The following is a 72,089-nucleotide window of genomic DNA, read 5'->3' as shown; positions in this document are numbered from 1 at the left end:
ATATGCCCATATCATACAAGTAAATGTCCCTTCTGTCATATTACATTTCTAGTCTTTCTAATAATGTTGACAAATAACTTTTTTTAAATGTCATTGTAAATGTCTAATTAAGTTGAGGGGAAAAGCTAAATTGGCTCATCTTAAGATCATAAGAACATTATTTAATATTCTTTATGTTCCTTAAACATTAGTTTTTTAATATTCCAACTCTGTATTCCAAAGTTCTTGCAAATTATTAATATTTCCTTTTAAAATATTCTGTTGTCCATAATACTTATTAATTGCTCATTAGCAATTAGCTGATTTAAAATGGGCTTATAACTGTTTTCCCATGAGCTTTAAAACAGGTTTACACTGAAATTATTTTTTTATTTATTTATTTTGTCAACCATATATAAGATAACAAGTAAAAGTATAAACATAATTTGGATACATGAAAAGAGTAAGTAAAAAGGAATATTAGGATAGGGACAGTAGGCACTGTCTTAGGAATGGGGTGAGGTCAATCGTAAACAGTTTAAGGTTAAAGTTTGGGGGTTTGGGGATAAAACTACAGAGTCAGGTAGTGCATTCCAGGCATTGACCACTCTGTTGCTGAAGTCATATTTTCTGCAATCGAGTTTGGAGTGGTTTACCTTGAGTTTGTATCTATTATTTGCTCGTGTATTGTTGTGGTTGAAGCTGAAGTAGTCATTGACAGGTAGGACATTGTGGCAGATAATTTTATGAACTATGCTTAGGTCAAACTGAAGTCAGCATAGTTCTAAGTTGTCTAAGCCCAAAATTTGGAGTCTGGTGGCATAAAGTATTTTATTACGGGCAGAGGAACAGAGGACTCTTCTCGTAAAATATCTCTGGACTCTCTCAATTGTATTTATGTCCGATATGGAGTGCGGGTTCCAGACAGATGAGCTGTATTCAAGAATTGGTCTAGCAAATGTTTTGTATGCTCTAGTTAGTAGTACAATATTACCAGAGAAGAAGCTACGCAAGATTAGGTTAACAACTCTTAATGCCTTTTTGGCAAGGTTGTTACAGTGGGCTCTGAAACTGTAAATAAAACTCAGAATTAAACGTAGATCCCAGATATTCATGCTGGATCTACAATAGAATTTTCCTAAATGGAGACCAAGTCCCTCCCTTGTTGTCAGAAGAACCTCATACAAACTTTCTAATTGGATCCATATCATTCTTTGAACATAATAATTGAATTCCATGAAGAAGAAAAAAATTGCATGTGTATATGTATGTATCCTAAGAACATGGTGGCTCAGTGGCTAAGATGCTGAGCTTGTTGATCGAAAGGTTGGCATTTCAGTGGTTTGAATCCCTAGTGCCATGTAATGGAGTGAGCTCCATTACTTGTCCCAGCGTCTGCCAACTTAGCAGTTCGAAAGCATGTAAAAAATGCATGTAGAAAAATAGGGACCACCTTTGGTGGGAAAGTAATAGCTTTCCAGGCGCCTTTGGCATTTAGTCATGCTGGCCACATGACCACGGAGATGTCTTCGGACAGCGCTGGCTCTTCGGCTTTGAAACGGAGATGAGCACTGCCCCCTAGAGTCGGGAACAACTAGCACATATGTGCGAGGGGAACATTTACCTTTACTTTATGTGTGTATCCTACGATACAGTGGAAAGCAGGAAAGTTAGAATTCCTCATATGACAGCTGCAATTTAGATTAAAATCTAGGAGACTGTCCTTCCCATTAAAACTTTCTTAACTTTCAGTCTGCTTAAAATTAATCTGGTAGCCATAAAATACCATTTTTGCAGAGTTGGGCTGAACTCCTTAGCATTAAGTAGGGGTATTTGCATTGTCCTGCCTTTTTTTCATTCTCTCTGCGGACATTCCTCTCTTGGAGCTGCATTTATGGATCTTCCAAAAGCTCCTGATTGGCTTTTATGAGAAACAAGTTATTCCACACTAGTTGGATCTTTGATATGATTCAAGCAGCGTTCTTCTCATCTTCTTATAAATTGTACATAGCATAAGGAAGGGGAGAGAGAGAGGGAGGAAAATAAAAAATATGCTAGAAGACTGACCTTTTTATATATATCTCTTTTATCGCTCTGTGGGGAATTGTTCTTTTAATTTATAGTGTGGCAGAAGGAAGAAAAGCTATTTTCCACAGACTGAAAACCTCATTGTCAGACTTAAAATATGAAATCTACGTCCTATGAAGATTGCTGGTTATCTGGAAGCGCAAACGCTTGAAGAGATTTCATTTGCTGTGCTGAAGCAGCAAGAGAAAGGGAGGGTTGGATATGCTGAAAGAGAAATAAGGGGAGATAATTTTACAAGCTCTCTTTTGGTTGCTGCTGTCAATAAGCACTTCCCTTTCCTTCAGTTCTTCTTTTCTTAAACAAAGGCATTTGCTCGTGCATTCATGATTACCTGGGTTGACATTTGCAGTCAAATAATGCACACCATTAACCTCTGAAATAAAAGGAATTTGTTTGGAAAAACATTGGATAAAAATTATTAACATAAGCTGCTTCAATTAAAGAAGGCTTATAAATCATTGCTAAAAACTTAGTGTGACACAGTCCTACGGACTTAGATGAAAACTACACTATGTTCGGTGTACAATCCATAAGCCTTACAATCCCTTCCTTCATTTTTATTATGGTTTGCAGTCCAATAGAGTTCAAAAGTTTTGGTAGCTTCAAAATCTGGAGAATTTATTTGGTACAAATATACGATATAGGGGAGTGGTGAAACTTTTCATCACCAGAGTTATTTTACTTATTTATTTATTTATTTATCCAATTTATATGGCTTTCTGTTTCAAATAGATGACTCTGAGTGGCTAACCAAGAATAAGAACAAGATCAAAACATCATAAGAACAATAAAGAACCAGTATAAGATATATCACATCACAAATCAAGTCCAACAAGATTGCAGTGTTCGTTTGTCTGTGTGAGTGACTAATAGGTAAAATGAAAGGGGTCCACAGAGAACTGAAACTGCCACATGCCAAACCATCAGGGCATAAGTCTTCTACAGAGACCCAAAGGTGCTTTTTAAAAGAGGCAACCAGGCTTTCTTGTTTTTTCTTTGAAGACATTTCGCTTTTCACCCAAGAAGCTTCTTCAGTCCTGACTGGATGATGGGGAATGGAAGGATTTATACTCCTTGCAGACAGCTGGACATTTGCATTCAGAGCTGGGTTTCACATAATTTTACCGCTGGTTCTCTGCGCATCGAAAATGTGAGTGCATATACATGCGAGCTTCACTTGTGCGTGTGCCTTCTGTGCATGCGTGCGGCCTTCCACACATTCCTTTTGCTCACGCACGCGGCTTGCATGGATGCACACAGCTTAGAAAACGTGGCTAAATAGGACGGCATAGTGCAAGGGCGGGTGGGCAGGCCCAAAGGACCCACCTGCTGGTCGCCACTACTGGTTCACCCAAACTGGCTGAATACTACTCTGTTTGCATTCTTTCAGAGAGTCGTTGAGGCCATTTGGAGGTTTATATATGTCCTCAGAGTCACCTGAGTAGTGCACTCCATTCTACACTTTTCTACACAGACTTATTCTTATTCATGCAATATACATATATCCTTTGCTACCAAATGTACCCCAGGTTCACTGAGATGCTCTTTTAGTTGCTCCTAAGCACAATTTCTAGCAGCTCCTGCCAAGCGAGAGGGAAACTGGAGGAGTATTCAGCAAAAAGAATCAGAACACAAAATACAAGCTAAGTGGGCATGACCTTATAAATGACCCTCACTCTGTCAAGGACCTTGGAGTCCCCATATCAAATGTTCTAAGTGCCAAAGCCCACTGTAACAACATCGCCAAAAAGGTATTAAGAGTTGTAAACTTAATCTTGCGTAGCTTCTTCTCAGGTAATATTACACTACTAACCAGAGCATACAAAACATTTGCTAGGCCAATTCTCGAATACAGCTAGTCTGTCTGGAACCCACACTGCACATCAAACATTAATACAATTGAGCGCGTCCAGAAATATTTCACAAGAAGAGTCCTCCACTCCTCTACTCGCAACAAAATACCTTGAAATTCTGGGTTTAGAAAATTTAGAACTACACCGCCTTCGGTATGACCTGAGCATAGCTCAAAAAATCATTTATTTATTTATTATTTAAATAATAAATTTGCTACAATGTCTCACCTGTCAATGACTACTTCAGCTTCAACCAAGCAATACATGAGCACACAATAGATACAAACTTAAAGTGAACCGCTGCAAACTCGATTGCAGAAAATATGACTTCAGTAACAGAGTTGTTAATGCCTGGAATGCACTACCAGACTCTGTGGTCTCATCCTGAAATCCCCAAAACTTTAACTTAAGACTGTCTACTGTTGACCTCGCCCCATTCCTAAGAGGTCTGTAGGGGGCGTGCATAAGAGCACCAGCATGCCTACCATCCCTGTCCTAATGTTCCCTTTAATTGTATTCATTTTATGTATTCAATTCATGCTTATACTTATATATATTATTTAATATGTACTCGACAAAATAAATAAATAAATAAAACATCTGGAGAGACACCTTTCCACTCTTGTTGTAAGAGTTTGGTACATAGTCATCATAAGACTCTTCTACCTTAAGAAATTATCCTTGAAACAAGTTTTTTTTGAAATATTAACAGACAAAAATATTAGTATCCCGGAAAGACAATATGTGAGGAAGATCTGGAAGAAATGGGTTGATTATATGTTTTATATCTATTATAAAAGACTAGATATTTGGATCTATACTGGATTTTGACGAGGAAGGACTAAAGTTGAATAGATATTGTAATTTTCTGTATTGAAATTTTATAATGTGTTGCACTGAATTTTAAATAGAATATTCTCGAAAGATCTTACGTAAGAAAGACCTGGGGGGGGAAATTATATGGTTATAGAAGCTATAAGGGAGATATTCTCTGAATTGGATTGGATTTTTATGCTTTAGCTGGTTTTAAATACTTTAGGATTAATTTGTTCTATTGATTTATATATTTTATTACTGTTATTTTTTTATTTTTTTTTGAAGGATCTTGGTTATGTTAGGAGGAAGTCAGAGCTAGAGAGGGAAAATTGGTATAATAGTTTTGGGGAAAAATTTTCTTAGCATATGTTTGTTTTATTTTTAACTATACCTTGTGCTTGTTCCGGGAAGTCAGGGGGGAGGGGGGAGGGGATTAGTGAAGGGAGGGGGGTTGGGGGGAAAGGGGGGGATTTTTTTTTTTTATAAAACTTTTTGAATAAAAAAAGAAAAGAAAAGAAACAGATAGCCCACCCTCCTCAAAGTCGGCATGCCAAGTTTATAGAGTAGATGTAAAATATCCATAAGGAACATGGTCCATATTGTCAAGGTGGCAAATGAGATGGTATGCTTCAACCGCTGTCTGTGATACACTTGAAAAAAACAGGCAGAGTTTCAAGCACAATTTTGTGGGTGCCATTTTGTCTTTTTTTTCCCCTGAGGACACCCTTAGATAGAAGCACCACATTTCCAGGATGACCAAGTGGAATGACCAAATATTACAGGATTGCTTTGTCACACTTTGAAGGAACATTTGGTCATCTAAAATATTTATTGACCAGGATCTTTTTAGATGTGGAGGATCTAGTAACTTCCTTACATGCCGTAGGCTGTTGCACTTCCATTCAAAATACAGCTCCATTATTTGCAGTAAACAGATGGATTAAGGCCTTTTACTCAGTGCTGTTTAATTAATCAACTAAAGCATAATTACCATCATAATTTTGATGCTTTGAGTTTTCCTTAACTCTAAAAATTACAATGAGAGGAAGGTTCAGATAAATATTCTGCTTCCAAGGTATGCAGCTTCTTAAGAAGATGCTTCTCAATAATCCAGGAATCTTGAGATAATTTAAGATATTTTAAAAAGAAATCATAGATTAAGTCCCCAAAAGTCAAGCTTTACTTTTTTTAAAAATTCCCCTAAATCAGTAAATTCAAAATCTAAAAATGCACCACTACTACGTCACACTTTCTGTGGGCATCCAGTGGTCAACAAACGGACACATCAAGGTCATTCTTCTCTGCAAACTGTAGCTGAAGAGCTTATCTGCAGTGCTTGTCCTCAAAATATCTGAGAACCAATTTTCCTATTAAAGCCTAGTTGTTTCTCCATTTCCTCTGATTAACTCTATTAGTCAGAAATTGATAGGGTATATGACATTAACTTAATATGTATTCATCACCCAAATGATATGTTTAGAATAAAGCTGCAGTGAAATTATCTTTATATATGATAATATCTCAAAGATATACGATGGGCAGACTAAACTACACAGAGAACAATTATAAAAGTGTCAGCTTTTCAGAGTTGTATTCAGCCAGTTCCGGACCGGTTCAAGTGAACCAGTAACGGAAATTGCGGGTGGAAACTGCCCACCTTCCCTGTCTCTATGCTGTCCTATTTAGGCACATTTTTGAGGCTGGGCGCAGGCATGGAAGGCTGGGCTCATGCGCACACTCACATTTTTGGTGCTGGGAAAACTGGTAGCTAAATTGTGTGAATCCCACCTCTGCAGCTTTTCATCTTTTTTCATACTTAACAAAAATGGATATTCAGCTGCTATTTTGAACCTGGAAACTGACAATAGTTTTGTCTTTCCCCTAATAATTTATTGAGACAGACTTTTTTCCCCAAGTATTCCACTGAATAAAGCATCATTACAAACATCCTGGGCCCAGAGTTGGAAGGGACATTGGACATCCTCTATTCCAACCCCTGCTCAACCCCTGGAATACATTTCTCAAGTATTCCATTTTTGAGAAATGACTGTTAATTCTCCTCTTAAAAACCACCAGTGATGGAGCATCCACAATTTCTGAAGGCAAGCCATTCCATTGATTAATTGTTCTGTCAGGAAATTTCTCCTTAGTTCTAGGTTGGTTCTCTCCTTAATTTGTTTCCATCCATTGCTTCTTGACAATTGACAGTACCACTCTTAGTAGAGCCATCTTCAGTCTCTCATTGCTTTCCGGAAGTCCTCGCTGCCCTGCTGGATCCTTTCCCATCTATCTCCATCTTCTTTGTCTACAGTCTTGCAGGCCATGACTGTTCAGTCAACTATAATCCATGTATTCAGTAGGAAAATGCATTAAGGCACTTTTGGATGCATCCTGCAGAATACGGTATCATTGTTAAATACCATTGTAGTTGTTATTGTTGTTGTCGTTAATTTTACAATCCATTTTGTTGGGATTTGGTTGTGGAAAAACCAAAAGCACTAGGCTAAATTATAGAAAAGGACAGTTTGATTGTTATTCATTCAAACATTATCAAGTTGTCATCATTGTCCATAATGATGAATAAAGCTTTCTTCACCTCAAACAAGGTTTTAAGACTGTTCTGTTGAATGTGATTAACTGTCACAACTGTCCTGTGTCACCGATTGCATAAACCAATAGTGAAATCCAAATTTTTTTAGTACCGGTTCTGTGGGTGTGGCTTAGTGGGCGTGACAGGGGAACGATACTGCAAAACCTCCATTTCCACCCCACTCCAGAGGAAGGATATTGCAAAATCTCCATTCCCACCCCACTCAGGGACCAGTCAGGGGTGCTATTTGCCGGTTCTCCGAACTACTCAAAATTTCCGCTATTGGTTCTCCAGAACCTGTCAGAACCTGCTGGATTTCACTCCTGGCATAAACCCTGGGGTAGTACATGTTTCAAAAATAAACAAGAACTCATAAGAATCCATAACTCTTTGATCCAGGATTCATTAAATTAGCCTGACTTTTTTTTTAACTTGCACAAAAGCTGGAAAAAAAAAGATGAGTTATTTTAATGAACCATAAAGAATTGCTGATTTTTTCCTGCTAGTGTGAGATCTGAAGCGCATCAACATTTTCAGAAATTGAGTTATATTCTTGCTTGTTGTCATCCTCCTTGGCTACCAGCTAGCTAGATCATTCAACTTCAGCAGATGCAATTTAAGTGATTTATCTCGGAATACTTTAGAATGCAATAAAAGAGGTAAGTGGGGAGGGGTGTTACCATCCTTTTTTTAAATAGTGGATTTTCTTAAATTTAGGATATATTCTATGTGTAAATATAGTAATGGACTCAATTAATGATTAAGCCATATTTTTATTCTTAAAAAACAAAGGGGGCATTACACAATAAAAGTCCTTTACATTGAAGGCAGTTTGCGAAGTCTCTAAAACAAAAAAGGATACACGTAATCTGAAAGAAGAGATGGAGATTTCGGCAGATATTTATTTTTAGATAAAGATTTAGAAAGTTCAGGAAATGAGATTTATGGTACAATTACCATGAAACACCATTATCAGATTCTTGTGTCTGCTTAATAAAGAACTTATTTTAGAATAATGTTTCCAAGATTTAATTTGTAAGGGCAAGAGTCATTACCCAGATAGCTAAACAGCATTTTGTGATAATTTTGCCCTGTGCAAGCCGTATCTGCACAATTCTATTACGTAGGATTGATATCTTTGTCTCTTTGTATGTTTTAATGCTGAATTAGAAGAAACACAAACACTGTTTGAATTTCTCATTATCTTCCCAACCCCATTATTATAACCATCTGTTCTTTACTCTCAGCTGGATAAATCAGTACAACTGCCTTATATTCTTAAATTTAAGTATAGAAGGCAGGGAAGACAGCTGTCTTGAGACCCACCAACACAAGGGGCCAGCTGGTTCTCTCTTGGCCACCCACTCCTTACCCACACTTCCATTTAATTTGGCCTAACACTGTAGGGCTATCATAGCTGAGCTGCAGACCATTGGATGACTGCTAGATGGCAACAGTGAGTTAAGATTACAATAGAGTTCTCATTTATTTGCAAGATATACATGCAGGGATAAGCAAAGCCTAGCACAGTGAGGGCAAACCTATGGCACATGTGCCAGAAGTGGCACACAGAGCCATCTCGCTGGGCACACCAGTTATCGCCCATTGCTCTTCCGGGTTCCAGCCAGCTGGTCTTCACGCATGTGGGACCGCCAGAAACTGGGAACTGCACTTCCCAGTACATGCGCGCACTGGGAAGCTGAGCTTCTGGTTCCCAGCGTGCGCATGTGCACCAGCCAGCTGGTCTTCATGCGCACATGCATGCCAGAAACCGGAAGACCAGGTGATCGGCGTGCATGTGCATGCCAGAAACTGGAAGCTCAGCTTCCTGGCGCGTGCATGCACGCTGGGGAACTGCTCTTCTGGTTTCCAGTGCTCCCACGCATACACGCCAGAAAGCTGCTCTTCCGGTTTCCGGTGCTCCACCGTGCACACGCACTCCTGTTTCAGCACTCGGTGCCAAAAAGGTTCATCCACACTGGCCTAGCACCTTGCTAATTAAATCCTAACAGAGGTAGCCTTCGACTTATAACCATTCATTTAGTGACCATTTGATGTTATGACACTGAAAAAAGTGGCTTACAAACCAGTCATCACACTTATAATCACCACAGCATCCCTGTGGTTACATGATCAATATTTGGACACTTGGCAATCATGTTTGCAACCCACTGCAGCATCCCACGGTCACCATTTGCCACCTTCCCAGCCAGCTTCTGACAAGCAAAGTCAATGGGGAAAGCTACATTTGCTTAACATGGTGGCACAGTGGTTAGAATGCAGTATTACAGGCTGACTCTGACTCACCTCTTCAAGGTGTTGGTCATTACCTTTAAAGCGCTTCATGGCTTAGGGCCCGGGTACTTACGGGACCGCCTTCTGCTACCAAATACCTCCCACCGTCCCGTACGCTCACACAGAGAGGGGCTTCTCAGGGTGCCGTCCGCCAAGCAATGTCGGCTGGCGGCCCCCAGGGGAAGGTCCTTCTCTGTGGGGGCTCCTACCCTCTGAAACGAGCTTCCCCCTGGATTACGCCAACTGCCTGACCTTCGGACCTTCCGCCGTGAGCTTAAGACCCATTTATTTATCCGTGCGGGACTGGCTTCATGATTTTTAAATTTTATAATTTTATATTTTTAGAGAGTTTAATTTTAATAGGATATTGTTTTATATCTCAGCCCATATATAATAAGTTTTTTAATTGTTGTTTTAATTGTATACTGTTCTATTTTTATTATGGCTGTGAACCGCCTTGAGTCCTTCGGGAGAAGGGCGGTATAAAAATCTAATAATAAATTTTAAAAAAATTGCTAGGAGTTCAGTCTTGACTGGCTCAAGGTTGACTCAGCCTTTCATCCTTCCAAGGTCAGTAAAATGAGGACCCAGATTGTTGGGGGCAAAATGCTGCCTCTGTAAACCGCTTAGACAGGGCTGTAAAGCACTGTGAAGCAGTATATAAGTCTAAGTTCTAGTGCTGTTAACAATTATGTAATTCACTTAACAATTACAGTGATTTGCTTAATGACCATGGCAAAAAAAGTCGTAAAATCAGGCATGACTCACTTAACAACAGTGTTGCTTAGCAATGGAAATTCTAATCCCAATTGTGGTCATACGTTGAGGACTACCTTTGTTGCACTTAGAAGCTTAACAGAAGTAGCGGAAGGGAGGGAGGGAGGGAGGGAGGAGTCATTGGAGCTGGAGAAGCGATTACACACTCTTCAAAACATCTTATACAAATGCTTTCGTGCTGTTTGTCACTTTTGTTCCAGTCCACTGTCTGAATCTCCCTTCCTTCCTTCCAAATTTAATTTCAAGAAAAAATCAGGAAACCCCAAAATCCTTTCTAGGGTAGGACCTTTTTTTTCTCCTAAGTGCCACCATCTCCCCCTTCACCCAGCTTACCATTTCTGCTCCTAAAAACTTCCCCACCTGGAGAAATCCCATAAAAGGAGAAGCTAAGCTAAACTGCGAAAGGGACATGCCAGCTCAGTGGTTAAAGATGCTGAGCTTGTCAGTGGAAAGCTGACAGTCCAGATTCAAGACCCAAGCACTGAGGGATGGGATGGGCTCCCGTTACTTGCCCCGGTACCTTCCCACCGAGCAGTTTGAAAGCAGGCAAATGCGAGTAGATAAATAAGTACCACTTTGGTGGGAAGGTAACAGTGTTCCATGTGCATTGGTATATACCTCTATTGGACACATGACCACTGAAGTGTCTTTGCACAATGCTGGCTCCCTCGGTTAAGAGACAGGGATGAGAAATGCCCCCTAGAGTTGGAATTGACTGGACAGGGGATACTTTTACCTTTACCCTAAACTGCAGGTCCATGTTGTGGTCCACCGGCAGCCTGCGGAGCTGGCAGCGGAGTCAGACAGTGATGAGGCTGAGGAAGAACATGGGCCAGTCCTGAAGGCTGGAGAAGGAGGCAGAGATGGGGCCAGGGCCATCTGGGAGTGATGTGTGGACTCTAGAGCCTCCAGAGGCTGACAGTGGTGAAGCAAAGGAACAGGAGGAACCTGTTCCTAATGCACACATGAGAAGAGCTGCTAGAAGGCAAGAGCAGCTAAAGCAAAGAGGACGACTCAGGAGTTGGGCCAAGAGATGATTGGCCCCTCCCATAATGCTTAAAAGACCAGCAATTGCATTTGGGCTCTTTGTTGGAAAACAATGTTGATAGACTTGCTGCTTGTCTTGCTGCATTTATTTCTTGTCGGCGTCTTCTGCTTTTGAACTTTTGCCAAGAAAAGTCTTTGGCAGTTTGCCTAATTAGACCAAGGTTGCTGATAAGATTGAAGAATTGTGTTATGAAGAATTTGTTTTGATTTAGTTTGGACTATGCTGAGAATGAGTTAATTTTCAGCTGTTTTAATAAAGTCTGTTTGTTTTTGAACTGATTGCGTCTACTACTACCTACTTGGGCCTGGGTCACAACAGTCCATGTATCTGGCCAGGCAAGGAAACAATGCAACCAGAATTCCAGAAGAGAGCATTTTCCTGCTTAATCCAACCCTATCCAAGGGCAGCCTCACGGTATATAAGATCTAATTAAGCTTTGTCATCTTTTCCCCCCGAGTGAAGTCAGGTGAATGACAATGACTTGGAACAGAAGCTATCAAGGTTAGATAGGGATAGGCAATGAAAGTCAGAATATTTCATGCAAGTATAACTTATCGTCCAACTCAGTCATGGATGGGTAGCATTAAGTAACGGATAAAGGGCTCTCTCTGCTGCTTGTCATGAATTTCTTTATGAGAATTCATGTCAACGCATATGGAAATCTCTCCTTGTTTTATTTTGACAGAACCTCCGTGTTGTGAGAAGGGTAGAAAGACAGGTTCAAGTTCACCGGAAATCCTCCAGTGAGGGTTTAAATTGCCTGACCAGCCTCAGTCCCATTACAGCATCACCATTAATCTAACCAATCTTCAGATTTCTTAGTGCTTCCCGTGCTTCAGAATCCCCTGGCAAATCCATATGCATTTCTATGACCACCAAAGCAAAGACAGTTAAAAGGTACGGTTGGTTCACTATAAATAGCTGATGGGATTAGAATCCAAGCAGAGCAGAAATACTGATTTGTACTGATATGAGGCATCTACACTTTCCATGATACCTAGGGAATTATCTTGTCAATTTTACGTTTCAAACTTGTATTCCTATTGTAAAATACACTATTATTTTTATAATGCCAAAATAACGTAAGAATAGTTACTGCAATAGATATTCCTTTAGCATCCTAAGCTCTGCACTTATACCAGAATCTTATTTTATGGGAGCAACAAACATTGACAAGGAAATCTAAAAGAATAGGTAGGGATAGTTTTTCTCAATCTTATCAACTTTAAGATATGTGGTCTTCAACTCCCCGAATTCCTCAGCAAGGAATGAGTGGGGAGTACAGGTAGTCCTCGACTTACAAACACAATTAAGCCCAAAATTTCTGTTGTTCAGTGAGATAGCTGTTAAGTGAATTTTGCCTCATTTTAAAACCTTTCTTGCCACAGTTGGTAAGTGAATCACTGCGGTTGTTAGGTTAGTAACACAGTTGTTAAGTGAATCTGGCTTCCCCTTTGACTTTGCTTGTCAGAAGGTCACAAAAGGTGACCCTGGGTCATGCCACCGTCATGAATATGAATCAGTTGCGGACTTCCGGTTTTGGCTCCGCTTCGTGAAGAAGCAGCTATGATTTAGCTGCTAACTCCCTAGTCTGTAAACTGTCAGGACATCGTAAATCTGAGTCCGACAGCTTGGATTCTTTCCTTCGGGCAAAGGAGGAAAGTTGAGCAATTAGGTTTGAGGTAGAGATGCCCTAAAAAGCTTTTAAAGCTTGTGGGAAGTTCTCCTTCTATAACCTGATAAGCTCCTGGCTAGGAGAGGCATTTGCCTTTATGGCAAACAAACGAAGCGTCCAATTTCCACGACAGGAATTGCTTTAATGATGGATTGGAACGTGGACGGAGCAGAAACTGGCGTTCTAGCACCTGTTTGTAAGAAGACTGTGTGCCCCTGAGGATTTATTTGCTGCGAAGATAGGAGAGAAGAAAGCAAATGGCGGTTTTGTGGAATGTGTGTTCTGAAAACGAAAGTAGAAATGCTTACTAACGGCTAGTGTTGAAATAGAAGAAAGAAGATACACAGAAATATACTGACTAAACGGAAGATATGAGAATTTTATGATTTATATTTTTTCTTTTTCTTTGGGATTATACTGATTTAGAAGAAAGGTTTTTTGAAATTTTTCTTTTCTAAATATTTTTTCTTTTCTCTTGACCTGTTATTAAGTTATTTTTTTTTTAAAAAAATGGCTTTTAAGCAAATAGTGCTAAAAGTGTGTTGAAAAAGAAGATATATAGGAAGATACTGACTAATTGGAAGAAATGAGAATCTTATGATTTATATTTTTTCTTCTTCCTTGGGATTATAGTGATTTAGAAGATAAGTTTTTTGAAACTTTCTTTTATAATTTTTTTTTCTTTCTTTTTCTTGGTCTATGATTAAGTTATCCTTTTTTTTAAAATGGCTTTTAAGCAAATAGTGCCAAAAGTTATTAAAAACTTTGAAATTTCTTCAGATTCAAAAATTAAAAGAAGAAATCAAAAAGGAAGTAAGAAATTTTTTACAGGAGTTTTTGGAGAGTCACTTTTTAGAAATAGATCAAAAATTTGACGAAATAGAGAAAGAGATGTTGGATTTCAAGGAAGTGGTGGAAGAGCAGAAGAGGGAAATGAAAATGGTAAAGGATGCAATTGCGCAAATATTAAGTTCTTGTATTCAGATGCAGGATGATCTTGCAGAATTTAATAAAGCTAATTTAGAGCTGCAAAGGAAAATAGAAGAAATTCAAAAAGATCAAAATAATTGGAACTTAGATAATAAGATGGAAGATATAAAGGCAAAGGTAGATAGGGCAGATGAAGAAAGAGTAATATTACAATATAGATTAATGGAATATGCTATAAGGGTGAGGGGGTTGAAACAAAATAGGAAGGAAAATTTAAAGGAGATTTTCCGCAAGCCTTTGCACAGATAAAGGGTGTGGAGCCAGAAGATTTTGAGACTAATATTGAAAGAATTTATCGTGTTAATTCTTGGTGGGCAAGACAAAATAGAGTACCTAGGGATGTGGTTATTTATTTTACAACTAAAAAGGTTAGGTATGAAATTTTGCAAGCCTTTTATAAAAATAAATTTCAGATATTGGGACAAGATATAAAAATGATGAAGGAAATTCCTCCTAAAATGTTAAGAAACAGAAGAGAATTTGCTTTTTTGGTGGATGAGCTTAAGAAATATCAGATACATTTTAGATGGGAAGTCCCAATGGGTTTGTCAGTGAATTTTAGAGGTAGAAAGTATTTTCTTAATTCAGTTATGAAAGCGAGACATTTTTATATTAATGTTTTAAAGAGTGGGAATCCTTTGTTGTTAGATGCTAAGTTAACTGGTTTGGAAATGATGGAAAATAGAATGGGAGAGGGGAGGAATGTTTAAGATGTGAATAGGATGATTATGGTTAATTTTTGGAATTGATCTGTTTAGGATATAAATTATAGGATTTGTGTTATTTGCTATTTGTATGGTATAAATCTATAGGATGATATTACTCAATTGTGAAGGTTGGAAAGTGAAATTTATGAATTCAGATAATGTGGATGTAATGATTTTAATTGTTTACTGTTATATTGTGGATGTAGTCTAAATGATTATTTGCTTGATATTTGATTGATGGAGTAGTATTGGAAGATTGAATATTAAATCTTATGACAATTGAAGAAATATATAAGTGATGAAAACCTGAATTTGAGAAGCTGGATTGTAATTTAAGAAATGGATTTATGAAATCTGAAGGAATATACAAGTGGGCGGAAAAAAAAAATTTGAACTTTAGAAGATGGACTAATTTTTAAAATGGACTATAAGACTATAAGAAGAATGGACATTAAATGTTATGGCAATTGAAGAAATATATAAGTGATAAAAATTTGAGTTCGAGAAGATGGACTGTAATTTGAGAAATGGACTTATGAAATTTGAAGGAATATACAAGTGGGAAAAGAAAAAAATTGAATTTGAGAAGATGGATTAATTTTAAAAAATGGACTGTAAGAAGAAGCAATATGTGAAGTTGGTATTGTTTCTTTTCTTTTTTTTATTATTCTTTCCTATCTTTTTTATTTTTATTGTGAGGGGATCTATAGTTTTAAATTTTTTTTTAAGGTGGGAGGTTATGTATATTTTGTATACTTTAGCTTGTGATTGTTGGTTATAATACCCGGTATTTGCTCTGGGAAGTCTGGGGGGGGGAAGGGGGAGGAGGGGGGGAAGGGGGGGAAAATGAATCAACAAGTGATACATGGACTGATTATTAATGTACAGTAATTTTTGAAGATATGAAATTAAAAAATTTAAAATGATATTGGGGATGCTCGACTGCCATTTCGGGAAGAAAAGGAGAGAGGAGTAGAAGGAGGGAAGAAAGTAGATAGGAAAGTGTAGAGAAGGAGAAGGGGAATAAGAGGGTTAGATAGGGTGGAAGAAGGGAGGAGTGGAGAAGGAGGAGAGGAAGTAGTAAAGTGAAGGGGATGAAGGATAAGGGAAAGTAGTAGAGGGTAGAGAGGGAAGTTGTGTAGAAAGGAAGTGGCAGTCGGGCAGGCCTGAATTAGTAATAAATAAAAATTAATGATTAATGATGGATAATAGTTTGTACATAAATATGATGTTGAAAAATGGAAATAAAAAATTATTTTAAAAAAAAAATGAATCAGTTGCCAAGTGCCTGAATTTTGATTCTGTGATCTGGATGCAGGATGCTGCAACGGTCATAAGTGTGAGTCATATGTCTCACACTTATGTCATTCTTTTGAGTGCTATTGTAACTTCGAACAGCCTCTAAATCAGGGGTGTCAAACTGGCAACCCGCAGACTGGATGCGTCACGCACAAGCCACACCCACCCCAGCTCTATGAATGGGGAAAAGCATAGCGAAATGCCACGTGACGGCAACATGACGCCCTGAGTTTGACACCCATGCACTAAATCAGGGGTCTCCAACCTTGATCCCTTTAAGACTTGTGGACTTCAACTCCCAGAGTCCCTCAGCCAGCAAAGCTGGTTGAGTCCCTCAGCAAAGTCCCTCAGAGTCCTTCAGCAAAGCAAAGCTGGCTAACTTACTCTGGGAGTTGAAGTCCACAAGTCTTAAAGGGACCAAGGTTGGAGACCCCTGCACTAAATGAACTGTTGTAAATCAAAGATTGCCTGTAGTTTTCTCCTTACTGGCAAGTTGCTGCAGATAATCAAACCCCACACTCACTCATACTGTTGATGTTACTTAATTGGGTAATGAAACATCTACAAGGAAAAAACCAAGCTCGGATCACACCAAGGACTCCACAAATTGATATCTCTTTCAAAGAAGAAGTAAACCACCAAGAAATTAAAACTCAGTCTTTTTGGCCCACATTTAAAATTTCTTGACTTCTAATCCATTCCGCAATGAGGGCTGGAAACCAAGTTCAGAAAACAACTGAAATTGGAATGGTTTGTGTGCATGTCAACGTTTGAGAAGTGTCGGGGTGTTCAGCACAGGCACTTCTTAAGGGGTGTGCTTCTGAATTTATCTAGAGTGCTAACAGAATATGGAACAATTAAGTAGCAGCAGATCCCATTCAGAAATAAAACGCTTATAACGTTGTTGTCATGGAGGCAGAATATGAGCTTAATCCTTCTATCAGGAAATGCTACCCGACATTCACTATATCTGAACTAGAAGTCTGGTTTATTAACAAATACATAAACTAGGAAACCTACCTAAGCTTGAAAAACAAAGGGAAGCATAACAGAGAGAGCACGTAAAGAACTCATCCCTTCTTTGTTTGCCAGCAGTCAAAACAGCTCATTGGTACAAAGAAAAGTTAGAATCCCCCACAGGGGAATGATAAAAGGGGTTTCTGCCTGCGGAAGCATTGCTTGTATTTCAAGCCTGCTAGGCTTATTCAGGGGAAACTGGCAGAGTTGTTCAATGTCTTGGATTTATTCCAAAAAGGTGTCTGGGAGCTTCTGTTGGCATGAACGTAACACCTGTTTCAATGCCTTAAAAGATTTTTTTTCCAGGATCAGGTACAGTAGCAGCTGCAGTCTATGTGTCAGTGAATAAGTTATAAAATAATTTGGATGGAGATGTAGCACTTCTCAACTCCTAAGCAGTGATTTTGTAAGTTTGTGTGTTCCTCTCTTTGACCAAAAGATCCGTGCCTTATTGATAATAAAAATAATAACTTGTACAGGTAGTCCTTGACTTACAATCACAATTAAGCCCAAAATTTCGTTTGCTAAGTGAGAGCATTTGTTAAGTGAATGTTGCCCCATTTTATGACCTTTCTTGCCATTATTGTTAACTGAATCACCGCAGTTGTGTTAATCTGGCTTCCCCATTGACTTTGCTTCAGTGGTGAAATCCAAATTTTTTTACTACCAGTTCTGTGGGCGTGGCTTGTTGGGCATGGTGTGGCTTGGTGGGTGTAACAGGTGAAGGATACTGCAAAATCCCCATTCTCTCCCCACTCCTGGGGGAAGGGCATTGCAAAATCTCCATTCCCACCCCATTCCGGGGCCAGCCAGAGGTGGTATTTGCCGCTTCTCTGAACTACTCAAAATTTCCGCAACCGGTTCTCCAAACTGCTCCAAATTTCCGCTACCGGTTGTCCAGAATCTGCTGGATTTCATCTTTGCTTTGCTTGCTAGAAGGTTGCAAAAGGTGATCACATGATCCCAGGACACTGCAACTGTCATAAGTATGAACCAATTGCTAAGCATCTAGATTTTAATCATGTGACGACGGAGAGGCCGCAATGATTCTAAGTGTGAAAAAAGGTCCTCAGTCACTTTTTTCACTGCTGTTGTAACTTTGAATGGTCACCAAACAAATTGTTGTAAGTCAAGTTATATTTTGTGACTTCCAATGATTCTGGGTAGCTCCCAACAATCAAATCAAGAAATTATAATAAAATGAATCAAAAGATGGCAAGCATGACAGACCAGATGAGATTAAGCAACAGGTCTCACGTTCCGTGTCGAAGTCCTGGGTAAAGAATTAAGTTTTCATGACTCTTCTAAATAAGCCTTCAATTACAGAAGTACCCAGCTGATCTTGGATGATCTCAAAAGAAGCCAAGCAAGGTCAATTTGATTAATACTTAATTGGGAAACCACTAGGCTAGAAATTCTGGGAAAAAATCACCAATAGGCCTTTACCTTACTATTGCCCTCCAAAATGGACATAGGTATCAAGTCACCAACAGGGATGTGGTGGCTTAGTGGCTAAGACACTGAACTTGTCGATCAAAAGGTCAGCAATTCAGCGGTTCAAATCCCTAGTGACGTGTAATGGGGTGAGCTCCTGTTCCTTGTCCCAGCTTCTGCCAACCTAGCAGTTCGAAAGCATGTAAAAAATGCAAGTAGAAAAATAGGGACACCTTTGGTGGGAAGGTAACAGTGTTCCGTGCACCTTTGGTGTTGAGTCATGCTGGCCACATGACCACGGAGACGTCTTCAGACAGCGCTGGCTCTTCGGCTTTGAAATGGAGATGAGCACCGCCCCCTAGAGTTGGGAATGACTATCACATATGTGCAAGGGGAACCTTTACCTTTACCTTTACCTTTATCAAGTCATCAGGAATTAATATGGACCCTAAGGAGAGTTCATTGATCAACCCTCATTTTTCACTATATATGGTTAATCATACTATACAGTTACCATAGAGGTGAGGCATACCTGTATTTACCAGTACTCCAACATTTGAAAAAAGAGCTTGAAATCCATTTCTAATCCTTATTAAATAATTCAATACACAGAAATGTGCATTGAAATGTGCAGAAACCATGATTATGCTTATGCAGAGATAATGCTGGGCTGTTTTTGACCTTAACCAGGGAGAAGGGAGTTTCACTGATGAGGGAGGTTAGATACAGCAGGAAAGCACGGCCTGCCATTATATTACAGTAAGATCTAAATTCCCAATCCAAGTTCTCTCCAGAGGAAGAAATAGCACTGAAAAGTTATCTTGATTTAACCACTGATTGACTTAGGCCACGAGAAAGATTATTCTCTTAACAACAGCATTTTTCTCTAAAAATACCCTTCTAAGGAGTTTTGCCATTCTCAAAATTATCGTAATTTATTTCTCTGTGCAGCCTTCAATCTAATCAAACCAGTGGATTTCAGTTAAAAAAAAAACCAGCAGAGCAGCACAATCTGAAAGGTATAATGAAATGCTCATTCATGCAGCCACAGTTAATGAATGGAACAAAACACAAAAAACAGCAAGGAATTTTTTTCAAAGAACAGAAGGAAAATGAGCAGATCCACATTCCTGCTAGTGAAAGTCACAGATTAAAAAAGAGAAAGTTACTAAAGGAAACAAACAAACAAACAAACAAACAGTTTGGGGACCCCTGGTCTATGGCAACCTTCTCCAATGTGGTGGTCATCATTTGGGCCAGAAATTAAGATATTATGTTGTTGGATACAAGATGGGTGGCAAATAAATTTTATCAATCAATAAATAATGTTGCCTGAGAATTCTAGTACTGACATTCACCTCAGGCTCTTTTTAAAAAAGGCAATTGCCTTGGGGCATACCTGCTGAGATAAAGTTCTATATTTCAGAAGATCAGTTGGAATAAAGCTTTTTGTTCAAAGCACTAAAATTAATCTGTCAAAATATAAACCAAACAGTTATTCAGTAAAGTTGGGTTGTGCAAGCAGGAGTGTCTACAGGAAGTGGTATAAAAATCTCAAGATGGTGGCCACAATCCCGAGACAATGCCCTGCTCTTTTTTACATGTAGTTGTCTGATTCTGGCTGCCATGTTGACTTTCTTTGACCACCTCCTCGCACAGATCCTGCATGCATAGGAAATCGCCCAAAGAATTCAGCTCAGATATGTGACTTTCTAGAATAGAATTTAGAATAGAATTTTTTTTTATTGGTCAAGTGTGATTGGACACACAAGGAATTTGTCTTGGTGCATATGCTCCCAGTGTACATGAAAGAAAAGATACATTCGTCAAGAATCATAAGTACAACACTTAATGATAATCATAGGGTACAAATAAGCAATCAGGAAACAATCAATATCAATAAGGATACAAGCGACAAAGTTACAGTCATACAGTCATAAGTGGACGGAGATGGGTGATGGGAACGATGAAAAAATTAATAGTAGTGCAGATTTAGTCAATAGTTTGACAGTGTTGAAGGAATTATTTGATTAGCAGAGTGATGGCGTTCGGGAAGAAATTGTTCTTGTGTCTAGTTGTTCTGGTGTGTAGCGTCGTTTTGAGAGTAGGAGTTGAAACAGTTTATGTCCAGGATGTGAGGGGTCTGTAAATATTTTCAGCCCTCTTTTTGATTCGTGCAGTATACAGGTCCTCAACGGAAGGCAGGTTGGTAGCAATTGTTTCTCTACAGTTCTAATTATCCTCTGAAGTCTGTGTCTGTCTTGTTGGATTGCAGAACCAAACCAGACAGTTTTGTGTGTTTGTGTGTGATAGATAGATAGATAGATAGATAGATAGATAGATAGATAGATAGATAGATATAGATAGATAGATATAGATATAGATATAGATATAGATATAGATATAGATATAGATATAGATATAGATAGGTCTTTGGTTATTCGGGTTTTCTCCCGCGTAAAATTGGAAGTGTCACTTCCAATTTTATGCGGGAGAAAACCCGAATAACCAAAGACCTACATACAAACACCCGCGAAAACCTCAGAAAATATGTGTGTGTGTGTGTGTGTGTGTGTGTTTGTGTGTTTTCTGATATATATATTTGTTTTCTATATATATATATATACAGGCTGTGGTCTTTGTGAACAAAGCAAATGAATGATCTTCAGTTTTTCTCTCCAGTATTCTTGTCTGTAAAAAAGCATTTATTTTCACAGATCTTGAGGAGAAAACAAAATTTTATTAATTTCAGCTTAATTTTATATACATTCATTACATGCATTAATTTGAAAAAACTCAAGTGCACAATTAAGCAATAAAACACAAACATACGGAATGCTTTATATATGATGAAATATGTTCTTAATTCAGAAAAATCCTACAGTTTTTCCTCTCTAGGTGAAAAAATATGCTTTCTGTCTGCAGTTCTCTCCCCACCTCCGTTCTCACCAATATCTATAAGACGCCTCCTAGCACATGCAGTATTTTAGGCACCTACTGAAAACATCCTCTTCACTCATAATTTCTATGTGTGAATGTAATGAGTCTCTGGGTGTGATTTCTCCTCCTTTCCCCACCATTTGAATGTCTGTCTTTATATGAACTGTTTTTCATTCATATTAGTTTTATTGTTGTACTTGAATAATTTTCAGGGAGGGAGGGAGGGAGGGAGGGAGGGAGGGAGGGAGGAAGGAAGGAAGGAAGGAAGGAAGGAAGGAAGGAAGGAAGGAAGGAAAACTTTTGAACCCTTCCAGAGAAATGTGTGCTCCATCCTAAGTAACCTTTTTCACTATAAGGAAGACGCTGGAAATCACAATACTTGAATTTTAGCTCAGTCAATAGAGCTAAGAAGTTTTTTTTTTACCCAAAGCAAACATCAAAAGTATTCACGTAAATGTGCCCATACACGAGTGGACACATTTTTTCCTTTTAAGTTTTTTGTGTCTTCAAGTCAGTGTTGACTTCTGGTGACCATCTTGACCTGTCCTGTAATTTTTTTTTAGCAAGATTTCAAAAGTGGCTTGCTATCTCTTTTTCCTAGAGGGTGAGAAAGGGGGACTGGCCCAAGGTCACGCAGCTGGCTTTATGCCTAAGGTGAGACTAGAACTCAGTTTTTAGCCTGGTGCCTTCATTGCTACACTGCTGTTTTCCCTCAAAAAAGTACAGTATTGCAAAATGATAATATTCTATTAATATTGTGTATATGTCAAGAAATAATCTCTAGCTTTGATATACATTTAAGAACAGTTTCTTTGTTCATAATTCTTTTAACCTCCCCCGAGAAACAAGTTTATTCTGAAATCCATTCCATGTACCATCTTCTAATAACTTCATCTTCACCAATAAAATTTATCTAGATGCTTTTGTCTAGAAATGGGATGGTTGGCTTGGGAACAAAAAAAGACATGTTATAGTTGCAAATGAGAGCTGTAGTCTTAAATATAAAAACATCTTCAAAATAAAACATCCTGGATTTGGCAGGCCAGGGACCCATATTACCTAGAATTAAGTCCTGTCTGGAACAATTCCATATTGTTGGAAAGATGGAGAAAGATGGGAAAATCTATAAACAGCCCAAGCTCAAATCAGGATAGAGTCAGAAGAATTATATGATATATTCTAGATTATACCCCAATTTTGGTGCTGAACATGCATGGCAGTGGTTTAAAGCCATTACTATCAGCTTCCATCTTTATTTTTTTTTATTGAGTTTTATTGAATTTTAACAATTAAACAATTTTCATTTGACTCTTGTGCATGCCTGTGACCATTTACATATCATCTCATTAGTGTTCTCCTATACTCTATATAATTTTACTAAATTATATTACTAATTCTAATTAGAATTACTAATTCTTACTAATTCTACTACCTGTTATTTCCCCTTTTTTCCTATTTTCGACCCAATTATACCATTTCTCCCATATTACATAAAAATCCGAATCCATCCGTCCTTTCAGTTCAAGTGTCATTTTGTCCATCTCGGCGCAATCCAATATTTTTTCTAATTATTAACTCTTCAGAAGGTGTATTTGAGCTTCTCCAACATTGCGCAAATGCCAATCTTGTTGCCATTGTCATATGTAAAATAATATATGTTTTTTTTCATATTTTGTTTTCATCATTCCTAGAAGAAACAACTCTGGTATATATTCTATCTGGAAGCCTGTTGCTTCCTGTCTCCAACTATGTATTTTCATCCAATATTTTTTTGTTTCAGAACATAACCACCATGTATGAAAGAAGGTACCTTGCTTTTGTCCACATTTCCAACACTTGGGGTTTAAATTTGGATATATTTTTGCCAATCTGGAAGGAGCCAAATACCAACAGTAAAACATTTTATATTGATTTTCTTTCAGCTTCCAACTTTAAAGACACCTGGTTAAGCCTGGACAAATGAGTTTTAATTTTCTTCCATATCACATTTTTACCACAGAGCTAGAAGAGGAAAGAACATAGAATATAATTATGCCCTGGATGCTGTTGGACATCATCCCTTTCTCAGAGTACCTAATAAAAATCTTTAACACCAGAGTTAGACCCCTGCCCTCTAATATGGGTGACATTTTCCTGGACATCCAGCTTGGAGACAGACATTTAAATGAGTTTAGAAGGAGATATTTGATAGGAAAATGAAGGAAAATTACATTTGGCTGGGGGCTGAGCATCTGGGTCTCATCACCAAGTCCTCCTTCAAAGACTTTTATGTTTTCAGGGGCACAGCTGCTAAAGTGCTCAATCTAGCTGTAGCTCCTATATTATTATTTTATTTGCCTCTTTCTTTAAAAGCTCAATGTCATTACAAATTGGAGATGTAGTTCTGATGCTTTCTGCAGCTTTCCTGAAATGTGCATTTCTTCCACCCAATTTGCTATATTTACGAAGTGCTCTGCTTTTTTTCCTCATTAAATGATTTGGTATAAAAAGCTTTTAAAAGCTTCCTCATTATAACTTTCTTATATATTTACATACATCGGCAACAAACCATCTTGTTAACTTGAAAAATCTTACAGTAATTTTCCCAAGATGACTCATTTGAAATTGGGAGCCAATGAAGACTTATGGATATAAAACAATATTGCAATAATTATGTTACTTTCAGATGAAAGTAGTTCTGGATACTCAGGAACAAATTTTCCAGTTCTTGATATGGTGTAGTAAATTGGAAGAAAAGGATAGTTTCTTTAGGATAGATACCCATCATGCTAAGGCTCACAGTGAACAAAGGCTTGCGACAAAAGTAAAAAATAACAAAAAAAGGTTCTTCCAACATGTTAAAAACAAAAAAAAGTCAAAGAAACAATTGGCCCATTGCTGGGAGAAAGTGGCAACAGGGAGAAAGCAAAACTGCTTAACTCATTTTTTGCATCTGTCTTTACACAAAAGGAAAAAACAATCTAACCTATCAAAAACAGCACCACAAAAAACAGATTAGGAACACAAGTTAAAATAGGGAAGAAAATGGTAAGTGAACACTTGTCTACAATGACTTCAAATCACCAGGACCGGATGAATTACACCCCAAGATTCTGAAGGAACTGGAAGACGAGATCTGAGAACCATTGAACTATATCTTTCAAATATCCTGGCGCACAGGGGAACTGCCAGAGGACTGGAAAAGAGTTGATGTAGTTCCCATCTTCAAAAAAGAAAAAAAAAACAGATCCAGGAAACTACAGACCTATCAGTCTGACCTCAATACCGGGGAAGATTCTGGAAAAGATAATCAAGAAACGAATCACCGAACACCTAGAAGCAAACAAAGTAATAACCAAAAGCCAGTATGGGTTTGTCAAAAACAGATCATGCCAGACTAATCTTATTGCATTCTTTGACAAAGTGACCAAAATTAGTGGACCAGAGGACTGCTGTCGATGTAATTTACTTGGACTTTATTAAATTATTATTATTATTAATTATTAAAGCATTTAATAAAGTAGACCATAACCTGCTACTAGATAAAGTAGAAAAATGTGGGTTAGACAGCATCAGATGGATTCGTAACTGGCTGACCAACCACACTCAACGTGTAGTCCTCAATGGAACTACATCTACATGGAGGAAAGTATGCAGTAGAGTACCCCAAGGCTCAGTTTTAGGCCCAGTATTCTTCAACATCTCCATCAATGACTTGGACAAGGGGATTGGCTCAAAACATTAGGCGCTATCTAACAAAATGAAATTCAACAGTGAAAAAAGTAAGGTTCTACATTTAGGCAAAAAAACCCAAAATGCACAGGTACCGTATGTGGTACCTTGCTCAATAGTAGTAACTGTGAGAGGGATCTTGGAGTCCTAGTGGACAACCATTTAGATATGAGCCAGCAGTGTGTAGCAGCTGCCAAAAAAGTCAACATAGTTCTGGGCTGCATAAACAGAGGGATAGAATCAAGATCACATGAAGTGTTATAATGCCTTGGCAAGGCCACACTTGGAATATTGCATTCAGTTTTGGTCATCACGATGTGAAAAAGATGTTGAGACTCTAGAAAGAGTGCAGAGAAGAGCAACAAAGATGATTAGGGGACTGGAGGCTAAAACATATGAAGAACGGTTGCAGGAACTCAGTATGCCTAGTTTAATGAAAAGAAGGACTAGGGGAGACATGATAGCAGTGTTCCAATATCTCAGGGGTTGCCACAAAGAAGAGGGAGTCAAACTATTCTCCAAAGCACCTGAGGGTAGAACAAGAAGCAATGGGTGGAAACTTATCAAAGAAAGAAGCAACTTAGAACTAAGGAGAAATTTCCTGACAGTTAGAACAATTAATAAGTGGAACAACTTGGCTGCAGAAGTTGTGGATGCTCCAACACTGGAAATTTTTAAGAAAATGTTGGATAACCATTTGTCTGAAGTGGTGTAGGGTTTCCTGCCTGGGCAGGGGATTGGACTAGAAGACCTTCAAGGTCTCTTCCAACTCTGTTGTTGTTGTTGTTGTTGTTGTTGTTGTTGTTGTTATTGTTATTATTATGCATATACAACATTCAGTGTCTCTTATTCAAAAGATTAGATAACATTGATTGGAAAATATTTTTGCCTAAGATGCTGGAGAGCAGCTGCCAATTTCAATAGATAAAATGTTGGGGGCAGGAGTGATTCTACAGTTGTCCTGTAGATGTGTGAAATCTCAAAATGTTCATAATTGGTCCCATAATTCTGGGAACTGAAGTCCACACAAGTGGGACTTCTCACAACTGACGTACCCATTAAAACAGCTTGTGGCTTGCAGGACCTGTACATTCAGATTGCCAGAGAGTAACTTTATCTATGGTTCCTCAAAATGATAGAACCAGGGCTGTGAAGGTCCCAGAGAGAATTTCCATGTGCAATGATGAAGAATAACAATGCTTTTGAATCAATTGCTTGTAACTAGATGAGTCCATTGATATGGATTCCATAACAAATGATTGCCACTGCCTTCCTTGGGATTTTTTTAATTATTATTATTATTTTTTGTTCTCAGACTAGCTTGTAGCCTTGGAATTCCCTGCAGGAATACCAACCCAACCAAGTACTAATGGATCCTATTTAGTTCCAAACCCCAACAAGGTCTTCCAGCAGCTGCCAATTCTTGAGTGGCAGCATTTCAAGGAACAAATCTAATCTCTAATTTCTTTTGAGTGGACGTGATCATTAAAATGACAACAGGTCTCTTATACAGATCACCCTAAAAGAATAGGAATCAAGGAGGACATTTACATACAAATTGCATATGTATAAGATGTAGGCATAAGTTAGATAATATAAGCAAAATAGGGAAAACTGTGATCAGGAAAACTGTCAAGTATCCACAAAGAGCAATGTCAAGAATGTGATTCTCCCTTTTTTATGCTTTCTTCTTTTCATACGTAAGTCAAATTTGAAACAAAAGCACTTTGAAAAAAGAGGAGTATCATTTGACAGTCCTTTGAATTAACTAATGAAATCTATTCTTTGCAAAGTAGGACAGTCAGCACCTCTACCCCAAATCATGCATTCAGAAATGCAGTGTTATTGTGAAAAAGATCTATGGGTTTCATTGCCCTGAAAGTTCTTCATCACGCTTTCATTTAACCTGCTACTTGATGTGAAATTGTAGATATGCTTTAACATCAGTGGAAACTGTTTTCTGAAAGGCAATCTACCTATCTGCCCATTTGGGTTATGGTCCAAAATCCACCAGTGGAGCCTATTGCTGTTTGTAACTGGTGGGATAATGGAGAGCTAATTGTAGACTTTAGTGAGATTCCATTAGACAGAGCTAGCTAATCCTAAGTATCTTCTGGTATTCCTCTTTTTAAAGTTCCTAAAGACACTTAATCACAATAGTTTACAGTTGTCTAAAGTATTGAGGCTGCTCTGTGATTTATTAAACAAGCCGATATTCGTTCAAGTTTCTGTATGGGCTTGAAATATATATATATATATATATACATGGATGCTCTGGGAATCATATGAACTTGACTCCTTGAAAGCTGTGGGAACTTTTTTCAACCTCATGCAGAACTTTGCAAAGTCCAACAGCAATAATAGGCAGCAGGGAAATGGAATGGTACAGAGGAATTCAATTGTTTTTCATGGTCACATGACCTTATTGCCTAGGATCTAACTTTTCAATTGTGTCGGATTCTCCATTTCTACAATTTTCTCAGCAAGGTTTTTCAAAAGTGGTTGGCCATTGCCGCCTTCCTAGGGTTGAGCAAAGGTCATCAGACTGGCTTTGTGCCAAAGGTGAGACTAGAACTCCCAATCTCCTGGTTTTTAACCTGATGTCTTCACCAAACTGGTTCTCTAGGGCAGTGATGGAGAACCTTTTCGGCACCAAGTGCCAAAAAGGTCATACGGAAATGTCACACGCACATGCTCGCCGGGGTCACGCTCTGGAAAAGCTGAACTTCTGGGTTCTAGCATGCATGTGCGCCTGACGATCAGCTGGCTGGTGCGCATGCGCAGGCTGGTTTTCAGCACTGCCATGCGCACAAAGGGATTGCGCTCCAGAAAAGCTGAACTTCTGGGTTCTGGCGCACATGCGCAACCGACAATCAGCTGGCCGGCATGCATGCACACACCGGTTTTCAGCACGCAAAGGACAGCTGATCATCATGCACGCATGTGTGCCACAAACCCAGAAGACAAACAGGCAAGGCTGCGCATGCTGGGCAACATGGCTTTGCATGCCACTTTAGGCATGCGTGCCATAGGTTCACCATCATGGCCCTAGGGTCTAACTTAACACAAGTATAATGTCTGAAGTGGTGTTTTAAAAAGGTTAGATCCTGTTGCTCTGGCTTCTGCCCTGGGATATGTGTGATGTAGCCTCCAATCACCTATATGCAGCTACTCCAACCTTTAGCCACACAGCCCTCCTTGAAAAAAGAAACCTGTGTATGGTTTTTTGTTTTATTAATAAATAAAATTGTTTTATTTCCTCCTCCCTCCCCATTCCTTAATTTAGAAGCTACACGCTAAGCTTTTGATTTTTAAATAAAAAGCAAGGTAAAAATGCTAAACATAAAAGAAATAAATACTGGGGCTTGAAATGGTGTTTGCAGCAATTGGTGTTTGGAACACATTAGTTCTGGAAACGAGAAATCAACACAGTAATATTTAAAGGACTCTTGACTCTTCTTTGCTCATAAACAGAGGCAAAAAAAACCTTAAGTCACGGTGTGCAGTTTACAGTGAATTTTAATAAGATGATTGCAAACAAGAATTTTTAAGTGGAGTTTGATAAAATTAGGGTGTAACTTACAGGATTGTAGAACTTATTCAGTTAAGGAGGATTCCTTGACCGACAACATGGTCTTTATAATTTCATGTGTTGTTAGTACATTTATAAATGAAGCACATAATATGAAGATCCCATAAGCCTTCTATTCTTTTACTGAAAAGACATTCTCACTAGGGAGTTCTCAACAATATACATCTTTAATTATTCAAGAAACAGCAGTGGTTTTACTCAGAAAACTACTCAGGATCAGGAAGACATCTGGCAGTTGTTCTATAAACCTGATTATCAAATTGCATTACACTGAGGATAGCTCATGCGCTGTTCAGATGTATAGTCTAAAATTAAAATGGGAAACCAAGCTGCCTCATTAGCACATCATGACAAGTTCAAGGGCTCTCCAAATTGGAAAGATGTTCATGTCTTTTCACTACAGCGTAGGACATGGGTGTCAAACACACCATGTCACATTGCCATCATGTAACATTTCATGATGTTTTTCCCCTTCGCGGAGCTGGGGTGGGACGTGGCCTGCATGTGACACATCCAGCCCACAGGCCCCCAGTTTAACACTCTGGATTTTTTGGACAATCTATCAGGGGGCTTCCATTTTGATAGACTTTACCTATTTCTAATTTCAATCCAGATGCTTCTTTGATTAGTAATGTTATCTGAAGTGCTTATGGTTTAATAAGCTTCCATCTCTGTAAGTTGAGTTGTCCAAAGAAAATAATTTTATTAATAAACATTTCTTTTAACAGACCATTATCCAAACTTTTGTTGCCACGTTTTTGACAATTCTTACGTTTACAGTCATTGTACACATTACCTGTATACAAGAATATAAACAGCTGTTATTTTATTAATGGGTTTCTTTAGCCAATCCTTCCAACCACAACAGATTAAATACAACTCTACCCAATATCTTCTTTTAATCGGAAGGGCTGAAAACAAATTTTAAAAATTTAAAAATTAATTTCATGGTGGATGAGCTTCAGCCATGGAGACAAGACCCAGGCTAGAAGATCATAACACAGCTGGCACATTTTTCTTCCTATGTAATCTTGTGCATGCTCTTTCAGGAATAACAAAATAGTGCATCCCTGTAGATTCAGAAAAGAATTCTTCCAAAGCTGCTTTTCCATTTCTTCTTGTGGAAGCCAGGAAGCAGGTTTCTTGGCCAGTAAAATTCTATTCTATTCTATTCATCCAGCTGAAACCAAAATAACCACAAAAGGCAATGCTGAATGACCAGAAGTCTTTCTGAAGCCTGCTTAACAGAGGCTTTAAATTGCCAACAAAAATTAATAGATCCCTGACCCTAACTGTATCATTTCCAGCAACATCAAAATATCCAAAGTTTATACAGCAAGACTTTCTGTCAGGAGAGAAAGGGAAATACCACTTCTAAACAAGAACAGCTAAATTTGAGCATCTGCCTCCATGATAGGAAAGGAAATAAGACAAAGACAACATCCATCCTAAGGGCTTTTTCTTTCAAAGTTAGTGATGTAGCTGTGTACAAGATCTCAAGATGATCCTCCCACTGCAGTAGCTGGATAATACCTGAGTCAATATAATACAATCTTCTGGGCAGAATCTAATCCTGCGTAACTAGAGACTACAATCGTTTAATTTTCTCCTTCAGAACATCTTCTCTTGCCTATCTTCAGGACATGCATCAGAGAACAGTGTAGGTGGTAGGAAGTGCACTCCACAGCTGATACGTTACTTCTAATCCTATACCATCAATATGTTATGCTGTATTCGGTTGATGCATTAGACTGAATAAAACTAAATATTATAGATCCGTGATGGAGAACCTATGGCCTCTCTGTGGGCACGTGAGCCATCACCCCAGTTCAGTTCTGCCACGCATGTGTGCGCGCCTCCCACCGGCCAGCTGGTCTTTGGGTCTCTGCCACGCATGCATGGGAGGCGGGGCATGTGCAGGGGTGAGTGAGGGAGGCGCACACGCATGCACAGGGGGTGGGGTGCATGAATGGGGGCTGCACGCACATTGCATTTTGGGCACTCGGTCTGGAAAAGGTTAGCCATCACTGCTACAGATGTTTTAAAAAACAGTAATATAGTATAGTAATAGTAAAATAGTATACCATATAATAAAATATAGTAATATAGCTAAGCTAGTTTTCCTTGATGTAGTAGTTGCTGCGTCAGACTTCAGCGCCCATAATCTTTAACCAGCATGCCTTCTGGTTTGAGTAGACTGAATTAAACCAAGTTAAATAATCAGACACTCTATGGGAAGAAAGTGGAAATTAAACTACCAGATGTTGGTGACTCACATCTGATGGCAATTTATTTATATTTTCCCCAATTTCAGAGAGAACCTTTGAAAACCAAGTCCAGTCTAATCTGCATAGGACTCTTTATTCTTTCTCATAGAATAAAAAACAGAGTTGAACTAGATAGTTCTATCTTTAATTCTAAATTTGTCTTGATTTCTAAATGAATACTCTAAAACTTTCCAAAACTTTCCAGTGTTTGGGATATGAAAACTACAAACAAATGACGTGTTTCAGCTTCTGAGTCTATACAGTATATCATTTGCAGCTAATTGTAGCTCATGGCTGTCATTTACATTCTAAGTCTATCTAACACCTGCAATTCTTCACCACTGATCTTTCCGTAATACACTGAGTTTACATTCACCATTCAACTTTGCAAGGAACAAATCAGTTCCCCTGTTTTGCAGAGGATATATGATACAAAATTAAAATGATTATGGTTCATCTTCAGCCCTGTCAATGAATGCAAAACTGTGCTGGATCTATCTGTAAGAATTAAGGAAAACATAAGATTTCAACTTCAGGATTCAAAGGAATATAAGGTAATGTACCCCTCAAAAACAGTAAAAGAGGGATTGAATTTTTTCTTTTGGAATCCAGTCTTGACAAATGAGAAAATACAGGTGGTCCTCAACTTACGAACACAACTGAGGCCAAAATTTACTTTGCCGAGTGAAACATTTGTTAAGTGAGTTTTGCCCCATTTTATGATCTTTCTTGCCACAATTGTTAAGTGAACCACTACAGTTGCTAATTTAGTAACATGGCTGTTAAGTGAATCTGGTTTCCCCATTGAATTTGCTTGTCAGAAGGTCACAAGGGGCCGGATAGCTCAGGCTGGTAAAGCCTGTTATTAAGAACACAAAGCCTGCAATTACTGCAGGTTCAAGCCGGGCCCAAGGTTGACTCAGCCTTCCATCCTTTATAAGGTAGGTAAAATGAGGACCCAGATTGTTGGGGGGGGCAATAAGTTGACTTTGTAAAAATATACAAATAGAATGAGACTATTGCCTTATACACTGTAAGCCGCCCTGAGTCTTCGGAGAAGGGCGGGGTATAAATGTAAACAAAACAAAAACAAAAACAAAAACAAAAGGGGATCACGTGACCCTGGGATGCTGCAACTGTCATAAACATGAAGCAGCTGCCAAGCATCTAAATTTTGATTATGTGACTATGGGGATACGGAGTGTGAAAAACAATCATAAGCCCACTTTTTCAGTACCGTTGTAACACTGAATGGTCACTAAATGAACTGCTGTAAGTTGAGGACTACCTGTAGTTCAAGGAATCAATTGATAACCTTTTGCAGTCAAGTAATATGGAGAACAAATATTCTAATAAATCCTCTATATCAAGATGGGCATATATTTTCAATCCTGAACTTAATCATGGTGGTGACTGTGATGTTGGATATTGCACAACACGACAATCAACAGAAGTGGTACTTTGTAGTGTCAAAGATCATTTCCCAGACTTCAAATACAATCTTCAGGAAAAAAATCAGTTCTGATTTTCATGATGCTTCAGAAATTATCCTGTTTCCAAAGCCTTGAAAATAAGAGCATGGGACGCAAAGCTTGTCAAAAGATATGCAGACTGTACACCCAATTCATTAAGCCATTAAGCTAATAAAATGAAGACATCTGTTATGCACTATAAATAACAATGCGGTATTGGGGAATTATATGATTAGCACCACCACAATTTTTCTTTATTAGTTCAGCTTAATATTGTAAGCTGTGAAGAGGCTGCAACCAGTCTATTTAGTATAAGTTTTAAATCTGCCCAACCTAATATTCTTAGATACTTTTGAGACTGCACTTCTCATGACACGGACTGAAGGCTAGTGTAACTTTTTTAAACAAGGGTAATATACATTTTGAAGTCAGGCAATTCTTCAACAATTGAGCTGGCATGACTAATACGCAACATAGCAGATGAATATTTCTCAACCTTGGCAGCTTTAAGATGCATGGAGTTCACATCTTAAAGCTGCCAAGGTTGGGAACTACTGTAGTAGACAATTTAAAAAAGAAATGCATTTAATACTGATTTTGATAGCCTGGAAGTTGGATACTGCAACTATTAGCTTTCATCAGAATGTAACTATATAATTTGACAGCATCTGCAGAGGACATTAAAACTGGGAGAAATATTAACACCGCTGCTCTTCGAGAACTGCGCTGTAAAATAAAGTCTTTCTCCCATTATAACAACCATAAAATGTAGATTTTATGAATTTTAAAGCTGTAATGCAACCAGTATTATGTAGCCAGTGGTTGTAAATTAGGTTATGTACCTCCAGCTTAGTTTTTTTCTTCCAGGAGTTTTTTAAAATATAAAATGTTAAACTATCAATGGCTCTTCAACAACATAATGAATGGTGACAGTCACTGCAATTGGGAGTTTGATGGTGGTAGAATCTTCTGAAAGCACTAAATAAAATTCCAGATATCTCCAATTAAAACAATCAAGAAACAGGAAATGGGCATGGGTATTTCATGATAAACATAAACACTGCATGATAAACATAACATGATAAAGCAAAACAATATTGTGCCAGTTGTATGAATGGCTTAACCTGACACAAGGCAAATCCTTGTACTATATTATCTAAAACCAAGGCAAGGGGAAGGGGAAGGGAAGGGAAGGGAAGGGAAGGGAAGGGAAGGGGAGGGGGAGGGGGAGGGGAGGGGAGGGGAGGGAAGGAAAGGAAAGGAAAGGAAAGGAAAGGAAAGGAAAGGAAAGGAAAGGAAAGGAAAGGAAAGGAAAGGAAAGGAAAGCCTTCCTTTATGTCCAGACTAGGACCTGAACTAAATTGACCATTTTTTTTTAATTCTGGTCCAAAACCACAATAGCACCTGAACATTTAACAACCAGTGATAATGATGGTCTTGTCATTCTCTGACATTTATTTTTGGAAAGTAAAAGAAAAAAACCTATATAATTCTGAAAGCTTCAATGCCGTTTTAATTAGAGAATTGTAACTCTGGTTCATTTCCCCCCCCCCCTTTTTTTTTTTTTGAACTGGTGAAGAAGCAAAGTCTCCTTCAGATCTAATAGTATGAACCAGTTCCATTGGAGAATTCTTAACTGCAATTATTTCTCACAAGTTATATTTGCTTTGAAATACAGATCTAAATTGCGTCAACATGAGTGGAAGGCAAATTACAATCCTTTTTTGAATAAAGGGTCAGATTATTAATAGTAGGAGGGCTACAGTAAGAAGCATATATGCTGAAAGCCTGCTGTGAAGTTTGTGAAGATCCAAGAGCACAACACACACACATACACACACCCCCCCAAGTCCTTCAGATCCAGCTCACAGCAACACAGCGACATCTAGCGTTTCTGTGTATGGAAAGGCTACCATCTCAGGAAAAAAAAAATCAGTGCAAATGTGTCTTCATTTGAGAAACAGCCTAAAGAAAAAAATAAAGATACAGAGTTCAAATCAATTAACCCTATTAAATAAAATTAAACCGCGTAACAACTGACATAGAAAGCAACACAATAGTCAAAATAAAGTAATCAATCATTAATAACTACAACAAACACTTGCAGGAGGTAGTCATGACAGCTCTTCCAAACAGATCCAACTATATTGGTTGAGAGAATGTTCTGTAGAACATACAGTAGTCAGCAGGAAATAGGATTTGGGATTTAGGGTAGTTGTCCATGAATGATCTCCATTACTTGGAGACAACAGAAATAAATGCCATATTACTCTGACCCCAGGAACTCATAGCTTAATCCAAGGACATTCTACTAATTTGCTTTTCCACTTTACCCACTTCTCTTTCTTCTATTTCCCCTGGTTTGAAAACCCTAATCATGCAAAAGATAATCCCCAGCCTTTCCAGAAGTAATCAGAAAGGTATTATCTGGACATGCCACTCAGATGAGGGGAAAGCTAGGCAAGATCAACTATTAGCCATGATGTCTGGGAATTCTGGGAGTTGAAGTTCAGGACCTCCGAGTGGACCAGCTTGAGTAAAGGTAGATAAAATGGCAGGATGAGCCACTACAGAAGGATGACCTACTACACAAAAAAAAAAATGATGACTTGCTATGTGTGCCTAACAAAGATAACAAGCTGATTGAATCATGAATCATCGCCTTTCATATTCTCTTTTGCATTTTCACCACTAATAAAATCCTAACTGGGATGTTGTGGGAATTCTGCACGCCTCCCTTCCATTGATGTGGGGAAAGCAGAGGTGTTTGTGGGGTAAGCCTGCATTCTCAGAAAGGGCATTGATGACTTTGAGCATCGTTCACCCACGCCACTGCCTAAATTTTTCCACATTGGCTCCTGGTGTATGTGAAAAGGCCACACATCTGCTACCACAGTCGTTCCCCACGTGCAGATCGTCCATCGTCTTTGGCAAAATCCGTGTTTACTGCATTGCTCAAGGTTGACTCACCCCTCCTTCCTTGGTCGGTAAAATGAGGACCCAGATTGTTGGGGGCAATATGCTGACTCTGTAAACCGCTTAGAGAGGGGCGGTAAAAGCACCGTGAAGCGGTATCTAAGTCTATTGCTATTGTTATCTTCTATTTCACGGAACTGACAAATTCCCTATCGGAAAATCAAATGTATACTTGAAACACACAACCAGTGGCAAAAGGCACGTCATCCCACCGCGGTATGGATGGATGCGCGCCTTCGCGTAAGCATCGCTGCAAGGTAGCGCAGAGCCCGCGGGGTGAAAAACATGGCAAAAGTGGGCGAAAAGAAATACTCAAACCGAGGAAGTTGCAAGCCCCTTTCCCGCGAGAGTTGCTTTTAAGCCTCTTGCTGCCGCGATTATGTTCACGTCCGTTGCACGGCCACTTGTTACATCCCCGCCTGGCTCCCGTTGGGAAACGGCTGGAGGGCTAACAAGCCCCGCGCTGGGTTCCTTGACTTCCAAGCCCTGCAATCCAGAAAAGTGTACGCGGCCTCGGCGTGGCGGCAGGGGAGGGACGCCTGGCTGTCGGGAGTACTTGTTAAAGAGGCGGCGCGTCGGAGAGCCTGTTGCAAGCAGGGTGAGCTCCGCTGGCGCCGCGGCACGTGTGAGCGGGGAGGGTACTGCCCGCGGCCGTTGCGTGTGCGGGGCGCGTCTTCCTTTCTTCGACGGCCGCTCCGCCTGTGGGGCGTGAGAGCCGAGGCCAGGCCCCGGAGCCAGCTCCGGGCTTCCCCGGCTGCCTGAGCCTCCGTTACCATGAGCGCGCGCTCTCCGCGCCCAGGACAGCAGGCAAGGCAGGTCCCGCGGGCGGAGCCCCGCGTCGCCGCTACCCACTTCTGCGCTCTCGGCCGCGGTGCTTCTTCTGCCGGGTTCGCGCGCGATCCCTCGCCGGCTGCCCGGCTCTTTTCTTTCACCTGCTGCTCCCAAGTCCGGAGACCCGAAGCTGCTGCTGCTACTGCTGCTGCTACGGCGGCAAGTAAGTATTTCGCGGTCTGCCTTGTGCCTCTCTTTTTCTTCTTCTTCCTCCGCTCCTCTTCCCTTCCAGACAGAGCCGATCCTTTGCTACCTGTTCCGCCGAAACTTCGCCGGGCAAGTTGCTGGCGAAACTTTCTGCAGCGCCCCGAAACGAGACGCCCCCGTTTGCAGTTTCGTCTGTTCCAGAAAAGAATGAAACGGAGCGCCTTCCGGCGATTGAATGCAGATATGCCGTAATAACAGCTTCCTTGTCTGGTTCTGGAGAAGGGGAAAGATTGAAGGATTTTGATGCGCCTGGGGCTGCCCTTCTTTCTTCTTTCTCTCCCCCCCCCTCCGCACCCACCCCCAAACCTTGCACTCTTTCGCGACTTGCTTTTTTGCCAACGCCAAGTTTTCAGTGTCGGCATTGTCGACTTTTTCATCTGTTTTTGGAACCGGGAGCCGAAAGGAAAAAGGGTCTTGATCTAATTCGGATTCACGGATAGCGCGGGCTTATTGCAGTAATGGGTTTCTTTGCTCAGTGCACCATTTCTACTTAATTTGAGCCTAGAAGCTGAAAAAATCTCTGAGTCGAATGGGTGCATATGTCAGTGCATTTATTCCTGTTATTTCCGTAACGTCCAGTTCTTCTCTTCCCAGTCCCTCTTTGCTGCAATTTCATTTTTTAAATACCTTTCTCCTTCTTCATCCTTTCCATGCTTTATTGGGGGGGGGGGGAATAAACCTGGGTCTGTTGACTCCAGACTACTGTTAATTCCCACTTCCTAGTGAGGTGTCTGGAACTGTAGCTTTCATTTTGCAGGAAACCCGCCCCCCCTTCTCGTTTTCACTGCCACCTGAGACATGGCAGTTGTCCTAATGCAGAAGAACCCCATAATTAGAACATGGTTGTTTGGGCTAACTCAGAGGGTTTGGTTGCATGGAGTAGTATTTTACATTGTCTTGTATTCTGTATATAGAAAGTTCACTTTTGTGTGATCTTGGCTCTCCCAATAAATCAGAGCAGGTAAAAAATATTTGTTTTGCTAAAATATGTTTAAATAGCAGTGGAATTTATTGCATTTTCAGGTTGTGGTTTGTTCTGGACAGTTGTCAGTGCCTCTCCCAGTTTCCCCCCCCCCCCTTATACGCCTGTTCTCTCAGTTTGAACTGTGGGATAGGGATAAGTTACTTTTTCTCCATAATAACCCCTGATTAGCAGTTCTAAGAAGAAAATGCATTTATTATTACTTTCATTTATTCTAAATGAGTTTCTTTCTGCTTACTGATTTCATTAGGAATGCATTTCAATTGCTTGTCCTTTGCAGCATTTTTCTCTTTTCCCCATGGCTGTAATGCATCTGAAAACCTGTTTACTTAGAATATTATGGATTGCTTCTTTATCTCTATTTCTCTCAGCAGGGGAAACTCTGTAGGTAGAATTAATTGTGAATAGATTTGTTTTATTTGCACAATTCTGCTCTAGAAGAACAAGTTAATTTTTCAGTACTTAGGGCCTGAGGTTAATTAATGTTTTCTGTTTTAAATAGAAGACTAAGCTAAAACTAAGTATTGAATTTCTGGATTGCTTTCCCCAGAGTCCTTGGGATAAAAATTGGACAACTTAATAGCTGCAACTTAGATCATTATCCAAAATTCATGTCTTATGTTGGTGAAAATTCAATGTGCCACTGCTGTCATTTTTGCTACGGCTTCCATAACAGACTTTTATCAGTACAGAGCTAAAGTTTAACCTTATATGGGTTTTAAAGCTAGCAAATCAGAATTTGGTAAGTATGTTGAATGACAGGTATACAATATCTCTCTAGCTGGTTTTTAAGGCTTTCTATGACACAATCCCTTCTCTAGGTGTTGGATTTGACTTCTCACTATCCCTACAGAGATAGTCATTGGAGAAAGCTAGTCAAAGAAATGCTATCTTTGTTTATGCAGAGGAGATAAATCTTTTGAAATGTTGAGCTTCGATTCGCTATATTGCTATAAAGTAGATGTGGGTGTGGGGACAGAAATACTGGATCAGCGATAATGATTAATCTAGCACTTGTTTCCATTAGCCACTCAGTGCCTTCCACTCTTCTGATCACAACCGATATCCAGAGATTCTGGCCTGTGGAAGTTGTACAAGGGCATCACAACTTCCAGCTGTCAGCAGCTATGTCTTCCATAAAAATGACAATGTACTTTTAATTTCTCACGGTAATGTCTTTTTTGGAAAGGACATTCATTACGTTTGGACATGGCCACATTTTACTATAGGGGGGAATAATAAATGGCAGTTAAGCTTTCCCAGCCCTCAGAAGTCTCTCAGACTTTCATGGTTTATAGCATTTTATAGCACATTATCATTTTCATCCAAGAAACTGCTCTGCAGTTGCCTGCAACCCCAAAATGGTAGCAAGTTCTTTTCACAGGATCACTGATTACATCAGAGATGCATTGCAGAAATCAGAATTGCTGCAGAGAAAATTTGCGGGTGGGGGGGGCGGGTGGAGAGAAACAACCCAAAGTGGCATTTTAACAGTGAAGTTGCTGCTTCTGGTTCCTTTCTTTGAGAAAGGACAAAAATCTCTATTCCAATTAGCTTGACAAGGTCTTCCTGCTTCTGGCAGAGAGAGAGAACTAATCACACAGCTTCCTAAATTTGATTTTGTGAATATAGTGAGGGTGGGGCTTCCCCCCCCTTTTTTTTTTTATTACTCAGAATGAGTTCCGTTGCTTAGGAGATATATTGTTCAATTCTATGCGTACTTACTGAAAAATAAGTAATCCTCTTAGGTGCGATTTAACTTAATTTGACATATATTTGGATTTTATCCTATATATTTTTCAACTTTATGGTTTTAATAGGGTCTCTGTATGTCACCTGTTCTTTCGTGTACATAACGACAGAAAGCTGTTACAGCATGGAATGGAACGTTAGCACCATTCAGTGGTACTTTTCCCCCAAAGTCACAAATAGTTATTGAACATGAACTTTCCTTAAGTTGGCATCCTCCACTTGGGCTGGACTGTAGTTCTAGTCTCCTGGATATCAAGGCTAAAGATCCAGCCCAGGTAGAGGGTCCCAGATTAAGAGAAAGTTCCCATACATTACAGCTGGGTTTGCAAAAGATGTTTAAATGAATTACTGAACAGACATAGTTCCTGGACTTGAATAATACATGGTCTCCCAGCAAGCAAAGGGCCTGTGATTTCCCAACACAATAATTCCCCAAGAAAGTAATCAAATTTATCAGGCACAGTAAATACAGCCATTAAGTCTTAAATATAGTTTGTGAACCTGATCGATCTATATATATCATCATACTGCTCTATAAACATCTTCTGCTAGCTGCTGGACAGAGGCTGCAGAATGTGAAGCACATTTTTACTTATTTATTTCTCAGCAGGATAGCACAGAAATTGTCTATCTCTTTTCACAAAGCTCTGTCCAGTCTCAGCATTTAATATCTGCAAGCTGACCTAGAAGTTATCCCTTTTTTCTTGAAGCCTGCAATGATCTTTCCTTATCTAAGTGTTACATTCCAGAAAAGCTCCTTTTGTCAGATAGGATTCATGGGGAATCCAGAGAAACCTTCCCTTGAACAAGGTGGCAAAGATTGGAAGCTAAACGTTGGCGGGGGTTTGTTTGCCACAGATGGCCAGTTCTTCCTATGTAATTTGATCGAGAATCGTAGAGGAGAGAGGTCAGAATATCAATGTCCTGGAGCAGGGGTCTCCAACTTTGGTCCCTTTAAGACCTGTGGACTTCAACTCCCAGAGTTCCTCAGCCAGCTTTGCTGGCTGAGGGACTCTGGGAGTTGAAGTCCACAAGTCTTAAAGGGACTAAGGTTGGAGACCCTGTCCTGGAGAACTTTTGTCCATTCCCTCATGAAAACACAAGCCAGGAATGATAATATGTGGAGAGAGATCCTGGCAACTCTTCCTCCAGATGGTGTCAAGGGAAACTCCAGCCATCCTTTTTCACACATAAACACATGTCCTTCTGGCTAAATATGGATGAGTACTGCCAACCGGCATGAAAGAAATTGACCATTTCACAGTTCTGTTATTCATCAGATTAAGGGAGTAATGGCTTAGTAAATATGGTTTAGTATTAATCAAGCTAATCTAGGATAGGGACTCCAGGAAACCACACCTGGCTATGGTCTGCCAATTTCCCTTATTTTTGGTTAGTGTTTCAGAAACTTTTGTATTGACTGGCTAGCATTTCTCCATCCCCAAATGTCCATGTTCCAGAAGATTGGTTGATCTATATCAGGGGTGTCAAACTTGCGGCCTGCGAGACAGATGCCTCGTGCTGGCCCCGCCCCGCCCGGTTTAGCGAAGGAGGGGAAAGTCCCAATATGTCACGTGACGACTCTAGTTTGACACCCCTGATCTATATCATCACCTTGTTCCTGCACAAGATTGGAGTTAAATCATCAGAAGGAAGGTGGTAGAAGGCTGATTTTTGTCTCCAGTTTTGCCCCTTACTTTATTTTCAAAGTGAAGTGTACCTTGAGTACCTTGAGAAATTAAAAATGAATAAGAAGCAGTAAAACAGCTATCCAATAGTTCCTGGGTTCTGCATCTTTTTCTTGAAGGAATAAAGTCGGCTATGTGCACTATGTAGATCAAGCCATGTTGTTCACATCATATTGTAATATATCTAAAAGACAATTTTTTTAAAAAACCAGATGTACTGCTTCCTAGAAAAGATGCAGTGGATAGGAGAGCCACAAATAGAATCAAGTGGAGAAGTAATAATATCAAAATGGGGACTTTGAGCTAAACTCCTAATGATCATATTCATAGAATTTTCTTGGCAGCATTATGGATTTGCCATTTCCTCTTCCTATCTAGCCAATCCTGGCTGTCTTTGGAAAAACTGAATTAGGTTTGGATTTGTTCTGGTTGGGATCCATCAGAGTGGTAGGCTAGTTCTGGAAGTAGGAAGAACATCTGGAACATTTTGGTGGTAAAACAATGCCATATTGTTGTCAAAAAGACATGTCTGGAAAATCAGCAAAGCAATTTGCTCAACAGAGTAGAGCCTTTTCTAATCCTGAGTGGGGGCAGGAAAATAAATAAAATATTCTTCCTCAAAAGAGTTACTGCATCCAAGTACCAGATACAATAGTGAGCGTTTTCCAAATTTTGCTATTAAAACTTGGCAGCATGATCCAAAGAGAAAAATACTCCCTCAAGAGTTGGTCTGTGGACCATGGAGCAAAGCAGGCTGTGAACTATCGACAGAGAAGATGGGGGGGGAAGGGGAGGAACACGTGCATCCTCCCCCCTCCTCAGTTCTAGCAGACTCTAAAACTCTGGCCCAATATCTGTTCCCACAGCATTCATTTACTTCCTGCCATAATAGAAATATGTCTCTCATATCACCCCGTCTCTTGCTCTCTCCATTGTAAAATACCCCTCTACCTCTCTTCCACCTTGGCCAGTCCACCAGGACCAATAACCAGTTTAAGATGCTGCTTTGTAAGAAGGATGCTAACAAACTTGTCCACAAGAAGTTGGACAAAGCTGAAGAGGGTCCCAAAGACCAAATCAAGAGAAAGGTTAGAGTATAGTAAGGTCAAGAGACAATGCGGTACTATCTTCAAATATTAATTAGCTATAAATATATGTCGTTGTTCTTGCTGACCTACCTCACACCAGGAGTTCTTGATTCATTAAGTTTAAATGGCACTGGAACAGATCCTTGCTGGTTTTTGAGAGAAGAGAAAGGTCATAGCTGAACTGGAAGCAACTCTGCATGTTACAGGTTTTCCAGACTTTACTTTTTTGGATCTCTTCCACAAACTAATCTAAGTTGAATGTCAAGTGTACCTAAAAACTGACAAGTAACAGGAGATGCGTGGCAAATAGTGCCTTTATGCTGTACATGATATATAGGCATGTTGTAAGCTGCCTAGAATAGCCCCACAGTAAGATAGGAGGCAAATACATTTAACAAATAAATGGGGAATATATATTCATACATAATATATTCTCTTATATTGATAACACGAAGAATCCTGTTGGGTCAATTGCTTGGTTATTCTGCCCCATTTCCAAATGATGTTGACAAACATGGAAAAGACTGAGAATAATACTGTTTCTTGTTTCTTTTTTAACGTTTTACTAAAATTTTAAAGTACAATCAAAGTATAAAAAATGAAAATGAAAATAAGTTATAAGAAAAAAAGAAAATGAAAACAGGAAAAAAACCTATAGAGTTTTGAATTCTGCCCTTCTTTTTATTGAGTAATTGCCATCTTTTTTTGTCTCCCTCCTTAATCCTTCTAAATCCCAAATCCATAAGTCATTTTCAGCAAAAAGTTCATATATGGCTTCTGGTCTTTAAAAAAAAACCCTCTTTGCTGTTTTTGACATTACTATTGTAATGTACTTATTTAAGAAATCTATAAGCTGTCTATCAGGGTCTTTTATCTTCATAGTAAATATTTCCTCAAATTGAGCAGGTTAGGCCTGGATGAATCAATTGTGATCTGATTCCCGTTGGGAGCTTGTGCTTCAAGAGCATGGCTCTATTCAAGTTTGTGATCTGGGATTCAGTATCCCCCTGATTTAGTTTACTTGCCTTCGAGATTCAATTTTTTTTTAAAAAAAAGATCTATCCATAGGCTGTAATGGGAAAACTTCAGCATGTCTGAAGCTGCTTCATTTTTGGCAGATGAGGATAAAAGCAGCAAAAATGGTAGACCCAGCCAAAGGCTTTAAAGCTGCCAAGTTTGTTTTGAAAACTTTCAAGGGTTTTATTACAATACCATTTTAAAATATATCCCCATCAACCTTTAACAAGAAAGTTGGCAGAAATGAGAAAAAAACAATGCAACAGCTTCAAAGTTTAAGGAGTTCAAAATAGGATAATTGGACTTTGGTTATGTGTGCAAGAAAAAATGGATAGAAAGTAATAAAGGAGAGAAGCAACCTGGAATTGAGGAGAAACTTCTTAAAGTGAGGACAATTAACCAGTGGAACAGCTTGCCTTCAGAAGTTGTGGGTACTCCATCATTGGAGGTTTTTAAAGAGAGATTTTATTTTATTTATTTATTTATTTTATTAGATTTTTATACCGCCCTTCTCCCGAAGGACTCAGGGCGGTGTACAGCCAAATTATAAAACAATACAATATACAAATTAAAACAAAAACTTAAAACAAGCATGTTTCATAAATGGCCGAAATTTAAAACAATCAATTTAAAACCCTTAAAATTCATAAATAACCCCGATTAAAATTTAGTAAACTTTTAAGCCAGTCCCGCTTGAATAAATAAATGCGTTTTCAGCTCACGGCGAAAGGTCCGAAGGTCAGGCAATTGGCGCAAACCAGGGGGAAGTTCATTCCAGAGAGTAGGAGCTCCGACAGAGAAGGCCCTTCCCCTCGGGGCTGCCAGCCGACATTGCTTGGTGGACGGCACCCTGAGAAGACCCTCTCTGTGTGAGCATACGGGTCGGTGGGAGGCATAAGGTAACAGCAGGCGGTCCCGTAAGTACCCGGGCCCTAAGCCATGGAGCGCTTTAAAGGTGATAACCAAGACCTTAAAGCGCACCCGAAAGACCACAGGAAGCCAGTGCAGACTGCGCAGGAGTGGTGTTACATGGGAGCAACTGTGGCTCCCTCTATTACCCGCGCAGCTGCATTCTGAACTAACTGAAGCCTCCGGGTGCACTTCAAGGGTAGCCCTATATAGAGAGCATTGCAATAATCCAAACGAGAGGTGACAAGAGCGTGAGTGACCGTGCATAAGGCATCCCGGTCAAGGAAGGGGCACAACTGGCGGACCAAGCGTATTTGGTAAAAGGCCCTCCTGGAGACGGCCGCCAGATGATCTTCAAACGACAGCCGTCCATCCAGGAGGACACCCAAGTTGCGCACCCTTTCCATTGGGACCAATGACTCGCCCCCAACAGTCAGCTGCAATTGTAGCTGACTGTACCGGGGTGCCGGCATCCATAGCCACTCCGTCTTGGAGGGATTGAGCTTGAGTCTGTTTCTCCCCATCCAGACCCGTACGGCTTCCAAGCACCGGGACAGCACTTCGACAGCTTCGTTGGGGTGGCCCGGGGTGGAAAAGTACAGCTGCGTGTCATCAGCGAACAGATGGTAACTCACCCCAAAGCCACTGATGACCTCGCCCAGCGGCTTCATATAGATGTTGAACAGGAGAGGCGAGAGAATCGACCCCTGAGGCACCCCACAAGTAAGGCGCGTCGCAGTCGATCTCTGCCCCCCTGTCAACACCGTCTGCGACCGGTCAGAGAGATAGGAGGAGAACCACCAATAAACGGTGCCTCCCACTCCCAAACTCTCCAACCGGTGCAGCAAGATACCATGGCCGATGGTATCAAAAGCCGCTGAGAGATCTAATAGGACCAGGGCAGAGGAACAACCCCTATCCCTGGCCCTCCAGAGGTCAACCACCAACGCGACCAAAGCTGTCTCCGTACTATGTCCGGGCCGGAAGCCGGACTGGAACGGGTCTAGATAGACAGCTTCATCCAGGTACCAGGGAAGCTGCCATGCAACCACACTCTCTACTCCCTACACTTCGCCCCAAAGCGAAGGTTGGAGACTGGACGACAATTTCCCAAAATAGCTGGATCCAGGGAAGGCTTCTTGAGGAGGGGTCTCACCACCGCCTCTTTCAAGGCAATGGGAAAAACCCCTTCCAACAATGAAGCATTTATAATTGGACAGTTGCTTGTCTGAAATGGTATAGGATCTCCTGCTTGAACAGGGGGCTAGATTAGAAGACCTCCAAGGTCCCTTCCAGCAGAATTCTGATTGTGATTCTGCTTCAAGTGAAAATTCTGGATTGATTTCTTTCATTATCCATTGTTAGAGCTGTCTCTAACATCAAGGTTCAGAAGCATCAATTCTTTATCTATCTTGTTTCTTCAAACTCCAAGGCAAACTTTGCATTGACTCCTCACTGGCAGAATTGATTACATTCGATTGTGGACTTGCTGGCAGTATATAAAATTAAGAGGATATCAGAAACAGAATTGCCCAGTGAGCTGCATTGCTATAGACAAACCAAAGAGAATGCATCATTGGTAGCCTTGCCACCCAATTGTTATTTTTAGAACACGAAACATATGGAACATTGCTTATTTCAAGAATATCCATTCACTTAATTATTAAGAGTCTTAAATCAACCCAGAATTGAAATTGAACTGAGCTCCCACATGTTGAGAAGATAGGCAGGGAAATATAACACCTAGAAAGCAAAATTAAGCAAAAATTGGGCAGGGAAATATAACTTTGTATAAGCATCCAGAAAGCAAAATTTAATTGTTGTTCTCATTAAAAAAAATAGGAGTTGATAAAATTAAAACCCAAAGTAAGGTTAGCTTTGTTGTTAAAAATATTATAAATATGTTAAAAATATTAAATATGAGCCAGCAGTGTGCAGCAGCAATCAAAAAAGCCAATGCAGTCCTAGTCTGCATTAACAGAATCAACATCACATGAAGTATTAGTACCGCTTTATAAAGCCGTAGTACGACCACACTTAGAATACTGCATCCAGGTTTGGTCACTGTATTATAAAAACAATGTAGAGACTGTGGAAAGAGTGCAGAAAGGAGCAATAAAGATGATTGGGGGCTAGAGGCTGAAACATACAAAGAAATTTGCAAGAATTGGGTTTTTCTGGTCCAGTGAAAAGACGTTCTAAGGGTGACATAGCAGTGTTGCAATATTTGAGGGGGTTCCTGAAAGAAATGGAGGTCAACCTATTATCCAAAGCACCGGAAGACAAGACAAGAAAAAATGGATGGAAACTGATCAAGGAGAGAAGCAATCTAAAACTAAGGAGAAATTTCCTAACAGAACAATCAACCAATGGAACAGCTTGCCATCAGAAGTTGTGGGTGCTCCATCACTGGAGGCTTTTAAGAAGAGACTGGACAGCCACTTGTCTGGAAAGGTATAGGGTCTCTTGCTTATGCAGAGGGTTGGATTGGAAGACCTCAAAGATCCCTTCCAACTCCTGTTCATCAAGTCAGTCCCAGTAATTCTAGGGGTGACTCCTAGTTTTTTGGAAACATTTTTGGGGAACAACTTGCCACTGCCGTGCTGGCTTCAAGCCTAAGGCAGAACTAGAAATCACAGTATCCTAGTTTCTAACCAATACCTTTTTTGCTACCCCAAAGAGCTCTAATGAGCAGTGGCTTTGAACAGATGGGTAGATATCACAGAACCCATCATCTCCTTCCCCAACATTCTCCATTAAGAATGTCCAAAGGAGCAATAATATCCAAAACATTTCTGACTTCCCAAATTTCATTTATCACTTCCAAGAGAGTCCTCGTTTTGATTCATAAATCTCCTTTGGTGAAGTGATTTGTGAGTTGTGTTAGCCCTGCAAGGTAGTCCAGACAAGAAACACAATCAGAATGATGCACTTTATTCTAATGCTACATTAACAGAATCCTGCAAGACTGAAAGTATTTTACTTCCCCTTTCCTTTTACTCTCCAAAAATCTGGGGAGGGTCCCTTCTGAAAGGATTCTATGCCATTTCTACTTCAATGCTTCAATGGGATACCGGTTCTGTAGGTGTGGCAGGGGAAAGATACTGCAAAATCTCCATTCCCACCTTGCTCCAGGGGAAGGATATTGCAAAATCCCCATTCCCTCCCCACTTCTGGGGGAAGGATATTGCAAAATCTCCATTCCCACCATACTCTGGGGCCAGCCAGAGGTGGTATTTGCCGGTTGTCTGAACTACTCAAAATTTCCACTACCAGTTCTCTGAACTGCTCAAAATTTCCACTACTGGTTCTCCAAACTGCTCAAAATTTCCGCTACCGGTTCTCCAGAACCTGTCAGAACCTGCTGGATTTCACCCCTGATGGGATATCTTTTACATGCTGGTTGTCCAGTCTGCAGCTCTCCTTATCTATCCAGATGATTCCCATATACCAACACATCTTTGTTGACTAGAATCAATCTTTTAAAGCTTTGTACAGCCTTAGAGCTCTGCATCCATGCAGTTTTATTATTCAGATTAACAGAATTGGAAGGGACTTTGTAGATCATCTAGTCCAACCCCTTGCCCAAGAAGACCCTACACCATTTCTGACAGATGGCAGTCCAGTCTCTTCTTGAAAGCTTTCAGTGATGAAGTTCCCTCAACTTCTTAAGGCAAGCTGTTCCTTTGGTTGATTGGTCTCACTGTCAGAAAATTTCTCCTTATTTCCAGATTGAATCTCTCCTTGTTCAGTTTCCATCCATTATTCCTTGTCTGGCCTTCAGATGCTTTGGAAAATAGCTTGACCCCCTCCTCTCCGTGGCAGCCCCTCAAATATTGGAACATGGCTATCATGTCTCCCCTGGTCCTTCTCTTCACTAGATTAGCCATGCCCAGTTCAACAGTTGTTCTGAAATATGTCCCATATGTGCTTTTTCAAAAGGCCAGCTGGACTTTGTTTTTTTCCTTGAAGACGTTTTGCTTCTTATCCAAGAAGCTTTCAGTTCTGAAGAAGTTCAGATCAAAGAAACTTCTTGCAAGCAAAGTGAAATGTCTTCACGGAAAAACAAAGTCCGGTTCCCTTTTGAAAAAGCACCTTTGGGACAACCATGATTTGGATGACTGAGAATCTCCATAAAAATTGTCCTGAAATAGTTTTGCCATTGTCTTCTTCCATCATGTTTTTTCAACTTCCAAGATTAACTTGCAGTTCTAAGTTGGACTGACCCTGCTTAACATGAAGGATCAGCCAAGGCCAGCTTGGTCCTGTTATCTGTTATAGGTGACTCTGCCTTATAAACATACTTCAAACAACATAATTTTGTTGCATGGAAAGCAGCCCAATAGAATACAGGGAGAAAAAGTAGCTCAGATCCAAGAAACACTCTCATGAAAGTACAGATCAAGGAGGAAATACTTTAAAATGCTCATTTAGAAACTAGTGGAGATAAGAATCATATGTTTCTTTCAGGAGAAAATGCCAGCAAGATGGATCACCAGGAAAAATTGCTGTTTCACCTAGCCACCAGCCTGAAGAAATGATAGGGCCAAGGCTAATCTGCAAATCTGAAAAATTAATAAGCATCCTTCATAGAACAGGTCCCATGTTTTACTTTTCCCAATTAATGTTCGTAAGTCTGTATTTCTGTATTTGCACAGAAGAGCTACAGGAAATGTTAATAATCACACAATTTATCTTTTTAATAATCTTTGGTTACCTTAGGAATTAGTGCTTTTGCAGAGATGTGTCTTAAATTATGGAAGCAACGCTTAGTAAAATGTCGGCAGAATCACTAAATGAGATTTCTAAGGGTCAATCAGTATTCCTCTCCCTCCTCATGACAGGCAAAACAAACGATGTATCGTAATAAGATTTGCAAAATCTTATTTAAAAGTCAATTTACTGTATGTAGTTTTACTTAAAAAGGAGGATGTATACTGTTCACAGAATTTGAATAACCTTAGTGCACCACCATGATCAATTTTGTCAGGGTTCCAAGTAACACCCCAAATGAAAGAAGAGTCCGAGGCCAGAAGTTCCTCAAAGTTCCATTTTATTAGAGATGTCATATTGGCACATCTGGGAAAACCCAAATCTGAAAGCTTCCAGGTTTTCCCCACCAAGAAGAAAGTCCAAGTCCCTGGGTGGGGAAAACCTGGAAGCATCCACATGTCCACCACATGGTCCAATCAATGCACCGTCCCAACTGGAGATGCCTCCCAGTCACCCCACTCCAGGTACAGGGCAGGATGTCCTTGACTTTCCAAGAAAATAATGTTATTATGGCTAGATATCTCTCCACTCCATACAATCCCCCCCTCCCAGTTTCCCACAGCACTAAATGTGGCAGCCCTGAGGATGCAAAGTAAAAAATGGCTTCCAGGACTGAAAAATTTATTGTTTTAGGACCAATAGCACTCTGTCCTAGATTTCCCCCCATAGAATTAGTTTTCACACCCAGAAAATTGTAGAGTGGAAAACAGCACCATACCTTAACTATTGTACAGTACTACACAGTAAATTTCACCATAAGAAATTGTGTGATTGAGGGAAAGGGTTCTACAAAGAGACTTCTCCCCCAGACAGTGAACCTAGCAAGAATTAATGGGCAATATAATCATATATTATTAATGAGCCTGGATTAGTGACTTCATTTATTATAACATCAATTATGAGCTCTAAATCTAGAAACAAGATTTATTAGTGACATACCTCTTCTAGATGCTATTAGCTACTCTCCTAGCCTGGCATCTGCCTGGTACAGCCCCAGATTACATCTTCTTATAAGAGATGTTCCACCAAGAATGTAGATTTGATTCCAGCATATATTTGCTACTTTTCCAGCATTCTTCCCCTCCTCCCCCCCCCCCGCCAGATCTATTTCCATGTTCTGACAGGCTTCCCAAGACCATGAAGCAAACTCCTTGGCCTGACAAAAACCCCTTTTTAATAAGTTCCTATGAATTCCTCTCATTCACATCCAGCAAAGTCTTTCAAGGGAGAATTTATAGTCACAGACCTTATCTGGCTTGGAGGCCGATATCTTCAAAACTTGGCAAGAAATCTCTGAGAGTCACGAACCAATTAAGCGAACTAATTGTCTCCTGCAAACTCCACTTTCCTTTTCGCTCCTCTTTTATTCCCTCTGGGATGGGCCATTCATGATCCATCTGTGGCCTTACTCCCAAGTCGACCCTGGTTCTTTAGCTGTTCCCCTCATCTACCAACTCTGCGCTTACGCACACTGGGAACAGGCTCCAGCTGTTCGTCTGCCTCACTGATGTCTGACTCCGAAGGCAACTGATAACTGGCATATGGCCTCTGACCCAGAGCCCTCATCAGAGCCTTCCCCAGACTCCAGGACTGGCCCATGTTCCTCCCAAACCTCCTCACTGTTCAAATCTGCTGCCAGGTCCACTGGCCACTGGCAGGCCACAACATCCCATATCAAATATTTTATATAATTTGATCTTCAGACTCCTATATTGGAGTGGCACAGTGGATCAGTGTTTAAGACATTGGGCTTGTCAGCTAAAAAGCCTAGGTTTGAGACCCGAGTGCCACATGAAAGGGTGAGCTCCCATCGTCACCCCAGCTCCGGCTAATCTAGCAGTTCACAAGCATGCAAATGTGAGTAGATAAATAGGTACCACTTCAATGGACTTTCTGACCGCCATTCACCACCGCAGGGAGACGGAGCCGATACGTTGGTTCCGTCCCAGGCGCCTGATGGACCCGGAGGGGTTCCGGACGGAGCTTGGGCCATTTCCTGACGGTCTGGCTCACGGCTCGGCTGAGGAACTTGTTGCGGCCTGGGAACGGGCCGCGGCGGGGGCCTTAGACCATGTCGTGCCTTTGCGGCCTCTGACCCGGCGCAGGTCCCAACCGGCTCCTTGGTTCTCCGAGGAGTTGAGAGGATGAGCGCGGAGAAGACGCCTAGAGAGTTCTTGGAGGTCTAGCCGTTCGGAGGCTGATCGGACACTAGTGAAGTCCTATACTAGGGCTTACCTAGTGGCAATGAGGAAGCGGCGTAGCTCGCCTCCTCCCTCATTGCATCGGCAGATAACCGCCCAGCCGCCCTGTTTGGGTGACTCGCTCCCTCTTACATCAGGGGAGCGGATGACCCGCTGCAGGGACGTGCTGAGGAGTTTAACGGTTATCTATACGATAAAATCGTTCAGCCGGGAGGGCCTAGACCAAGATTGCAGTGACGGGTGAGACGGCTGAGGGTGGTCTTGGGGACATTTTATGGGATGAGTTTGACCCTGTCGCCCCGAGGACATGGACAGGTTGCTGGGGAGGTTGAATGCCACCACATGTTTATTGGACCTGCCTCCTGGCTGGTACTGGCCACTCAGGAGGTGACACGAGGCTGGCTCCAGGCTATTACGAGCGCTTCCTTGGTGGAGGAGTCTTCCGACCGCCTTGAAAGAGGCGGTGGTGAGACCCCTCCTCAAGAAGCCTTCCTGACCCGCTGTTTTAGGTAATTATCGTCCGGTCTCCAACCTTCCTTCGTGGCGAAGGTTGTAGAGAGTATGGTGGCATATCAGTTTCCCTTGCACCTGGATGAAACTGTCTATCTAGACCTGCTCCAGTCTGGCTTCCGGCCGGTTACAGCACTGAGACGGCTTTGGTCGCGTTGGTGGATGATCTCTGGAGGGCCAGGGATGAGGATGCTCCTCTGCCCTGGTCCTATTAGACCTCTCAGCGGCTTTTGATACCATCGACCATGGTATCCTGCTGCGCCGGTTGGAGGGATTGGGAGTGGAGGCACCGTTTATCGGTGGTTCTCCTCCTATCTCTCCGATCGGTCGCAGACGGTGTTGACAGGGGGCAGAGGTCGGCCCGAGACACCTCACTTGTGGGGTGCCGCAGGGTCGATCCTCTCGCCTTCTGTTCAACATCTATATGAAGCCGCTGGGTGAGATCATCAGTGGCTTCGTGTGAGGTACCAGCTGTACGCTGATGACACCCAGCTGTACTTTTCACACGGGCCACCCCAGCGAAGCTATCGAAGTGTTGTCCCGGTGCTTGGAAGCCGACGGGTCTGGATGGGGAGAAACAGGCTCAGGCTCAATCCCTCCAAGACAGAGTGGCTGTGGATGCGGCATCTCGGTACAGTCAGCTGAGTCTTCGCTGACTGTCGGGGCGAGTCATTGGCCCCGATGGAGCAGGTCGCAACTTGGGCGTCCTCCTGGATGAGCGGCTGTCTTTTGAAGATCACTTGACGGCCGTCTCCAGGAGAGCTTTTACCAGGTTCGCCTGGTGCGCCAGTTGCGCCTTTCTAGACCGGGATGCCCTGTGCACGGTCACTCACGCCCTCGTGACGTCTCGCCTGGATTACTGCAATGCTCTCTACATGGGGCTCCCCTTGAAGGGCATCCGGAGGCTTCAGTTAGTCCAGAATGCAGCTGCGCGGGTGATAGAGGGGGCCCCTCGTGGCTCCCGTGTGACACCTATCCTGCGCAGACTGCACTGGCTGCCTGTGGCCTTCCGGGTGCGCTTCAAGGTTTTGGTGAACATCTTCAAAGCGCTCCATGGCATAGGGCCGGGTTACTTACGGGACCGCCTACTGCTACCGGATACCTCTCACCGACCCGTGCGCTCTCACAGAGAGGGACTCCTCAGGGTGCCGTCAGCGAGACAGTGTCGTCTGGCGACACCCAGGGGAAGGGCCTTCTCTGTGGGGGCTCCCACCCTCTGGAACGAACTCCCCCCAGGACTTCGTCAACTTCCGGACCTCCGAACCTTCCGTCGCGAGCTTAAAACACATTTATTCATCTGCGCAGGACTGGATTAGTTTTTAAATTTGTGGGTTTTTAAGGGGTTTTAAAATGGGTTTTTAATGGGTTTTTAATGGGTTTTATTATTTGCTAAATTTTAATTGCGGCCAAATTGAATAAGTTTTTTAGTGGTATTTTAATAGTATTTATTTTGTAATAGTACTGTTTATTTTATCTGGCTGTAAACCGCCCTGAGTCCTTCGGGAGAAGGGCGGTATAAAAATTTAAATAAATAAATAAATAAATAAATGGTAAGCTAGCAACACTCCACAATATCCTGCTGGCCACATGACCAAAGAAATGTCTTCAGACAGCGCTGGCTCAATGGCCTTGAAAGTGAGATGAGCTCTCCCCCACCAACAAGTAGCAGAGTAAAGTCTGTGAGGACTTCTTTTACCCCTATAAATTATTTACATTTCATACTATCTGTACATCAGAGATCTACCAGATTGCAATGGCAATGCCAAAGTTCCCATATATTTCCCCAAAGTATTCAGGAACTCCAAATAAAACAGTAAAAATAGGTGGGATCTCATGAATCTTCATGATATTTACATAAGGCTTGTGAAATTTTGGTAAGCAATAATAATAAGCAGAAGGAAGATGTAGAAATTCCCTAATTGTTAGCTGTTTCCATAGTTTAATTTTTATTTCTTGTGTTGTCGCGCAAATCCCATGCAAATCATCCCCCCCCTTCCCCAATACCAAAAATTGTATGAGGTTGTTGTGGCCTGCTGGTAGCCAGTGGAGCTGGTAGCAGAGTTGGACAGTGAGGAGGTTAGAGCGGAACTTTGGCCCGTCCTGGGGGCTGGGGAAAGCTCGGACGAGGGCTCTGTGTTGGAGTCAGAGAGGGAGTTAGACAGCAGCGAGGCAGAGGAACAGCTGGAGCCCATTCCCAGTGTGTGCATGCGCAGAGCTGCCAGAAGACAAGAACAACTCAGAAAGTAGGGTCGACTCGGGAGTAAAGCCACACCTTGGAGGTGATTGGCCCCTCCCACAGGAAATAAAAGAGGAGCAAACAGGGAGTGGGCTTTTGCAGGAAACAATTCATTTGTTCCGTGACTCTGAGAGACTCTGTCCCAAGTTTGTGCTGCGGTTGGAAACAAGTTACGTGGCAGCTTACAAAACGAGATAAGGTGTACTGGGAAATATTCCTTTGAAAAACTGTTTGGACAAACCTTGCTGACTGTGAATGAACATAATTCATAGTCGTGTAAAATAAAAGAGGTTTTGCCTGGACCAATTCCTGCCTCCTGCTTGTTAAGGGAGCGTAGGTCAGAACAGAGGTACACACATGAACTGATACCTTGTTTTCCTCCTCCATTTTAGAAATTTGTAATTGGAGCCCTAAAGTGATGTGAAGTAAGCTGGTGATCAAGATGACTCTTCTCCCAGGAGAAAATTCAGACTATGACTACAGTGCCCTCAGCTGTGCTTCAGATGCCTCCTTCAACCACCCTTTCTTTGCCGAAAGAGAAACCCTGAAAGGGGTCTTCTACCAAAGAGCCAAGTGTCTTCACCCTGGCAAGGACCTCTATGAAAGTGTCCGCCCAGAAGAAAGGAAACACCATATCATCATCAACGTGGGTGGCTTTAAATACTTGCTCCCCTGGACCACCCTTGATGAGTTCCCCATGACTCGCTTGGGACAGCTGAAATTCTGCAACAATTTTGACGACATCCTCAACATTTGCGACGATTACGATGTGACTTGCAATGAGTTCTTCTTTGATCGCAACCCAGGAGCATTTAGGACCATCTTGACTTTTCTGCGGGCAGGGAAGCTCCGGCTCTTGAGGGAGATGTGCGCCCTCTCTTTCCAAGAAGAGCTGCTTTACTGGGGCATTGAGGAGGACAGCCTGGAGTGGTGCTGCAAGAGGCGATACCTCCAGAAGATGGAGGAATTTGCAGAAATGAACGAAACGGAGGACGATTTTGTGGACTGCGAAAACCCCTCTGAGGCAACAGCAGCAGAGGCAAAAGGCAGCCAGTGCATGAAAAAGTTGCAGGACATGGTGGAGAAGCCTCAGTCAGGGATCCCTGGGAAAGTGTTTGCCTATTTATCCGTCCTCTTTGTGACAATCACAGCAGTTAATCTGTCTATCAGCACCATGCCTGGGTTACGAGAAGAAGAGGAACGAGTAAGTTGTGTGTGGGGGTGGTGGAGATTATCTGAAATTATTTAATTATCTGGAATTATTCTTTTTGAGGGGAATAAAAGTATTGCTCACCCTTTTGGTCAGCTTTTTGTGCAAACCACCACTTTGGTCACAGTAACTGTGAGAGGGATCTTGGAATCCTAGTGGACAATTGATTAATTGATTAATTTTTGGCAAGCAGCCAAAAAAAAGCCTATGCAATCCTAGCTTGCATTAACAGAGGGATAGAATCAGGATCATGTGAGGTATTAATATTGCTCTATAAAGCCTTTGTAAGGCCACACCTGGAATATTGCACCCAGTTTTGATCAGCACACTATAAAAATAATGTAGAAACCCTAGAAAGAGTGCAGAGGAGAGCAACAAAGATGATTAGGGGACTGGAGGCTGAAACATGAAGAACAGTTACAAGGCATTGCTAGTCTAGTGAACTGAAGTGAAGGACCAGGGGTAACATGATAGCAGTGTTCCAATATTTGAGGGGCTGTCACGGAAAGGAGGGGGACAACCTATTTTCCAAAGCACCTAAAGGGCAGATAAGGAGCAATGGATGGAAACTGATCAAGAAGAGATTCAACCTGGAAATAAGGAGACATTTTCTGACAGAACAATCAACCAGAGGAAAAGCTTGTCATCAAAAGTTTTGGGTGCTCCATCACTGGAGGATTTTAAGAAGAGACTGGACAGCCACTTTTGAGAAATGGTATAGGGTCTCCTGCTTGAGCAAGGAGTTGGACTAGATGACTTCCAAGGCCCCTTCCAACTCTGTTATTCTGGTATAGTCCATGCTCCTACAGAGTTCTCTAGGTGTCCTTCCAGCTGATGTAGAAGAGGCCACCTTCTTTCTTCACTGTGGTTTTTGGGGAGGAGGAGGGAGGAGAGAGATACAACAGGCTGCTGTGCACTAAAGAATGGCAAAAGCTGTCCCATTCCAGTTCTTCACAACGGGGAAGAAAACAGGGAGTAGGGGCACAGCATTTTGCCTCTAGGAAGGAGAGAGGGGAAAAATTCCCAGGAAGCCACTGCTCAGTGAGAAACCAGTGACTGGCAGATACAGACCTTGGTCACGTTCTTTTGCGTGTTCTCATGCAATCCCCATGATACAGGCATAATAGGGACACAGAAATCAGCACCAGCATAGGAAGGGCCCATAGACATTTTTGAACCCCATAAAAAGTGGGGTGGAGGACTCTCTTTTCCTCTCCACTGATTCAAGCATCCTGGAGGATGTCAAATTAAGAAAGGCTTTGAGAACTTTCTGTATAAGTACTTGTTGTTGTTAGTTGCGAAGTTGTGTCCGACCCATCGCGACCCCATGGACAATATTCCTCCAGGCCTTCCTGTCCTCTGTCACCCCCGGAGACCATTTAAGCTCATGCCAACTGCTTCAATGATTCCATCCAGCCACCTCATTCTCTGTCGTCCCGTTCTTCTTTTCCCCTCAAACTTTCCCAGCATGAGGCTCTTCTCCAGTGAATCCTTCCTTCTCATTAGTTGGCCAAAGTATTTGAGTTTCATCTTCAGGATCTGGCCTTCTAAAGAGCAGTCAGGGTTGATCTCCTGTAGGACTGACTTGTTTGTTCGCCTTGCAGTTCAAGGGACTCGCAGGAGTCTTCTCCAGCACCAGAGTTCAAAGGCCTTGATTCTTTGGCGCTCAGCCTTTCTTATGGTCCAACTTTCTTATGGTCCAACTTGAGTTTTACTGTAGTGTTAAATGGAAAAAATGTTTTGGTAAATGAGGTAATATTCCTTGCATAATACCAGTGTGCGTAATTAGTCTCCACTGCTCGAGGAGATGAAACGAAAGGAGCCCTTGTAGCTGCCTCTTTCCCCCAAATCATTATAGTTGTTACGTGAATAACATGGTTGTTAAGTGAATCTGGCGACGCCATTGATTTTACTTGCCTCAAGGTCACAAAAGGTGATCACATGACCTTGGGACACAGCAATGGTCATAAGTGTAAACCAATTGCCAAGCGCCTCAAGTCTGATCACATGACCATGGGGGATGCTACAAATGTCGTAAGGGTGAAAAAGGGTCATAAGTCACTTTTTTCACTGCCGTTTTAACTTTGAATGATCACTAAATGAACTGTTGAAAGTCAAGGACTGACTGTTCCTTATTTTTCTCTCCCAGTCTTACCCGACAAGTTGCCAAATAATAGGGACACAAGAACTCACAGCAGCAAAATGGATAGCTCTACAGGTAGTTCAACAACTTATGACCACAACTGAACCCAAAATTTCTGTTGCTAAGCGAGACAGTTGGTAGGTGAATTTTGCCCAATTTTATGACCTTCTTTGCTGCAAGTTGTTAAGTGAATCGCTGCAGTTGTTCAATTAGTCACATGATTGTAAAATGAATCTGGTTTCCCCATTGATTTTGCTTGTCAGAAGGTCACAAAAGGGGACCACGTGACCCTGGGACACTGCAACCATTGTAAATATAAGTCAGTTGCCAAGTGTCTGAATTTTGGTCACATGACCATGGGGATGCTGTAAGAGTGTTAAGTGTGAAAAATAGTCATAAGTCACTTTTTTCAGTGCCGACGTAACTTCAAATAGTCACTAAATGAATTGTTGTAAGTTAAGGACTAAATGTAAATTAAATCAGTGGTCCCCAAACTTGGCAGCTTTAAGACTTGTGGACTTCAACTCTCTGGGAGTTGAAGTCCACAAGTCTTAAAGCTGCCAAGTTTGAAGACCTCTGTATTAGATGAATGAGGATAGATTTACAATACGTGCAAGCATGCATTTCTGTGTTGAGCTCACCTCTTTTCTCCTCCATTTCCCTGGGGAATGCACTTCTTTTGAATTGAGTTTTGGTTTCCACTTTTGCTTCACGTCTCTCACCTTGGCTCAGGTGTGCTGATATTAGAGGTACTTAACTACCATTCAGTTGCATGCTAGAAATCTTCACCTGAAGTCCTGGGGCTGTTTTGGAGCATTTAATAGATGAGCAAGGCCAAAGCAAAGCCAACGTGTATCCTGATGAGGAGTTCATTCAGAACTGCTTTTTTTTTTTTTAAAGGATACAGCTCATTGAATAAAACCTTAAAAACAGAATGAAGAGTTTGCTCTTATCCATCAATATCAATTGTGGATGTTAACATTTTGTCTGAAAGCATTTCCATATTTCACACTCAATATTATATACAAGAATGTTGGAAACAGTAGGGTTAGTAAACATCAACATACCAAGGTTGCTTAATGTATTATCCATTAATAAATGCTGCTGTAGGAGTTCAGGCAATGTAACATCAACAAGAATTTGGGGAAAAAAAAACCAAAGAATTTTGGATTCTTTGTAGTCACTTTCTCCTAGCTTAATCTGTCACAAAATTACTGGGATAGTAAAATGAAGGATGACCACATTGATACAGTCTTAGAGCTTATATAGTCTGATTTCTATAACTGATGCATTGTACTTTTTTTGCATGGCGTTACAATTCAGCATGTGCTCTGAAATTGATTTTGCTAATTTTGGTGCTGGATATTTGTTGCTAGACTCAGTTGTTTATTTTGTCTGTTGCACTATACAAATGTGACTGGTTTCCAGGGGAATTTTCAATGTAATTCCCAATAGATGGGGGATTGGAAATGGAAATATGGATATGCGGGAGAAAATATATAAGAATTTTAATTACACATCGTGTGGCTATTAAGCTAGTGTGTAAATTGTCTTGAAAGGATGTAGCTCAAGTGGTCTAATAAAAAAGTAAGATCTTGGGTTGGAATTATTTTCTGAGTGATTAAAACAGTCATTCCAGGGGGACCAGGAAAATATAAATGGGGGAAGCACCCAAACAATTCTACCTGAATTGGATAAAATCAGAGAAAGATGGGAGATCTGCCTTGATTGTTAGGATTCTCCATATCAGAAAACACCCTGTAGCTAAGATGTCAGGCAACATTACTGCATTTATTGGAAAGACTAGATTCTCTATCCCCATCTAATGCTATTTTAGAATGGAAAAATCACTGTAGATTCATTAAGTAAATAAGGCGGGGTGGTTTCCTTGTTTGAATTTTTGTTGTATTCTAAACTGCCTTTTGGAAGAAAAATTGTTTTAAATTCAAGATGAACTCCTTCTGGAAAACATGATGACATGAACGGCTTCTCTTACTACAGAGACAATTAGACAATTTTGTTGGTATGTAATGTTCATTGAAGAAAAGTAAGAAAGAAGAATTCTAGCAACTGCTTTGTTTTAAGAACAAGTTGCCCATGAAGAAATAATATTCATACCCTTTTACACCTCTTCTTGTAATTCCTGCCCTATATTATAGGTTGCCTGCTGACCGGAGGGAAGGGAGGCGAGTGGTCATATGTCTCTCATTTTTTGCAACAATCAAATTTGCTATCATGTTGTTTTCCATTGACCATGTAAGAAATAATTATCACTCCACTGACCTAAGTATGGCTTGGTTTGCAGTAGTTGGATAATTTTTCTTTCTTTGTGAACTGTTTCTATGACATTTGCCAAGTGACATGATGCTCATATGGTGTAACCTTCCCTCCTACTCCAGGGCGAGTGTTCTGAGATGTGCTACAACATTTTCATTGTGGAATCAGTTTGCGTCGGATGGTTTTCCTTGGAGTTCCTCTTGAGATTCATCCAGGCACCAAGCAAATTTATGTTTCTGCGGCACCCTCTGACATTAATTGATATAATTGCCATCCTGCCCTATTATATCACTTTACTACTAGACAGTGCTTCAGTGAGTAGTAACAAAAAGCCAAGCTCTGGCAACATCTACCTGGACAAGGTAGGCCTAGTGCTCCGTATACTTCGTGCCTTGAGGATTCTCTACGTCATGCGGCTTGCCAGGCATTCACTAGGTCTGCAGACTCTGGGACTCACGGCTCGAAGGTGCACACGTGAATTTGGACTGTTGCTGCTGTTCCTTTGTGTAGCCATTGCACTTTTTGCTCCCCTCTTGTATGTGATTGAAAACGAGATGGCAGACTCTCAGGAGTTCACCAGTATCCCTGCTTGCTATTGGTGGGCAGTCATCACTATGACAACAGTGGGCTATGGCGATATGGTACCCAGAAGCATCCCAGGCCAGGTGGTGGCTCTGAGCAGCATCTTGAGTGGCATCCTTCTCATGGCCTTTCCTGTCACTTCCATCTTCCACACATTTTCACGTTCATACATTGAGCTAAAGCAAGAGCAAGAGAGAATTATGTACAGGAGGGCACAGTTCTTAATGAAAACTAAATCCCAGTTAAGCAACGCCTCACAAGGGAGCGAAGTATTTCCGAATATGTCTTCAGAGACCAGAGGCAATGTCTGATAACGGAAGTTTCTACGTCTGCCTGTTGCTGGGAAGCAGGGATAGCTTTCCTCTTGGCATTTGTGTCTGGAGGCACTTGGGAAACCTATTGCACAAATAACGTGCAAAGGGCTTATAGCCATGATGACAGTGAGAACTTTTATCCATTATGCATATTCACACTTATTAGGACTTGAAATAATATTACAGCTTTTGGGCAGACTCCACGTAAGAGGAGGGACTTCTTCATAAGATTTCAAAGCCATTTGAAAGGGAAAAGAAAATGAGTATTGTTGGCCAGATGAAGAAGAATGTAGAGTTACATGCAGGCTGCAAAATATTCCATTTGTAATATACAAAATGAGCCATTTCCCTAGAAAAACGACGGTGAATGTAACAGTTTGGTCATTTGGTTAATTGAGTTTTGTTGTTCATTTCTGTCAAGATACGTAAACTTCAAGCTTTCAGAGGTCCAAATGAATTCCTTGGGTGTATAACGCCATCATTTGTAGTGGAGTGGAACAGTTTGTGTTGCACTCACAGAGAAAGTAACTTTTTGTTTTTTAAAAAAAGTAAATCGTTGGTGTTTGCTCCAGAGTGCAGCGAGATCTCTCCCATCTCATTCTCTCTTTCAGTTGCTGACATCCTTCCCTTCCTAGGCAGAACCCATTAAACAGATACAGATCATGAGAATAAATCATTTTACTGTGTTTCTCTTTTTTTTTTCCCAGGCATTATTTAAATAAGAGCAGAAAGCTGCTTGTTCCTAAGCAGCCACATGATTATTTGCAGCCTGTTTTTTTTTAATGGGAGACTTTTCTCTTTCCTTCAAGAAGGGGGAAAAATGTTTCATGGAGAGTTTGTATAACCAACTTATGAGTTCCATCATGTCTGCCACTGGAACTTAGTTTTTTATTGGCACAATTTCCTCTTGGATTGGTTGGAACTGGGGGCCTTTAAACCTTTCAGTGCCCTTCATGCTCATCAGCCTATGAATGAGTGTACTGTAGTTTCTCATTCACTGCCTCTTGGATACTGGAGTAGCCAGATATGATTTCCTGCTGTCCCCTCTAGTGCAGGGGTCTCCAACTTTGGCAACTTTAAGACTCCAGCTCTGCTGGCTGAGGAATTCTGGGAGTTGAAGTCCACAAGTCTTAAAGTTGCCAAGGTTGGAGACCCCTGCTCTAGTGTTCATAGTAAAGGAAAAATAGGAATTTGCAAAACCAGCAAATGTGCATTGAAATATTATACTTTCCTAGCTATCATCTCGTGGATGTTGGGTATTTTTTTAAAAGAAAAAATAGATAGAAGAAAAAATCAAGTCTAGCTTAGTTGCCAAAAATGTTAGCTTGTCACTGGGGAGAACTCCTTTAGAGGAACAGAAGTAATAATTACTAGAAGCATTTCATATCTATACACGGAGAGGGGAGGGGGGATGAGTACTCTGAAACTCAGTGGGTTTCCCATTAATAAGACCTAACGGCTTCTGCTGCCTGCTTTGCCTTTTCCTAGTACAATAAGCTTCAAAATAAAGAAAACATACAGAACTCTAAAAAAGCAGCTAAGGATCTTTCCTAGGTAATAACGCTTTTTCATTTGGGTGTAATGCACACCAGCATAGAGCAGCTATTTTTCCAATAATGTGAAGCAGCGATTTTCTTGGCCTGAATTAAACGTATGTGCTTGGTGAAACCTGTAGCATGACTTGGCCACAAGCAAGAAATTTTCTTCCTCTCCACACACCCAAACCCCCTCCCCTTAAAGCTGGATATGGTTCCAGTGAGAAAATCCACATGACTTCATCACATGTGCCTTTGCAATGCAGACTTTGCATTCAATAAACTATTTCTGCTCAGATAGCCTACTAGTTGATGCCCTAAGGCTGGTTTTATGCATGATGCATAAAGTAATAATATTGTGGCTTAATGTGATCTATGGAGCCAATCGTTTTGATCTACGAACCATAATTTATGCTTTGGTATTCTATGTGAATGCAGCCATCATTACTTATTGAACAAATTGGTATTGAAACGAACCATGGGACAAAGGTCTTGTGCAGTTTTGTCAAACTAGGGCAGGTAACAAATACTACCTAGATTGACAAAAGATCTAAAATTTTGCCATTTTGTTTTAAATCAGTAACTTTAGTACTGAAGAAGATGTTGCACTGTAATGGATGGATGATAAACTTTATTTTGGCGAAGATGGGAAGTTTTCTAGAGAATCTGCAATGATAAGAACAATAAGGTCAGATGGGCCTGAACCCTGAAATAAAATTGGTCTTCTGTGATGGATCACTTACAATGTACAATTCCAATAAAGTTTACAAAGTTCTTATCAACTTTGTAAAGTCAAAGACTATTAATAACATCCCTAATAACAACTTATTAACCATCCATCCAATTTTTCTATTCCTTGTTTCTTCTTAAAAACTATTCTATAATTCACATTTATTTTTGTACACAATTTTCCCTAAGTGTTATGTATTTTATAGGTCTTTCTAAAATACATATTTGGATGTAAGTGTATCTGTTTTTGAATGCACTAACAACCACAACAGAGTATGTGAAAGAAAATACAGGAAAGTAGGAGAAATGTATATATTAATTTAGAAAATACACATTTTGTTTTCCTAAAAAATATAGTCCAGACAAAACTATTCGTATTACCCAAATGAACTTGATTTCTTCTTGTGGAAGGAAAGTGCTGGTTTATATTGTGGTTTATATTTTCTGTCAGTTAGCTGGAACAAAAAAGGGGAACTCTTAATAGTGGTTTTAGCTCAGTGGTATTTACATGGAAAATCAAACCCTCAAATGGAAATGCATGCAAATATGAAAGACAAGGAACCAGACACCACATTATGATGCATAGGAACCATGATGCATATGAACAGACAATACTAATTTATAATGCATATCAGAACCAGGTGGGTTGGTCTCCCTTTCCCTGTTTGTTTACAACAGCAAGAATTTGACATATTCCGAAGTATTTCAAATGTGCACCCTGCAGGCCAGTCATCTGCCTGTTTATTCAAAATTAAATCTGGGGCTTGCAGGCACACATAGAATCGCAAGTTTAATTAGCCAACAGTCAGAATCCAGGATGAACTGAGATTAAGGCACATTTTGCACAAGGCTAGATGCCATTGTCATTTGCCAAAGAAGCAGACTTCTTTTTAGGCCAGGAATCTGGCACAAAATTGTGGAAGTTGGTATAAAATGGGGCAAGAAGGAATGTACCAGCACTTTAGCAGCTGGGGCATTCTAATGAGTCCATAATTTATCTTGGATGATTCTGTTTAGCAGGAGGTCACCATCTCCCCTCTGTTAGCTCAACAGATGGAACACCACTAGCAGTAGTTACTATTAAGGCTCATGTTAATTTGGTATGAAGTCCTGTTGATTGAAGTACCAATATTTGTCCCTTGTAAAACTGCCAGGGACTGGACTTTCTAAAATATTATTTGGCTTGTTTTGGTCTTGTACCTTGTAATTAAATTACTTGCAATTTTAAAAGATGACCATTCATCAATCTCTAATAAATTACTATTTTTTTTCTATTTTCAGAACTTCAAAGTTGGTATGCTTTGGTTTATGCTAAATTAGTACTGCATATGTCATTCAAAAATCATAACATTAGAACTGAAGCCCCATATTATCCCCACTTCCAACTGTGGAGATTTAACTTTAGCTCTAACCGGAGTTTAAACTTACTTGATTTTTAAAGTCTATTATACTGTATTAAGATTATTAAAAAGAATGATTTTTTTCCAGCTTGATGTGCCCAGTTTTTTTAAGAAATAAAAAGCACCTCTTTTTTTAAAAAAAATATCATTGGAGCCAAGATATCATCTATGAAAAAGCAATGTTATTTTAGAAGTTACAACAGCATGCCTGGAATTGCCACCTGGTAAGGTGAGGTAAGTGTGAAATGGAAACATGAATTATGTGACATCACATAAAAATCAGTTTTTATCAGTGGCAATTAAAGGCTGCTATTTTGTTTCATTATCTCGTATGCATTTGTGTCTTGCCATAGTGTGGATATTTTGAACTCAAGCTGTAGTTGATTTAATAAAAAGGATATTTGATTTTCATTTTTATTCATTGTCTTGTACTTCTGCCCCATTTTCCCTTCCGATTGCTTAGCATCACTGTTCCTCCTTGTACTACTGTGACATTATGAACCAACATAATAAAGGTTGGTGAAAAGGCAAGTAGATTGGAAGTTGGAGGGTATTAGTGACCCAGATTGTTTTTATATAAATTATATTTAGGTATGACTGGATTATTATAGAGCAAGCCAGTTCAGTATAGTGGTTAAGGCACCAGGAGAATGTGAGTTCTAGTGTCCCAGCCAGGAGTGAAACCTAAAAATTTTTGCTACTGGTTCTGTGGGTGTGGCTTGGTGGGGTGTCATGTGACTGGGTGAGTGTGGCTATGTAACCATGTGACTGGAGGATCAAAAGACAGAAACTCACTACAATGTTCTGCTGGACCAGGGTTGGACTAGATGACCTCCAGGTCCCCTCCATTATCCTCTGAAGCTGCATCTAGTGCCAGGTTTGTAGTCTTTCCTTCCTCTCCTTTTTCTTTCTTTCTTTCTTTCTTTCCTTCCTTCTTTCTTTCTCTCTCTCTCACATACACACGAACCCCCTACCCCCTTTTTTGCCTAGCAGTCATCAGCTTTTTTACCTTTTAAAAAATGCTTTTAAAAGTAAAAAAAAAACCCTCTGACATCAGGCACCTCAGCTGGGATCATCAGAGCCTTGTTTTAACCCTTTAAAAGCATGTTTTTACAACCTCTTTGGCTGAAGAGGTTGTTAAAAAATGCTTTTAAAAGTAAAGAAAAAAAGGCTCTGACGATCATGTGGCTCAGTTGGGCATGGGGGGGGCAGGGATTTTTGCTACCAGTTCTCCAAACCACCTGCCACCATTGCTACCGGATTGGCTGATCCGGTCCGAACCAGGAGCATTTCACCCCTGGTCCCACCTTAGGTAGTCATTTCTCTCAGCCATAGGAAGGAGGCAATGGCAAACCACTTCTGAAATCTTGCCAAGAGAACTGAGGGGCTGGTTCAGGCAGTCACCAGGACTGGGAGATACACACATACACACACACACAATTAGGTAGAGTAAGTAAGTGCTGACTCTTCACTATTCAACCATTGGCAAAGGATTAGCAAAGAAAAAGAGCAAAGCAGGCAATGGTGACCTTGCAACCAAAAGCCAGTCAAATCCCTGAAATCAGGAGCAGGCAGCAGGCTGATCTGTGCTATACAATCTTCTGGGTGGGTTTTGGGATTAATATATAACATCCGTGCCTCTTTGCCAATTACTATTTCAAGATTCAGTTGGTATTGTATATTTGGGGAGTGATTTTTGGAGAATGCTAAGCAAGGTTGTTCTTTCTTTTTTGTTCAACTTTATAGAATATTGGAAAGCAAGTATGTGAGGGGGCCCTGGGATTGTCTCTGTCAGCAGATTAACTCTCCAAAAATTGAATCTGGAGGGGCAGGAAAAGCAACCCCACAAAAAGTTCAAATATGGCTTGTGAAGGGGAAAAAATATCCAGGAAAAATGTTCCCCAATTCAAAAGACTCGGGATGCTGTCAGGTCATTTGTTCTGGGCTCAGCCTACTTCCTGGTTATGTGACTCTTAAGTGGAGCAATTATTAAGGGATGGAAAGAATCATGGAAACTACCCTGCAAGATTTCCCTCCCTCATTTCTGAAAATGTTTATTTTTGCATCTTTGCCACATTCCTATTTATTATATAGCCAACCAATTATAGCCCTCTAGTGGTCACCTTACTCTGGATCCCTGTTGTAAACAGGATAGGTAGTCCTCGACTTAACTTCAATTCATTTAGTGACCATTCAAAGTTAAACAGCACTGGAAAAAAAGTGACTTATGACTGGTTTTTAACACGACTGTTGCAGCATCCCCATAGTCACATGATCAAAATTCAGATGCTTGGCAATTGGTTCATATTTATGCAGGGTCCCGGGTCATGTGATCACTTTTGGGGAACTTCTGACGAGCAAAGTCAATGGGGAAGCCAGATTCACTTAACAACCATGTTACTAACTTAACAAATGCAATGATTCACTTAACAATTGTGGAAAGAAAAGTCATAAAATGGGGCAAACTCACTTAACAAATGTTTCACTTAGCAACTTAAATGTTGGGATCAATTGTGGCCGTAACTCGAGGACTACATGTAGATGTTTTTAAAGCAAAACAAAGAAAGATCAGTTTTCTTGTGAAAGAAAGCACCTTTGGGACAACCATGATCTGGATGACTGAGAATCTCCATAGACATTGGATAATGACCAGATGCAGTTTAATAAATTCTACTTTCAGATAATTTCTAATCTGCTTTGAGTTGAAGAATGGGACTTGCAGAGAGCTTGTTGGGTCAACGATATTGCCATTATTCAAACTTTGGAGTAAGAATATATTGTAACAGGGCTTTATTTAATTCTCTGTTTTTCTGAACCCTCTAATTGGATCACCTGCCTAAACTGTCATAGCTTGGCATTGTGGATAAAGCTAATATTAGGTTGAAATGAAAGCTTGCTCAATGCAATTCAAAGAACATTATGTCAAGTATTTGGTCTTCTTTAAATTGCCTCTGATTTTTATGTCTTTTATTTATACTTATGCATTCAATTTCTATAGCCACCATCTCAAACAAGATATAATCTTTTACTTATATCTGCCCAAATACAGATATAATTTGTGTGTGGTTGAGTCATAACTGCACGCTTCACTCGGTGCATATGACAGTGAAAGAAAGCTGGCATAAATTGTGGCATGAATTCTGGATACGGAATCTTGTGTGGGCAGATTTAGTTGATGTGTAAACCAAGCAATACCGAGGAGAACAATGCCTCTGTACAACTTGTACGTCCTGCTTTTAAAAAGCGCTTTTTATAGAAGCCATTCTATGGGGTTTCTCCATCAATGTCCGTTATAGAATCCATGCTCCATTAAAAGCTATACCATGTTGTTCTTCAGTTTTCTGCTACAAAACACACAGATGAATCCTAGGGTTTTTGATTCTTAGTCTAGCAACTGACTTTCACAGAAAATCCATCAATCACACAAAATTTCAACTGTTACAGTACACAAACACATTTCTTCAGTGCTACAGCAATTGGTCACTTTTATTCTTTAGATAGTTTCTCATAGACATGTCTTTCTCTGTGCAAAAAAATGTAGGATATGAGTAGTGATAACCCTTGAGATAGGCCTAGGGTATGACAGTAATTAATTGTTAAATTATTTTCTACTTCAACACTATCTTTTATTTTAGGCCATACTGTCAACATGGTCAATGGAGGTGGTGACCTAAGTGACCAAAGATCACTTCAAAGACCAGCATGGCTTAACTTGCTGCAATGATACTTCAGATGGCATCTGCTTATTCCAAAATTAAATATATATATTTAAATAAATGGGATAATTCTTGGGAGATTTTGGATTCTCATGGGAAATTATGTTTCAGCACCAAATTACCATGCATTTGGCAATCTCACAATATTTCTACTATTATTGCTTTGTTGTTTGTATATATACTGAGAATTTATGCATCAGAGCCAAATTCCTTGTGTGTCCACTTGGCCGATAAAGAATTATTGTCAATTCCAAATATAAAAGAAATGGTGCAATTATAATCAAACATATATCAACTGGCATAGCTCGTGTTCTAGATACGAAAAATCTTCTACATGCCTTAAATGGAACAATTTTAAACAAATAGGAATCCAGATAGAAATAACTGATTTGAGATGAAGAATCTTTAACTAATTTAGTTTTCAAGGGCTTTCCAAACCCTGTTAGAAATAGTGACCAAGATGCATGCAATTATTAGGTTCACTAGAGTCATCATCAACTTCAACAGAACAAATTGTTCACAAAGAAGGAAATAGAGCTGAAATGGTAAGTCAAGAAGGTCAGTTATTATATTTATTTTATTTATTTTCAGAGTCGATCAGCTGCTCAATGCAGAATGACTCTTAGCAATGTGCAGTTCCCCACATTCGTAATTCCAAAATTCCAAAATTCCCAGAGAGACCTAGGCATGCTCTTTTGGCAGTTTCTCTTTCATCCAATGGCTAGGTTCTTTTACCACACTAAGTTGTGTTAGCTTGTTTCCTTTTTGATATGGAAATACAGCCAATTTTCTCTTGGTCAACAAATCATGATTAAATCAGTGCATTATATGAATCAAGCCAGTTAGAACATACCCTATGAAATTTGAAAAAAATTTGAACTAAATTTGAAAAAAAATAAAGGAACATTGAAGTTTTGATCATATACTGTAGAATTTGCATTTCTGCTAACAATAGTAACTTACTAGATGCAAATATTGCAAATAGCCAAAGGAGCTGGTGCTCTCCAAGAATGTACATCAGTGTCAATCTGTCATCCAGAATATGGCTTTCCCAGGGATGAAATGTAAATTTTGTTACTACCGGTTCTGTGGGCATGGCTTGGTGGGGGGGTAATGTGACTGGGTAGGCGTGGCCAACTTCTTTTTTTTTTTTTACTTTTAAAAGCATTTTTTCTACAACCTCTTTGGCCAAAGAGGTTGTAAAAAATGCTTTTAAAAGCCTGTGATGATCAGGCAACTCAGTTGGGATCCCCAGAGGAAAAAAAGCTTTTAAAGGGTTCTAACGATCCTAGCTGAGCCGTGCGATCATCAGAGGCTTTTTTTTTACTTTTAAAAGCATTTTTTCGGCCGAAGAAAAAATGCTTTTAAAAGTAAAAAAACCCTCTGATGATCGCGTGGCTCAGCTGGGGCGGGAGGGGGGCAGGGATTTTTGCTACCGGTTCTCTGAACCACCCCCCACCATTGCTACCAGATCAGGCGATCCGATCCGAACCGGGAGCATTTCACCCCTGGCCTTTCCCCTTTCTCCCCTGATCTTAAGTTCCTTTATCTTCCTAGGTTACTGCTTTGGGCATTGGCTGGTAGATCTCTGAGTCAGATACAGGGGAAGCAGCTGGCTTGATCACAATGACAGAATACTGACTAAAATAACTAATAAAGTATTAGACTCTTAGATCTTTATTCACTCTTTCTAAAGGAACATTCCTGCACTATACATAAGACCTTTGAATAGTTGCGGCTGTAAATCTTGGCAGGACTTTTTTTCTCAACTCTGCTGTAGCTCTCTAGATTAAGGGTCTCCAACCTTGGCAACTTTAAGACTTGTGGACTTCAACTCCCAGAATTCCTAAGCAAAGCTGGCTGAGGAATTCTGGGAGTTGAAGTCCACAAGTCTTAAAGTTGCCAAGGTTGGAGACCCCTGATCTAGATGACACCTGCCATTTTTTCCTATTTCTTGGGGTTTTATGTACTATGCAACTTTATTTGCAGCATTCAAATTTAATGGCTGCTCTTCATGTTTACTCTTTTTGAGTTCCTTCTCTTACTATAGAATGATTGCCCTTAGCATATCAAATCTCTGTAGTGGCTATCAAAAGTTGGAAGTGTCTTCTGGCCGTGATCCTTCTAGATAAGTACTTAAGCGACATCCTTTTTCACTAATTCTTCTTAAGCATACAAATTGCAAATTTGTTTACCCAAAATAATTAACAGTATTGTGATTTAGTCTTTCATGAAATTTACCCAGAACGTTATTTTTTTCTTCCAAAATTGTCATAAACTTAGCGCACCTAACAATTCTTCACTATATAATATAATTAGAAATGCATTATTGAGGGTCTGGAGGAAATATCAATATAAATTAGATGGAAAGATTCCAATATGGGCAATCCCGAGACACATGATAGAAAATATAAATATATATCAAAAGATGGAGGTAGTTACCTATAAAGAACTCCTTTGTATGGAAAAGGGGGGATTACAATTAAAATCCAGAGAAAAGATGGGGGAAGAAGGAAAAAATTATACATGGTTTCAATATGCTGCTACCGAATACCTCTCACCGACCCGTGCGCTCTCACAGAGAGGGACTCCTCAGGGTGCCGTCGGCGCGACAGTGTCGTCTGGCGACACCCAGGGGAAGGGCCTTCTCTGTGGGGGGTCCCGCCCTCTGGGACGAACTCCCCAGGACTCCGCCAGCTTCCAGACCTCCGAACCTTCCGTCATGAGCTTAAAACACACCTATTTATCTGCGCTGGACTGGGTTAGTTTTTTAAGTTATGGGTTTTTAATGGTGATTTTATAGTTTAGGGTTTTATATCGGTCGTTTGACCGTTTTTAGTTTTAAATTGGCCGGTTAAATATTTCATTTTAAATGTATTTTAAATTTATTGTGTACCTATGTGTTTTAATAAGGCTGTACACCGCCCTGAGTCCTTCGGGAGAAGGGCGGTCTAGAAATCTAATTAATAAATAAATAAATAAATAAATAAATATGGACAATTACAAGCTAGATGGAAATTAGATCAAAAAATAGGTATTAAGCAAACTGAGGATAATTTGTTAAAACAAATGAGAGATCAAGGTCAACAGCATATTAAGAGGTTGTATAATGTATTAGTAGAAATAGACTCAGAGACTGAATTGGTTAAGGATTGTATGATTAAGTGGGCACAAAATTTTCAGCAACCAATAATGTTGGAAACTTGGGAAAGAATTTGGGTGAGGAATGTTAAATTTACACAAGCGCAAAATATGAGAGAAAATTTTTATAAGATGTTTTATAGATGGCATTTAGACCCCAAAAAGTTGTCATGTATGTATCCTAATGTACAGGCTAAATGTTGGAGATGTGATTGTGAAGATGCCACTTATTACCATATATGGTGGACTTGTAAAAAAGTTAAAGCATTTTGGATTAAAGTATGGTGGATCATGCAGAACATTCTGAAAAAGAAGATTAAGTTTACCCCACAGTTCTTTCTACTAGGAATAATTATGGATTGTACAGCTATAGAGACTAAATTGATTTTGAACTTAATAACAACCGCAAGACTTTTGATTGCTCAATATTGGAAGAAAGAAGAATTACCTACAATTGAAGAATGGACACTCAAAGTATCAAATCTGGCAGAAATGGCAAAAATTTCTGCTTACTTGAAAGACTATACACCAGAAAAATATATTTTAGAATGGAAAATGTGGATTGATTATACTCAAAATAAGTATCAGATAAAAAAATATCGAATAGGATATGAATAAATTTAGGAAATATTTTGTATTAGATATATTTCTGAAGGAGAGGAGAATTGAGAGTGTGATTATGTGTGGAGTGACTAGAGATTATAATTTAAGATTTATTTTGGATTATGATTGTTAATTTTGATACCCTGCATTTTGTTCTGGGAAGTCAGGGGGGTGGGGGGTAATGGGCCATGGTGGCTCAGGCTGTAAGATAGCCTGTTATTAAAACACAGCAGCCTGCAATTACTGCAGGCTCGAATCCCACCAGGCCCAAGGTTGACTCAACCTTCCATCCTTTATAAGGTAGGTAAAATGAGGACTCAGATTGTTGGGGGGGCAATAAGTTGACTTTGTAAATATACAAATAGAATGAGACTATTGCCTTACACACTGTAAGCCGCCCTGAGTCTTCGGAGAAGGGCGGGATATAAATGTAAATTTAAAAAAAAAAGAATTGGGGGGGGGAGTTGAGGGTAGAGGATGGAGTGATGGTTAATGTACAGGGATTATTGAAGATGTATAAATATAATTAATGTAGGGTCGGGTCTGCCCAGTTACCATTTTAGAACGGTGGGAGGGAGAAAAGAGAGAGTAGGAGGTAGGAAAGAGGAGAAGAGGGGGAGAAGAAGGAGAAGAGGAAGGAAGAGGGGTAGAAGAGGGAGAAGGAAGGTGTAGGGTGGAGGGAGGAGAGGATGTAGATAAGAGAAGGGGAGGAAGGTCTG

At 40.4% G+C, this 72,089-nt stretch overlaps 1 protein-coding gene across 2 annotated transcripts; it reads left to right on the top strand.

Moving 5' to 3' along the window:
• The first annotated feature begins 36,234 nt into the window (after positions 1-36,234).
• KCNG1 (potassium voltage-gated channel modifier subfamily G member 1) lies at positions 36,235-61,312 on the top strand. 2 transcript variants are annotated; one of them, XM_058176753.1, is made up of 3 exons: positions 36,235-36,520; positions 54,113-54,924; positions 59,473-61,312. In XM_058176753.1, exons 2-3 carry the CDS (start codon positions 54,163-54,165, stop codon positions 60,241-60,243), a joined length of 1,533 nt encoding a protein of 510 aa, XP_058032736.1. In that variant the 5' UTR covers positions 36,235-36,520; positions 54,113-54,162; the 3' UTR covers positions 60,244-61,312. The 2 variants fall into 2 exon arrangements, with proteins under 2 accessions (XP_058032736.1, XP_058032737.1); XM_058176754.1 differs by lacking the exon at positions 36,235-36,520 and adding an exon at positions 48,372-48,598.
• The last annotated feature ends 10,777 nt before the right edge of the window (positions 61,313-72,089 follow it).

Source organism: Ahaetulla prasina, chromosome 3 (genome assembly GCF_028640845.1).
Source record: "Ahaetulla prasina isolate Xishuangbanna chromosome 3, ASM2864084v1, whole genome shotgun sequence".
Taxonomy (NCBI): Eukaryota; Metazoa; Chordata; class Lepidosauria; order Squamata; family Colubridae; genus Ahaetulla; species Ahaetulla prasina.
The sequence above is the reverse complement of the archived record's forward strand: the minus strand, read 5'-3'. Positions and strand labels throughout refer to the sequence as shown.

Excerpts from the sequence above, each read along its gene's own strand:
- KCNG1 (XM_058176753.1), top strand. The coding sequence starts at position 54,163 with ATGACTCTTCTCCCAGGAGAAAATTCAGACTATGACTACAGTGCCCTC. Across the intron at positions 54,925-59,472 it reads TACGAGAAGAAGAGGAACGA|GGCGAGTGTTCTGAGATGTG; the intron begins GTAAGTTGTGTG and ends CTCCTACTCCAG.